Source organism: Chiloscyllium punctatum, chromosome 29 (genome assembly GCF_047496795.1).
Source record: "Chiloscyllium punctatum isolate Juve2018m chromosome 29, sChiPun1.3, whole genome shotgun sequence".
Lineage (NCBI taxonomy): Eukaryota > Metazoa > Chordata > Chondrichthyes > Orectolobiformes > Hemiscylliidae > Chiloscyllium > Chiloscyllium punctatum.
In genome coordinates this window covers 60955059-61027147 of record NC_092767.1, presented here as the reverse complement: position 1 = coordinate 61027147, position 72089 = coordinate 60955059, and the positions used below count along the sequence as shown (strand labels likewise).

Here is a 72089-nt window from a genome sequence, read left to right as displayed (position 1 = left end):
CTGCAGTATTAATTTACACCATTCACCCCTCTGCAGTATTTATTTACTCCATTGACCCCTCTGCAGTATTGATTTACTCCATTCGCCCCGCCTCAGTATTAATTTACTCAATTCACCCCTCCGCAGTATTAATCAACTCCATTTGCCCCTCAACAGTATTAATTTACTCCATTCACCCCTCCTCAGTATTAATTTACTCCATTCACCTCTCCACAGTATTAATTTACTCCATTCACCCCTCTGCAGTATTAATTGACTCCATTCACCACTCCACAGTATTAATTTACTCCATTCACCCCTCCACACTATCAAATTACTTCATTCGCCCCTCGGCAGTATTAATTTACTCCATTCACCCCTCTGCAGTATTTATTTACTCCATTCATCCCTCCGCAGTATTAATTTACTCCATTCGCCCCTCTGCAGTATTAAATTACGCCACTCGCCCCTCTGCAGTATTAATTTACTCCACTCACCCCCGACAGTATTAATTCACTCCATTCACCCCTCCACAGTATTAATTGACTCCATTCCCCCCTCTGCAGTATTAATTTACTCCATTCAGCCCTCCACAGTATTAAATTATTCCATTCGCCCCTCTGCAGTATTAATTTACACCATTCACCCCTCTGCAGTATTAATTAACCCCATTCATCCCTCCGCAGTATTGATTTACGCCATTTGCCCCTCTGCAATATTATTTTATTCCATTAACCCCTCTGTAGTATTAAATTACTCCATTCACCCCCCTGCAGTATTAATTTACTCCATTAACCCCTCTGCAGTATTAAATTACTCCATTCACCCCTCTGCAGTATTAAATTACTCCATTCACCCCTCTGCAGTATTAATTTACTCCATTCACCCCTCCGCAGTATTAATTTACTCCATTAACCCCTCTGCAGTATTAAATTACTCCATTAACCCCTCCGCAGTATTAAATTACTTTATTCACTCCTCTACGGTATTAATTTACTCCATTCACCCCTCCGCAGTATTAAATTACTCCATTCACCGCTCTGCAGTATTAAATTACTCCAATCACCCCTCCACAGTATTAAATTACTCCATTCACCCCTCCACAGTATTAATTTACTCCATTCACCCCTCCGCAGTATTAAATTACTCTATTCACCCCGCTACAGTATTAATTTACTCCATTCACCCCTCCGCAGTATTAAATTACTCCATTCACCCCTCCGCAGTATTACTTTACTCCATTCACCCCTCTGCAGTATTAAATTACTCCATTCACCCCCCTGCAGTATTAATTTACTCCATTAACCCCTCTGCAGTATTAATTTACTCCATTCACCCCTCTGCAGTATTAAATTACTCCATTCACCCCTCCGCAGTATTAATTTACTCCATTCACCCCTCCACAGTATTAAATTACTCCATTCACCCCTCCGCAGTATTAATTTACTCCATTCACCCCTCTGCAGTATTAAATTACTCCATTCACCCCCCTGCAGTATTAATTTACTCCATTAACCCCTCTGCAGTATTAATTTACTCCATTCACCCCTCTGCAGTATTAGATTACTCCATTCACCCCTCCACAGTATTAATTTACTCCATTCACTCCTCCACAGTATTAATTTACTCCATTCACCCCTCCGCAGTATTAATTTACTCAATTCACCCCTCCGCAGTATTCATTTACTCAATTCACCCCTCTGCAGTATTAAATTACTCCATTCACCCCCCTGCAGTATTAATTTACTCCATTAACCCCTCTGCAGTATTAATTTACTCCATTCACCCCTCTGTAGTATTAAATTACTCCATTCACCCCTCCGCAGTATTAATTTACTCCATTCACCCCTCCGCAATATTAATTTACTCCATTCACCCCTCCGCAGTATTAAAATACTCCATTCGCTCCTCCGCAGTATTAATTTAGTCCATTCATCCCTCTGCAGTATTAATTTACTCCATTCATCTCTCGGCAGCATTAATTTACTCCATTCCCCCCTCCGCAGTATTGATTTACTCCATTGATCCCTCTGCAGTATTAATTGACTCCATTCACCCCTCTGCAGTATTAAATTTCTCCATTCACCCTCCTGCAGTATTAATTTACTCCATTAACCCCTCTGCAGTATTAAATTACTCCATTCACCCCTCCACAGTATTAAATTACTCCATTCACCCCTCTGCATTATTAATTTACTCCATTTGTCTCTCGGCAGTATTAATTTACTCCATTCCGCCCTCCGCAGTATTGATTTACTCCATTCATCCCTCTGCAGTATTAATTTACTCCTTTCCCCCCTCCGCAGTATTAATTTACTCAATTCATCCCTCTGCAGAATTAATTTACTCCATTCATCCCTCTGCAGTATTAAATTACTCCATTCACCCCCTGCAGTATTAATTTACTCCATTAACCCCTCTGCAGTATTAAATTACTCCATTCACCCCTCCGCAGTATTAATTTACTCCATTCACCCCTCTGCAGTATTAAATTACTCCATTCACCCCTCCGCAGTATTAAATTACTCCATTCACCCCTCTGCATTATTAATTTACTCCATTTATCTCTCGGCAGTATTAATTTACTCCATTCCGCCCTCCGCAGTATTGATTTACTCCATTCATCCCTCTACAGCATTAATTTACTCCTTTCCCCCCTCCGCAGTATTAATTTACTCCATTCACCCCTCTGCAGTATTAAATTACTCCATTTACCCCCCTGCAGTATTAATTTACTCCATTAACCCCTCCGCAGTATTAATTTACTCCATTCACCCCTCTGTAGTATTAAATTACTCCATTCACCCCTCCGCAGTATTAATTTACTCCATTCACCCCTCCGCAGTATTAAATTACTCCATTCGCCCCTCCGCAGTATTAATTTAGTCCATTCATCCATCTGCAGTATTAATTTACTCCATTCATCTCTCGGCAGCATTAATTTACTCCATTCCGCCCTCCGCAGTATTGATTTACTCCATTGATCCCTCTGCAGTATTAATTGACTCCATTCACCCCTCTGCAGTATTAAATTTCTCCATTCACCCCCCTGCAGTATTAATTTACTCCATTGATCCCTCTGCAGAATTAATTTACTCCATTCATCCCTCTGCAGTATTAAATTACTCCATTCACCCCCTGCAGTATTAATTTACTCCATTAACCCCTCTGCAGTATTAAATTACTCCATTCACCCCTCCGCAGTATTAATTTACTCCATTCACCCCTCTGCAGTATTAAATTACTCCATTCACCCCTCCGCAGTATTAAATTACTCCATTCACCCCTCCGCAGTATTAACTTACTCCATTTATCTCTCGGCAGTATTAATTTACTCCATTCCGCCCTCTGCAGTATTGATTTACTCCATTCATCCCTCTACAGTATTAATTTACTCCTATCCCCCCTCCGCAGTATTAATTTACTCAATTCATCCCTCTGCAGAATTAATTTACTCCATTCACCCCTCTGCAGTATTAAATTACTCCATTCACCCCCTGCAGTATTAATTTACTTCATTCACCCCTCCGCAGTATTTAATTACTCCATTCGCCCCTCCGCAGTATTAATTTAGTCCATTCACCCCTCCGCAGTATTAAATTACTCCATTCCGCCCTCCGCAGTATTGATTTACTCCATTCATCCCTCTGCAGTATTAATTTACTCCTTTCCCCCCTCCGCAGTATTAATTTACTCAATTCATCCCTCTGCAGTATTAATTTACTCCATACGCCCCTCTGCAGTATTAATTTACTCCATTCATCTCTCCGCAGTATTAATTTACTCCATTCCGCGCTGTGCAGTATTAATTTACTCAATTCATCCCTCTGCAGAATTAATTTACTCCATTCACCCCTCTGCAGTATTAAATTACTCCATTCACCCCCTGCAGTATTAATTTACTTCATTCACCGCTCCGCAGTATTTAATTACTCCATTCGCCCCTCCGCAGTATTAATTTAGTCCATTCACCCCTCTGCAGTATTAATTTACTCCATTCCGCCCTCCGCAGTATTGATTTACTCCATTCATCCCTCTGCAGTATTAATTTACTCCTTTCCCCCCTCCGCAGTATTAATTTACTCAATTCATCCCTCTGCAGTATTAATTTACTCCATACGCCCCTCTGCAGTATTAATTTACTCCATTCATCTCTCCGCAGTATTAATTTACTCCATTCCGTGCTGCGCAGTATTGATTTACTCCATTCATCCCTCTGCAGTATTAATTTATTCCTTCCCCCCTCCACAGTATTAATTTACTCTATTCACCTCTCTGCAGTATTAATTTACTGAACAGCATAGCCCCAAGCAATTGGCCTGCAATGTACCCGTTCAGCCGAAGAGTGTTCCCTCAAGGCATCATTGAGACATTTCGCTTACACTGGGTCAGACAGTCTTAGAATTAGACTAAGATTTTATTGTCACATGTACTCAAGTACAGGAGTACATGAGTGCGGTGAAAACTGTACAACATCGCCATTCTCGGTGCAATCTTCAGTACAAAGAAACCTTGATGCAAAATCTTAGGTACCACGTAGAAAAATAAAGAGATAAAGTTAAAAGTTCAATATTAAAGTCCTTCTCAGTATAAAGTAGAAAAATGAAGAACTCACGAATACTGCATTCAGTTCTGCTCTCCTTTCTGTTGGAAAGATGTTGTGAAACTTGAAAGAGTTCAGAAAAGGATGTTGCCATGGTTGGAGGGTTTGAGATAGCAAAAGAGGCTGCTTTCTCTGGAGCGTTGGAGGATGAGGGGTAACCTTATACAGGTTTGTAAATCATGAGGGGCATGGAGAGGGTAAAGAGGCAAGGTCTTTTTCCCTGGGGTGGGAGAGTCCAGAACTATTCTGGGCTCATTCTCTCACTCTCCCCTGCACTGGCTTGACCTCCCCACGGAAGGTAAGTAGATGAAAGGAAGGGAGGAAAAGGCTCTGAAGAAAGGAAAGAAGAAAGAACAAGCAGACAGAACTGATGGGAGTCCACCCAATGTGCTGCCAATCCGCTGCCATCTTGGAAATCTAAACTGAATGTCTGCTCTGGGGCTAGACACAAGCTGTGGATGGTCCGAGAGATCCATTGCGTACTGAAGATCAGGTGACCTTGACCTATACAGGAAATCCAGCTATGACCTCCGTAAGGCCATTCGAGACACCAAGAGACACTAAGCTGGAGACCCAAACTAACCACACATGCATATGTGGCAAGGCCTCTATGATGTAATGGGCTACAAAGCAAAGCAGAACAGAATAGCAGACAAAAATACATCCCACCCTGACGTGCTCAATGCATTTTACACTCGTTTCGATCAGTGAGCCAATGTCTCCTGCCCCGACAGCCTTGGATACACTTGCTCCCTCAGTCACTGTGGTAGGTGCCAGTTTGACCTTTTTGCTCTGTTCTGTTACCCCAATGTACTCTGTACGGTATGATCTGCCTGTACTGCACGCAAAACAGAACCTTTCACAGTATAGGTGACAATAATAGTTCAAATCAAATCAAGTAAGTTGCAGGGTCTTCAAGGATCTCAAGTCAAAGTTGATAAAATGCAGGGAGAAGCCAGGAGTACATTGTAACAGTTGAGGGTGGGCGTAATGAAGTGCTTCAGCAGTCGATGAGCTGAAAAGGGGGCAAGTGGAGCGATGTTAATGAGATGAACACATGTGGTCTTTCAACAGGGCAGGAATGTGAGGTTGTAAACTCGTCTCAGGATTGAGTGCAACACTAAGGCTGTGAACAGACTGGCTTGACCTTAGTGATGTCTGGGAGAGGGTCAGAGGACTTTAGGGGAACAGAGTTTGGAGCAAGGAGTGAAAATCCAGACTTCAGTCTTCCCAATATGAAGAACCAGCTGTGTTTGTAGCCAAGCTGTTCCAGTGCAGCTACAACACTGGCGTTTACCCAACAATGCGGAGAAGACCTGCTTTGTTCAATGCAAAACAGGGCAAAACAGTTACAATCCTGTCAGTCTACTCTCAGTCACCAGCAAAGTCATGGAAGGGGTCATTGACAGTGCTATCATGAAGCACTTCCTTAGCAATAACCTGCTCACTGACTTCATTACAGCCTTGGTCCAAATATGGATGAGGAGGCCATAAAAAGCTCAACTTCTGGTCTTCTTTAAGTTCTGATCTATTCACATCTTCCAAGTGATAAGTGACTTCCTTATTCTTCCTTCCTCACCCTGACCTGTGTTAAAAACAAAGAGAATTAGTAGGTTGGACTCATGCCTAGCACAGAGAACAATATGATCAGGTAATAACCATCGCCATGACATTTGCCTTGATTGCCACTGTTGGCATCTCTTGGTAACTTCCACCTGTGCCAGTCTGTGGGACAGGGTAGGGGTTATTTTGAGGTAGTTCACTGTTACCAATGCTCCTTTGTTTATACTATGCTTGGGCTTGTCTAATAATCAGTGATATAGACCACTAGTGAACACAAACAAAAGAGGCAAGTTGTTTTTAGTTAATAAGCGAGTTTATTGTATGATGGCAATAAGTAAAACTTACATTACTGGTCAGGTACAATCACTTAGGACTCTCAGGAGCTGTATATAATAAGTCTGCTCCTCATATAGGCTGACATAAAAAATCCAACAATTGGGGTGGCATGGTGGCTCAGTAGTTAGCACTGCTGCCTCACAGCATCAGGGACCCAGGTTCATTGTTGGGAAAACCCATCTGGTTCACCAATGTCCTTCAGGGAAGGAAACTGCTGGTCTGGCCTATATGTGACTCCAGGCCCACAGCAATGTGGTTGACTCTTAACTGCCCTCTGGGCAATAAATTCTGACCTACCCAGCAATGTCCTCATCCCATGAATAAATAAAAAAAGACGTTTAGACAGGTAGATGAGTAGGAAAGCTTTAGATTGATATCGGCCAATCGCAGGCAAATGGGATGGGTTTAGTTTGGGAAACATAGATGAGATGGACCGAAGGGTCTGTTTCCATGCTGTATGACTCTATGACCTGTTGTTCTCTGAGAGGTTACCAATCTCCTCCAAAATTTATGATTTATTTAGATTAGATTCCCTACAGTGTGGAAACAGACCATTCGGCCCAACAAGTCCACACTGACCCTCCAAAGAGTAACCCATCCAGACCCATTTCCCTCTAACTAATGCACCTAACACTGTGGGCAAATTAGCATGGCCAATTCACCTGACCTGCACCTCCTTGGACTGTGGGAGGAAACCAGTTGAGACGTGTATGCAGCCTCAACAATTATTTGTTTGTGGTCAATGTACATCGATTTTAATTCTCTTGAGTGTGTTGTAGTGTATATGCTATAGCATAACCTGTAGCAATCCTGTGCTGTTGTCTATTATTCCACTAGCACCATGCCATTCCCTCCCTACAGGCAGTTACTTGCATTTCTTCAACCATGGTAACTGGTCTGATAAGACAGTAACACTTGCTCATGTATAAAGCTTAAAACATATAGGATGTTGACATGTTCTGTGTCTTCTGGTTACACTGGATCAGCAGGTTAGCCTGGGAATGCCTGGGGTACTTTTTCCACTGGAGATAGTGTTATGGACCAGGCCAGATCCCCTCAAAACATTTCAAGAAAGTAGCCCAGACCCTAACTTTGTTAGTTGCTTTAAGCAGGTGTAAAGTGGATATTCCAGGAGGGATGCAGCTGACCCAACCACTTAGTTTTAAACAAAACAGAATTTATTTACAAGGTTACCAAACAAAAGAGAACATAATATAGAATAACAACGTATCCGAAAACCCAACAGATTAGCCCAACTTAATGATGCTGTTCCATACACTTGGCATAAACACCCATAAACACCCCTTGGCACAAAAGGAAAAATCAAACATGGGGTCTTACAGGAGAGAGAGAGAGATGGCAGAGAGATTCAGCATGGAACACCTTCTTCCATGAAGCTGTTTCTTGAACTAGCAGCCTCAAAATGCCAGACTGCTTTCAGTGAAGACCCAGACTGCTAAATATGAAACCAAACTAAACCAAAGGAAAGCTGAGCTGGGAGAACTGGCCACGCCCCTTTCATTGTACAAGTTTCCTTTAACACCTCAAAAGCCTTTTGCCTGAGACAGTACATGTTGGCTACATCAAATTGGCCCTAAAACCCTTCAAACTTGGGCTTTTCAGAATCTCTGCTTTTATGGCCTCTGGAAAAAAATCCACTGACAGTATAACCTTGGTAAAGGTGTAACGTTACTACAACAGTTTGTCTAATGGTGGTGAATTATTTGCGAGTGAGAGCACCAAGCTTTCTCAAACTATGTCTTCTGAACATCTTCCAGAAGTGACCTCCTGCTTTGCAGATCTTGCATCTTTTTATCATAGCTGAGCACTGTCAATGCTTGTGAGGCCTTATTTAGCCCACATCCATAACACTGGTGTTCAGCATCTGATGTTTGGCTGATTTTTTGTGTTAGCTCGTCACATACTTCTTTAAAGTGCCAATATTTTATAAAGTTGATCTTTTAAGGTAGGGTTGGCTATGTCTTGGTATCTATGAGTCTTTGGACTGTCAGAAATCAGAGAAAGTTTAATCAGAAATTCCAATAACGATTCTATCTCTTGTGAATTTTGATTTCAAACCTCTAATTGAATTTTCTTTTAGCTGTAGAGTGATTAATGAAATTAACTACAGATTCTTCTATTAAATTTTGCTTGCTCAAGATTTTCTTGAATGATTTGTTCTTAATTTGAAGTACAGAGGAACCTCGATTATCCGAACATCAATTATCCAAACTTTGGATTTATCTAAAGGAGGTCTCAAGGTCCCAATAGAATTGTTACTCAAAGAACTGTTTCAACCCTGATCGCATGTTTTGTTTACAGGTACAATGACTAAAACCGAACTCAGCTCACTGAAACGCTGCCGAGAACAGTCCTGGACAGACCAGCCACCGTCACCAAATGACTGACCTCCCGCCTTCTCTCTCTCCCCCCCCCCCCCCCCCCCCACACATTCCCTGGAGTTCTACAGAGGGATGAACCCTAAATCCTCCTTCCCCAAATAATCTCTGCAACATTATCCTGTACAGGACAGAGTTGGAACCTGTCAAAAAGTTGTGAGTGCACTTACCCCACAAAAGCTGCAGCAGTCTTACTGTTGAGGTACAATCTGGCTGCCCCGTGGCGGGGGGGGGAGGGGTGGTGGTGGGGGAGAAAATGGTCAGCCGGGGGTGGGTGCGGGATTTTGCACGCAGTGTGCTTTTGCCTAGTCTCCTGAATGGGGAGCAGATGTCACAGAAAACTCCAAGCCCCAGAGAAAATCAATGAACCGAATAAAATAGTGCCCGCCCCTCTCATTCGGATAATCAAGGTTCCTCTGTAATTGTTAATCACTTTTTGGACATCTTCAGAAGCATTTAAACTCTCTTTAATATCCTGCTGATTAATCGCATCATCCACAAGTGGACGCATGTATTACAATAGTTATTGATATTGACATTTATGGGACTTTGCCATGTACAATTTTACATTAGAGTCCCTACAGTCTGGAAACAGGCCCATCAGCCCAAACGTCCACACCAATCCTCCGAAGAGGAACTACCCCAGACCCATTTCCCTCTGACTAGTGCACCTAACACTACGGACAATTTAGTGTGTCTAATTCACCTGACCAGCACATCTTTGGACTGTGGGAGGAAACCAGAGCACCCAGAGAAAACCCACGCAGCACAGGGAGGATGTGCAACCTCCACACAGATAGTCACCCGAGGCTGGAATCAAACCTGGGACCCTGGTGCTGTGAGGCAGCAGTGCTAACCACTGAGCCACTGTGCCACCCTTGTATTTTAATTTGTTCTGCTTAAGCAATTCTGTATTGTGAGAACAGTCTCTTCCAATAAGCCCAATGCTTGGCTCTGGATTTTCTGCCTTTGAATCTTTGAGGAAGCATTTTGTCTCCCTCCATTTTTTTTTCAATGAGTTTATTAATTCTTATTACTGTGAAGCTATTTTAAATCTATATCATTTCAGTACAGTTGATAATCTGCTGTTATTCAATGCTGTTTTAAATCTCATTACCGTAAAGCTTGCTAGACACTATACAGTCTTTTCTTGCATTTACTTCTGTTTGCCAGTCCTTTTAAAACTCTGTATTGTTGTAGTATTGTATTAAATTCTTCAATAAAGCTCTAATTTACATTTCTGGGTGTCCTGCAGTGGCTTATTGCTTTCAAAATTATGTTTCTTTGCAATGCTATATCTCTGTTACTCTCTGGGTTTACCAGCCATTTTTCTGATTTTCCAACTTTTTTCAGGGTTTTCCAACCTGCTGGAGCCTACATGGTGTATTTCCATTTCTTCCCAGGCGCAAATGGACAAATTGTCCCCTTGCACTGTCTGAAGAAAGAAAAACACTTTTAATACTAAATGAAGTTCTATGGTTGCAGCCTTTACAAATATCCCGACTTAAATCAGTGTTTAATTGCTGAGTCTGGATCCTCTGGCTGTTCTTCTTCAGGTACATTGTTCCTCTGGATTTATTTAAAATTGTTCTTTTTCAGCTGAAATAAATTGGGGCCTTTCTGATTCTGCAGTCCTTGTCTAAGTTTATCTTCTGGCTGTCCCCAATCCCCCTTTGTCCAGAAAGTGTCTCGGGCCTGTCTATTGGTCAGTGGTAAAGAATAGATCACTGGTGAGTCTAAACGGAAAAGGCACTTGTCTCAATGAACACGGTGGTATATTGTATGATATCATTAAGTACAACTTATATTACTAGTCAGGTGTGATTACAGGGGATTCTTGGGAGATTTACAGAAAACAGTTACCAACGCAACAGCCCCCACAACAAAGGTTAGTGCAGAACGCTTTAAATCCACCCAAAGACTGAGTGATATCTTTGTTGGTATTAACTCTTTCAGAACCATTGCATCGTAACACACTCACCAACAGGAGAGAATCTAACTATCTCCTTTCGATATTCAGTAGCGTTACCATACCTGAATCTTCCACTATCAACATCCTGAAGGTTACCCTTGACCAGGACCTGAACTAGACCTAGCCATATAAATAGCAGGACTACAAAAACAGATCAGATTCCGGGATTTCTGCAGTGACTAAACTCACCTGCTGACTCCCCAAAGCCTGTCCACATTCTACAAGGCAGGAGTTTGAAAGAATATTCTCCCCTTGCCTGGATAGTGGTTGTTTGGCATTACCTTCAACATTCACTCACTCCACAGTGGCAGCAGCGGAGACTATCCACAAGATGCACCGCAGTGATTCATGAAGGTTCCTCTGACAGCACCTTTCAAGCCCACGTCTACCACTCAGATGGGTTGGGGAAGGCACATGGGAACACCACCACCTTCACATTCCCCTCTTAAATTTCACACCAACCTGACTTGCAGATGTATTGCCCTTCCTTCATAATTACTGGGTTAAAATCTCGGAACTCCCTTACTAACAGCATTGTACCTACACCAGGTGGACTGTAGTGGTTCAAGAATGGAGGTCACCATTCCCCTTCCTCGGGCAATAAATGCTGAATCACCAATGATGTCCAACTCCCAAGATCATTCTAATCCATATAAATTAACTTTGTGAGGACTTAACGAGTTTTGAGAAGATTTGTAAAGACTGCAAAGTTATGCCAGATTCTACGCTTGTGAAATAATTCAGGATGCCTTCTGATGTTGAGGCATGATGTAAATGGTCTTACAGATTATCCCAAACTTGGAGTCTGAAAAACTGAAGATGTTGTGTAAGGAATTCCTTAAACTCATAGATGTGGGACAGACGATGGTGTAGTGGCGTGTGACTGGACTGCTAATTCCTGAGTTTCAAAATGATCTAAGGACAGATATTCAAATCCTACTATCCCCAAGAGGGAAAAGCCAGCTATTTCTGGCTCAAGATGATAGCAGATCTCAGGAAAAGGAATACATGGAATTTCTACGAGGTTTTTATTTGGAGCAGCTTGTGGTAGAACCCACTAGGGAACAGGCAATTCTGGATTTAGTGATGAGTAATGAAGCAGACTAGAGTGTTTATGGTCAAGGAACCCCTCGGGGGCAGTGACCATAATGTGATAGAGTTCACAATGCAATTTAAGAAGGAGAAGCAGGAATTGTATTACAATTGAGTAAAGTTAACGACAAAGGCAAGAGGGAGGAGCTGGCCAGAGGTGGTCGCAAGAGGAACTGAGCAGGGAAGATGGTGGAGCAGCAATGGCGGGAATTTCTGGGGTTAATTTGGGAAGCATTCCAAGGAAGAAGAAACATACTAAGGGGAAGACAAAGAAACCATGGCTGATAACGCTTAAAGGCAAAAGAAAAAGCATACAACACGGCGAAGATTTTTGGAAAGCCAGAGGTTTGGGAAGCTTTTAAAGCCAGCAATGAATAAATATAAAAGCAACAAGAGAGGAGAAGATGAAATATGAGGGGAAGCGAGCGAATAATATAGGAGAAGGTTGCAAGAGTTATTTTAAATGTATAAAATGTAAGAGAGAGGCAAGATTGGCCATTGGACTGCTGGAAAATGAGGCTTGAGGAGTAGTAATGGGGAACAAAGAAATGGCAAAGGAACTGACTGGTACTTTGCATTGGTTTTGATGGTGGAAGATACCAGTTGCGTGCCAGAACTTCAAGAGAGCCAGGGGGCAGAGGTGGGTATAGTGACCACCGCTGGAGCTGAAAGATCTGAAGGTAGATATCTCACTATATGGACTGCACCCCAGAGCACTGAAGGAGACAGCTTTGAGGAGATTCTAGAGGCTTTGATGGTGATCTAACAGGAATCAGTGAGGGTCCCAGAGGACTGAAAAGTAGCTAACGTAACATCCAGTTTAAGGAACGTGAGAGGCAGAACACAGGAAGCTATGGGCCAGTCATTGGTAACATTCAAGGAGCAGGAGAATCGACGTTTCGGGCATGAGCCCTTCTTCAGGCTCATGCCCGAAACGTCGATTCTCCTGTTCCTTGGATGCTGCCTGACCTGCTGCGCTTTTCCAGCAACACATTTTCAGCTCTGATCTCCAGCATCTGCAGTTCTCACTTTCTCCTCTTTGGTAACATTCTAAGAGTTCAGTATTCAGGATGAGATTACAGAATACCACAGAAGTGGGTGGTAAAATACGACAGAGTCAGCACAGCTTCATCGACGGGGAGGGTGGGGGGGTCATGCCTGACAGTCTGTTAGAATTGTTTGAGTAGGTCATGAGCAAGTTAGACAAAGGAGAGCCAATGGACATAATCTATTTAGATTTCCAGAAGGCCCTTGACAAGGTGTAGCACAGGAGGCTGTTTAACAAGATAAGAGCCCATGGTGTTAGGGGCAAGGTACTGGCAGGGATAGAGGATTGGTTGACTGGCAGAAGGCAGAGAGAAGGGATAAAGGGGTCTTTTCCACAATGGCAACTGGTGACTAGTGGAGTTCCATAGGGGTCAGTGTTGGGACCACAACTATTCACATTATACATTAATGATCTGGTTGAAGCAACTGAGGGCATTGTTGCTAAGTTTGCAGATGACACAAAGATAAGGTTGTGTTGAAGAAATGGGAAGGCTGCTGAAGGACTTGAAAAGGCTGGGAGAGTGTGCAAAGACATGGCAAGTGAAATACAAGGTGGGAGAGTGTGAGGCTATACACTTGTCAAGAGGGGTAGAGGAATAGAGTATTTTCTAAATGATGAAGGGCTTTGGAAATCTGACGCACAAAGGTTTTGGGACAGAACAGTGTGTCTTTTTCACAGAATGCATCACTCTTTCCTTCTAGGAAGCCATCTGGTGAAATTTAAATTCAATGAATTAATACATTAGTCTCAGTGTTGATGACCACACAACTAGAATGAATTATTTAATTATTTAATTTAATTTTATTCCTGATGAAGGGCTTTTTCCCGAAACATCGATTTCGAAGCTACTTGGATGCTGCCTGAACTGCTGTGCTCTTCCAGCACCACTAATCCAGAATCTGGTTTCCAGCATCTGCAGTCATTGTTTTTACCTCGCTGAATTATTGTGAGAACCTATCTGGTTCGCTAATGTCCTTTACGGGGTGAAATCCGCCCTCCTGACCTGGTTTGGGCCTACAGGTCCTCTGAAATAACTGGCCTGACCAGCCACTCATTTGGATAAAACGACTTGCATTTTTAACAGCACTGCCCGTATACCTATGTCGCACGGTCTGTCATGGTTCAAGGAAGGCTTCAGAGAGGACCAATGATTGCCAGCCTGGCCATCGATGCCCAATCTCACGATGGAATAAAAATTGGAGATGGGCAGCATCTGAGATGAGTGCTGAAGGGTGAGACAGGAGCTGGGTACACATGAGGTCAGAGGTCGGGAGGTCCATTTGCACAGTTGGTTGGACAGCTGGTTTGCGACGCACGGATTCAATGTCTACACCAGCTGAGATTTCCATGAAGGACTCTCCTTCTAAACCTCTCCCCTTAGCTGGGGAATGGGGACCCTCAAATTAAATGCTACCAGTCACCTCTCTCTATTGAGGGACGACCCAATGGTCTGGTGAGGCTATGGCAACTTTGACTTCACACATCGGGTGGGGTGTATTCAGAGTTTTCAGGGAATTAGAGGGGAATGGTCAGAGCAATTGTTGATTGACCAGAAAGATAATTAACACATAATATGGCAGTGAGATCAGAAAGGATTGGATATTCAAAGAACATTGTACCATGTCAGGGAGTGAGAGAGAGTTGACTGTCAAATCGGTCTATAATACAATCCCAATAAGGTGATCATCCCTTTCTTATTTCTCAGTTCCATCCAAATAACTTCCCTGGATGTATTTCTGGGAATATCCTCCCTCAGTACAGCTGTAATGCTATCCCTTATCAAAAATACCACTCCCCCTCCTCTCTTGCCTCCCTTTCTATCCTTCCTGTAGCATTTGTATCCTGGAACATTAAGCTGCCAGTCCTGCTCATCCCTGAGCCATGTTTCTGTAATTGCTATGATATCTCAGTCCCATGTTCCTAACCATGCCTTGAGTTCATCTGTCTTCCCTGTTAGGCCCCTTGCATTGAAATAAATGCAGTTTAATTTATTAACCCTACCTTGTCCCTGCCTGCCCTGACTGTTTGACTCACTTTTGTTCTCAGCTGTACCCGTCTCAGATCGATCTCTTTCCTCACTATCTCCCTGGGTCCCACCACCCCGCCACCCCCCCCCACCACCACCACCACCTTACTAGTTTAAATCCTCCCAAGCAGTTCTAGCAAATTGCCCTGCCAGTATATTAGTCTCCTTCCAATTTAGGTGCAATCCGTCCTTCTTGTACAGGTAACTTTTACCCCAAAAGAGATTCCAATGATCCAAAAAAGTGAACCCTTCTCCATACACCAGCTCCTCAGCCATACATTCATCTGCTCTATCCTCCTATTCCTGTCCTCACTAGCTTGTAGCACTGGGAGTAATCCAGATATTACTACCCTTGAGGACCTCCTTTTTAAATTATAATCTCCCTTCAGCGTCTCAACCTTTTCCCTTCCTATATCATTGGTTCCAATGTGGACAATGACCTCCTGCTGGCCCCTGTCTCCCTGAGAACATTCTGCACCCTGTCTGAGACATCATTGATCCTGGCACCAGGGAAACAACACACCATTCTGCTTTTTCTCTGCTGGCCACAGAAATGTCTGTCTGTACCTCTGACTCGAGAATCTTCTAACACAATTGATCTCTTGGAAGCCAACGTACCCATCGTTGTATTAGAGCCAATCTCAATACCAGAAACTTGGCTGTTAATGCTACGTTCCCCTGAGAATCCATCACCCCCACATTTTCCAAAACAGCATACCTGTTTGAAATGGGTATATCCACATAAGACTCCTGCCCTAGGTGCCAACCTCTCTCGCCCTTCCTGGAGTTAACCCATCTGTGTGACTGTATCTGAGACATCCCCCCCCTTCCTATAACTGTCATCCATCACATACTGTTGCTGTTGCAAATTCCTCATCGCTTCTATCTGTCTCTCCAACTGATCCAACAGCATTTATGGCAGATATAATCCGCAGTAACCCTTAAACTCTCTTTAAACTCCCACATCTGACAAGAAGTACATCTCACTGCAAAGGCCATTTTTGCTCCTTCACAAACCACAGACCCAGAAAATAACACTGTCTTATTCCTCTACAAACACTGCTCCAGGTTAAATTAATAGCTATGGCTTATATTTTAAGTTTAATCAAGAGACTTATCTCCAAAAACATATAATCAAGAAAGAATCCACTATACTCACTACTGCAGCCTTTCTCTTGGACAGACTTAAAACAACAATTAACTTATCTGATTCTGTGCCGTGAACTTCACCCAACAGTTCCTCCAAGATTAGTTGTGAAATTCACTGTTTGTTAATTGTCCCAGATGCACAAATTCAAACAGCAAAGGCAGTAACTGTGCAGGTTTTCTCTCTCTCCCGCACTGTCCTCACCATGTGCTTCCTTTGTCTGCTCTTCTCCATTTTAAAACTGCTGCTGTTTTGACTTTTTTTCCCCAAAGTTCCAAAATAATGCAACAGCAGATAAAACCGTAATTGCTGTTCCTGGAATTTGAGGAAATCACCTCCAACACCTCAAACACCTCAAAAAAAGGAGCAGCTCTCACAGCCAGAAATTTTTCCCGACCTCCATCCTGGATTACCCAGAAACCAACTTGTAAAGAGATCTCAACTATCCGTAAGAATAATAGGGTAGTTATGGTAGGGGATTTTAACTTTCCAAACATCGACTGGGACTGCCATAGTGTTAAAGGTTTAGATGGAGCGGAATTTCTTAAGTGTGTACTAGACAATTTTCTGATTCAGTATGAGGATGTACCTACTAGAGAAGGTGAAAACTTGACCTACACTTGGTAAATAAGGCATGGCAGGTGACTGAGGGGTCAGTGGGGGGCACTTTGGGGCCAGCGACCATAATTATATTCGTTTTAAAATAGTGATGGACCAGATTTAAAAGTTTTAGTGACCAGATCTAAAAGTTGAAGTTCTAAATTGGAGAAAGGCCAATTTTGACGGTATTAGGCAAGAACTTTCGAAAGCTGATTGGAGGCAGATGTTCGCATGTAAAGGGACGGCTGGAAAATGGGTAGCCTTCAGAAATGAGATAACAAGAATCCAGAGAAAGTATATTCCTGTCAGGGTGAAAGGGAAGGCTGGTAGGTATAGGGAATGCTGGATGACTAAAGAAATTGAAGGTTTGCTTAAGAAAAAGAAGGAAGCATATGTCAGGTATAGACAGGATAGATCGAGTAAATAGAATTAAGGAGAATCCAAAGGGGTTTTACAAACATATTAAGGACAAAAGGGTAACTAGGGAGAGAATAGGGCCCCTCAAAGATCAGTAAGGTGACCTTTGTGTGGAGCCACAGAAAATGGGGGAGATACTAAATGAATATTTTGCATCAGTATTTACTGTAGAAAAGGATATGGAAGGTATAGACTGTAGGGAAACAGATGGTGACATCTTGCAAAATGTCCAGATTACAGAGGAGGAAGTGCTGGATGTCCTGAAATGGTTAAAAGTGGATAAATCCCCAGGACCTGATCAGGTGTACCCGAGAACTCTGTGGGAAGCTAGAGAAGTGATTGCTGGGCCTCTTGCTGAGATATTTGTATCATCGATAGTCACAGCTGAGGTGCCGGAAGACTGGAGGTTGGCAAACGTGGTGCCACTGTTTAAGAAGGGTGGTAAGGACAAGCCAGGGAACTATAGACCGGTGAGCCTGACCTCGGTGGTGGGCAAGTTGTTGGAGGGAATCCTGAGGGACAGGATGTACATGTATTTGGAAAGACCAGGACTGATTAGGGGTAGTCAGCGTTGCTTTGTGTGTAGGAAATCATGCCTTACAAACTTGATTGAGTTTTTTGAAGAAGTAACAAAGAAGATTGATGAGGGCAGAGCAGTAGATGTGATCTATATGGACTTCAGTAAGGCATTCGACAAGGTTCCCCATGGGAGACTGATTAGCAAGGTTAGATCTCATGGAAAACAGGGAGAACTAGCCATTTGGATACAGAACTGGCTCAAAGACAGAGGGTTGTGGAGGAGGGTTGTTTTTCAGACTAGAGGCCTGTGACCAGTGGAGTGCCACAAGGATCGGTGCTGGGCCCTCTACTTTTTGTGATTGGTGAGAGTATTGAGTACAGGAATTGGGACGTCATGTTGTGGCTGTGCAGGACATTGGTTAGGCCACTGTTGGAATATTGTGTGCAATTCTGGTCTCCTTCTTATCAGAAAGATGTTGTGAAACTTGAAAGGGTTCAGAAAAGATTTACAAGGATGTTGCCAGGGTTGGAGGATTTGAGCATAGGGAGAGGCTGAACGGGCTGGGGCTGTTTTCCCTGGAGCGTCGGAGGCTGAGGGGTGACGTTATAGAGATTTACAAAATTATGAGGGGCATGGATAAGATAAACAGACACAGTCTTTTCCCTGGGGTGGGGGAGTCCAGAACTAGAGGGCATAGGTTTAGGGTGAGAGGGGAAAGATATAAAAGAGACCTAAGGGGCAACATTTTCACGCGGAGGGTAGTACATGTATGCAATGAGCTGCCAGAGGATGTGGTGGAGGCTGGTACAATTGAAACATTTAAGAGGCATTTGGATGGGTATATGAATAGGAAGGGTTTGGAGGGATATGGGCCGGGTGCTGGCAGGTGCGACTAGATTGGGTTGGGATATCTGGTCGGCATGGATGGGTTGGACTGAAGGGTCTGTTTCCATGCTGTACATCTCTATGACTCTGTGACTCTATGACTCTAGATGGATGAGAACAGTTTCAAAGTGAAGGCAAGCAAAGTTAAGTTTAATGTCAGCAAGTTTCTGTGCCTGATCCTGAATTCTATCTGAAAGATAGAATAGATCTGGGCATGGAACACAATGCCTGCAGCAGTAGTAGACTCGCCAACTTTAAGGGCATTTAAATGGCCATTGGATGAAAAAGAATAGTGTAGAATAGATGGACTTCAGATTGGTTCCACGGGTTGGCACAACATTGAGGGCATTACTGCGCTGTAATGTTCTACGTTCTTAAAAAAAGGCAAGTACGAGATGCTAATTTTTCTCTGCTGACCATCAAAATTTGGAATGAATTGAGAGAGAGAGAAAATAGTTATAGAAATGTTTGTGCTTGTGGGGTCATTCTAATGGTCAAGCTCTTCTGTCATTTCCTTGGGAAATTGAGGAAAATGCGGTCAATATCTTTTACAATTTCTTGACAGGAGAAAGTGTCTTCTTTTAGGAATTACGATATCTGAGCTTATTAAGATGAAGAAAAACCCTCGTTTATCACAATTCGCCCAATTCCTGTGTTTACTGCAGCTCATGTGACCTTTGTCCTTTGTGGTGCAATCGCATTACCCAATCGCATTACCCAATTCGAGAGCAGGCAAAGGAATTTTAAAATGTTGGCTTCTCGTGCCCTCCCACGTTCTGGTTGGCTCCACTCCCTTTCACATTTAATTCTCTGACGCTTTTTCGCCTGCTTCCCCTTCCCCCCTCCATCCCCCCCCCCAACTTTGTATACGCAATTGTCAAATAATTTGCGTTTATGTAAGGTGAATGTGTTTGGAATTTCCCTGCAGCCCATTCCAAACAGGAAGCAAAATTCCAGCTGAACTGTATGCAATAGCATCCTCTGCTGTCCATGATCATGAAAGTGGCTTACCCAGGACAAGTCTGAGTTGAGGACCTTCATCATCACCATCAGAAGATCTGGAGATCATAAGATATAGGGACAGGATTAAGCCACTTGGTCCATTGGGTCTGCTGTACTTTTTTTTAGATTACTTACAGTGTGGAAACAGGCCCTTCGGCCCAACAAGTCCACACCGCCCCGCTGAAGCGCAACCCACCCATACCCCTATATCTACCCCTTACCTAACATACAGGCAATTTAGCATAGCCAATTCACCTGACCTGCACATCTTTGGACTGTGGAAACCGGAGCACCCGGAGGAAACCCACGCAGACACGGGGAGAACGTGCAAACTCCACACAGTCAGTCGCCTGAGGCAGGAATTGAACCCGGGTCTCTGGGGTTGTGAGGCAGCAGTGCTAACCACTGTGCCACCGTGCCGCCCACTATTCGATCATGGCTGATGGTGCTCCTCATCCCCATTTTCCTGCCTTCTCCCCATGACCCTTCAACCCCATACCAATTAAAAACCTGTCTCATTCCTCCTCGAATGTACTCATTGTCCCAGCATCCACCACACTTTGATATCAAAGTGAGGTATTCAAGATGATCAAAGGTGTGGCACGGTGGCACAGTGGTTAGCACTGCTGCCTCGCAGCGCCAGAGACCCCAGGGTCGATTCCCGCCTCAGTTTGCACCTTCTCCCCGTGTCTGCGTGGGTTTGCTCCGGTTTCCTCCCACAGTCCAAAAATGCGCAGATCAGTTGAATTGGCCATGCTAAATTGCCCACAGTGTTAGGTGTAAGGGAATGGGTCTGGGTGGGTTGCTCTTTGGAGGGTTGTTGGGCCGAAGGGCCTGTTTCCACGCTGTAAGTAATCTAATAAAATATATATGGCGCGGATGCTTCCTCTCTTGGGGCATTCCAGGATGAGAGGAATTGTTTAGGCCACTTTTGGAATATTGCGTGCAATTCTGGTCTCCTTCCTATCGGAAGGATGTTATGAAATTTGAAAGGGGTGCAGAAAAGATTTACAAGGATGTTGCCAGGGTTGGAGGATTTGAGCTACAGGGAGAGGCTGAACAGGCTGGGGCTGTTTTCTCTGGAGCGTCGGAGGCTGAGGGGTGACCTTATAGAGATTTACAAAATTATGAGGGGCATGGATAGGACAAATAGACAAAGTCTTTTCTCTGGGGTGGGGGTGCCTGGAACTAGAGGGCGTAAGTTTAGGATGAGAGGGAAAAGATTTAAAAGGAACCTAAGGGGCAACTTTTTCACACAGAGGGTGGTGCATATATGGAATGAGTTGCCAGAGGATGTGGCAGAGGCTGGTACAATTACAGCATTGAAAAGGGATCTAGATGGGTATATGAATAGGAAGGGTTTAGAGAGATATGGACCAAGTGCTGGCAAATGGGACTAGATTGGGTTGGGATAGCTGGTCAGCATGGACGAGTTGAATTGAAGGGTCTGTTTCCATGCTGCATATGAGTCATGAGGAGGTGATGGCCTATGGGTACAATCACTGGGCTGTTACTACAGAGACCCCGGCAATGATCTGGGGACACAGGTTCAATCCCTGCTATGGTAGAAGTTGAGCACAATTTTTAGGGTAGCATGGCGGCTCAGTGGCTAGCATTGCTGCCTCACAGCACCAGGGTCCCAGGGTCGATTCCAACCTTGGGCGACTGTCTGTGTGGAGTTTGCAAGTTCTCCCCAGGTGAATTGGCCATGCTAACTTGCCCATAGTGTGAGGTGCATTAGTCAGAGGCAAATGAGCCTGGGTGGGTAACTCTTCAGAGGGTCAGTGTGGACCAGTTGGGCCGAAGGGCCTGTTTCCACACTGTAGGGAATCTAATCTCTCTGACTTCTCAGCATCTACCCCAATAGCCTCCATGTTTTTCCGCCATTTCCAGCTGCCACCAGGACACATCTTCCACTGCCCTCCCCCAGCAGTGTTTCAAAGAGGTGTTGCCCCCAACAATGGCCTGCTCCTCAATCGCCCCCAAAATTCCTGTTAATGTTTAAAATGGGCGGCTCAGTGGTTAGCACTGCTGCCTCGCAGCGCCAGAGACCCAGGTTCAATTCCAGCCTTGGGCGACTGTCTGTGTGGAGTTTGCACATTCTCCCCGTGTCTGCGTGGGTTTCCTCCGGGTGCTCCGGTTTCCTCCCACAGTCCAAAGATGTGCAGGTTAGGTGAATTGGCCATGCTAGATTGCCTGTAGTGTTAGGTGAAGGGGTAAATGTAAGGGAACAGGTCTGGGTGGGTTGCGCTTCGGCGGGTCAGTGTGGACTTGTTGGGCCGAAGGGCCTGTTTCCACACTTGTTAGTAATCTAATCTAATAATCATTCCCTGCCAACGTCCTGTTCTTAGGGCACCTCACTGTGCAAACCATACAGGAGATTCAGGACCTGCCCTTCAATGACCTGCATCTTGGTGCGCAGGAACTCAGACCCACAGTTTGCAATGTCACCAAAACCTAGGAGCGTTTCAAACTACCAGGAGGATAGTGCAGGACTCCAAAAGGACATTGTCAAATTGGTGGAGTGATAGATAGGTGGCAGATGGGGCTCAGTGCAGAGGAGACTGAGGTGATACATTTTGGTTGGAAGGATATTGAAAGACAATAGGTACAAAGAGTATAGTTCTAAGTGGGAGGGAATGCAGGAGCAGAGAGACTGATGAGTGTATGTGCATTAAAAGTAGCAGGACAGTTGGAGAGCGCAGTAAAGCAGACAGTGTCCTGGCTTTATTGATAAGGAGGAAGAGAGTACAAAAGCAAGGAGGTGATGTTGAACTTGTATAAGACCGTTGTTAGACCTCAGATGTGTTTGGTTGTAGGTGCTGCATTCGAGGAAGGATGTGAATGTGAGTGCTGAGCGGTTTACAAGAATGGTTCCAGGAATGAAGAACTCCAGTTCTGAGGATAAATTGCAGAAGATGGGGATGTTCTCCTTGGGAGGAGCTCTAATAGGGGTTTTCAGAATCATACACAGACTGGATAGATAGGGATAAAACCTGTAAAAGGTACAAGAACGAGAGGGCATAGATTTAAATTGATTCACAAAGGCAAACATTTTCACTCAGCAGGCAAAGAACAAAGAAACAAAGAAGATTGACAGCCCAGGAACAGGCCCTTCGGCCCTCCAAGCCTGAGCCAATCCAAATGTGCTGTCTAAACCTGTTGCCCAACTCCTAAGGATCTGTATCCCTCTGCTCCCCATCTACTCATGCATCTGTCCAGACGCATCTTAAATGAGGTAAAAACAATGCCTGCAGATGTTGGAAACCAGATTCTGGATTAGTGGTGCTGGAAGAGCACAGCAGTTCAGGCAGCATCCAAGTAGCTTCGAAATCGACGTTTCGGGCAAAAGCCCTTCATCAGGAACTTTTGCCCGAAACGTCGATTTCGAAGCTACTTGGATGCTGCCTGAACTGCTGTGCTCTTCCAGCACCACTAATCCAGCATCTTAAATGAATCTACCATGCCTGCCTCTCCTACCTCTGCTGGCAATGTGTTCCAGGTACCTACCACCCTCTGTGTAAAGTCCTTGCCGCATATATCCCCCTTAAACTTTTCACCTCTCACCTTGAAAGCGTGACCTCTCGTTATTGAATCCTTCACCCTGGGAAAAAGCTTATCTCTATCCTTCCTTCATGATTTTGTAAACCTCAATCAGGTCTCCCCTCAATCTCCTTTTTTCTAATGAAAACAACCCTAACCTATTCAACCTCTCTTCATAGCTAGCACCTTCCACACCAAGCAGCATCCTCGTAAACCTTCCACCCTCTCCAAAGTGTCCACATCGTTTTGGTAATGTGGTGACCAGAACTGCACACAGTATTCTAAATGCAGCCGAACCAATGTCTTGTACAATGTTAACATGACTTGCCAGCTCTTATACTCAATACCCTGTCCGATGAAGGCATGCTATATGCCTTCTTGACCACTCTATCCACCTATGCAGCAACCTTCAGGGTACAATGGACCTGAACTCCCAGATCTCTCTGCTCATCAACTTTTCCCAAGACTCTTCTGTTTACTGTATAATTTGTTCTAGAATTAGATACCCCAAAATGCATCACCTCACATTTGCCTGGATTAAACTCCATCTGCCACTTCTCCACCCAACTCTCCAGTCTATCTATATTCTCCTGTATTCTTTGACGGTCCTTTATGCTTTCTGCTACTCCACCAATCTTCATGTCATCTGCAAACTTGCTGATCGTACCAACAGTGCCCTCTTCCAGATCATTTATGTATATCACAAACAACAGTGGCCCCAGCACTGATCCCCGTGAAACACCACTGGTCACCTTTCTCTATTTCAAGAAACTCCCTTCAACTACTACTCTACCTCCTGTTGGTCAACTAGTTCTTTGTCCACCTAGCTAGAACACCTTGCACACCATGTGACTTCACTTTCTCCATTAGTTTATCACGGGGAACCTTATCAAATGCCTTACTAAAGTCCATGTATATGACATCTACAGCCCTTCCTTCATCTATCAACTTGGTCACTTCCTCAAAGAACTCTATTAAGTTGGTAAGGCACGATCTCCCCCTCACAAAACCATGTTGCCTGTCACTGATAAGCCCATTCTTTTCCAAATATAAATAGAGTTTATCTCTCAGTGCCTTCACCAGCAACTTTCCCACCACTGACGGTCTGTAGTTACATGGAATATCCCTACTACCCTTCTTGTACAGGGGGACAACATGAGCAACCCTCTATTCTTCCAGCACCTCACCTGTGTTTAAGGATGCTACAAAGATAACGGTCAGGGCCCCAGCTATTTCATCTCCCACCTTCCTCAGCAGATCCCATCCGGTCCTGGGGATTTGTCCACCTTAATAACCTCTAGCCTACCCAACACATCTTCCCTACTTATGTCAACGTGATCCAGAGTAATCAAACATCTATCTCTAATCTCAACATTCATCATATCCCTCTCCTCAGTGAACACTGAAGAAGGGCTTATGCCCGAAACGTTGATTCTCTTGTTCCTGTGATGGTGCCTGACCTGCTGCACTTTTCCAGCAACACATTTTTAAGCTCTGATCTCCAGCATCTGCAGTCCTCACTTTCTCCTCAGTGAACACTGATGCAAAGTGTTCATTTAGAATCTCCTGGGCAGTTAGGTACAGAATACACTGCCTGAGAAAATGGTGGAGACAGGTTCAATTGAGGCATTGGATGGTCATTTGGATAGAAACAATCTGTTAGATTAGATTAGATTCCCTCCAGTGTGGAAACAGGCCATTCGGCCCAACATGTCCACACCGACCCTCTGAAGAGTAACCCACTAAAGCACCTAACACTATGGACAATTTAGCATGGCCAACCCACCTGACCTGCACATCTTTGGACTGTGGGAGGAAACTGGAGCACCCAGAGGAAACCCACGCAGACACGGGGAGAATATGCAAACTCCACATCGGCAGTTGCCCGAGGCTGGAATCGAACCTGGTGCTGTGAGGCAGCAGTGCTAACCACTGAGCCACCGTGCCGCCTAAACCTAAGGTTTAGGGAAAAGGGAGTCAGAATGCTGACTGGAGCGCTAGTGTAGGCATGATTGGCCGAATGGCCTCCTTCTGCACAGTATCAGTTCTGTGACTCTTGGCTTCTCACTGTCAAAGGGCCCTGATCTACCTCCCAACAGAAACAGCAATTCTCCTCCATTTCTCCCAGTTTAGCATTCTGTTCTGGTGATTATGATGTCTCCTCTGCATTGGAGAGACACAAATGTAGGCTGGGTCCGAGTCTTGGAGAGCTCCTCTGCTCAACCTGCAGTCACAACTGAGTTCAACAATTTTAAATCATACTAGGCAGAAGTGGGTACTGCAGATGCTGGAGATTAGAGTCGAGGTTAGAGTGGTGCTGGAAAAGCACAGCAGGTCAGACAGCATCCAAGGAGCAGGAAAACCAACATTTTGGGCAAAAGCCCTTCATCAGGAATCCTGATGAAGGGATTTTGATCAAAACATCGATTTTCTTGCTATGTGCTAGCATGGGAGGAGGTCGGAGCTGGTGGATGTAAAAGATTCCTTGGCACTAACTTGAAGAGCTTCTCCCTGGAGTCCTGGCATTACCCTAGGTACTGGAGATGATACTGACAATGTCTTACCAGGCCATTTGAGAGGGCAGTAAAAAAAATCAAGCACATTGTTTTGCGTCTGGACTCACATGGAGACCAGAGCAGATGAGAATGACAATGGTTTCTTCCCTAAAGACCAGTCGTGAGCCAGATGGAGTTTTACAATAACTGACATGGTCATAAACTTTTAATTCCACTTTTTAAAAAAACTTCAGATTCCACCATTTGCTGTATTGGCCTTTAAAGCACAGTAGGAGAAAGTGAGGACTGCAGATGCTGGAGATCAGAGCTGAAAAATGTGTTGCTGGAAAAGCGCAGCAGGTCAGGCAGCATCAAAGGAGCAGGAGAATCGACATTTCGGGCATAAGCCCTTATGCCCGAAAAGTCGATTCTCCTGCTTCTTTACTGCTGCCTGACCTGCTGCGCTTTTCCAGCAACACATTTTTCAGCTTTAAAGCCCAGTGCCCAGAATGTTACCGCAGTCACTGGATCAGTAATCCAGTGAAAATACCACCACGCCATTAACCCCCACCATAGTGAGGGAGGGATGGCAACATTCGTAAGACTGTGGAGACTGACTCTTATCTGACGGCCTTTGACCATGCCCAGTGCATTCTCCCAGTGGGAAGATGAATGTGAGTAGGAAGGTGGTTTGCGAGTTTGTGGGTGGCTGCTTAATAATACTGAGTGACATTAACAGTGTTGGTTCAATTCCTGTACTAACTGAGGTCAACATGAAAGCCCAACCTATTATCCTTGCCCCATGCTTGAATCACAGTGACCCTCAGGGTAAACTCTCCACCAGTCGTCTCTCTCTCTCTCTCTCTCTCTCTCTAATGACAGAGCAAACCATAGCCCTCTGGCACTATGGCAATTACCACTTTATTTGTTTGGATTTGGAATGGGAAAGGAGACGAATGGGCCCAATGTCCTGTGGGCTGGAGACCAATGTGGGTGGGCCTGAGGGGTATTAGAACATAGAACAGTACAATACAGGCCCTTCAGCCCTCCACATCTGTGTTGACCATGATGCCATTCTAAACTGATCCTATCTGCCTTTACGTGGTCTGTATCGTCTATTCCTGATGAAGGGCTTTTGCCCAAAACATCGATTTTCTTGCTCCTCAGATGCTGCCTGACCTGCTGTGCTTTTCCAGCCCCACTCTAATCTAGACTCTGGTTTCCAGCATCTGCAGTCCTTGTTTTTACCATGGTCTGTATCCCCCTATTCCCTGCCTGTTCATGTGTATGTCTAACATAGTTATTGTCTATGCTTCTAACACCTCCCCTGGTAGCACAATACCCCCTGTCTATAAAGAAAGACTGTCCTTGCACACCTCCTTTAAACTTTCACCCTTTCATCCCAATGGCCTTTAGTATTTGACATTTCCACCCTGGGAAAACACATTCCAAGTATTCTATGCAATCCAGGCCTCTCAATCTTATATACGTCTGCCACGTTGCCCCCTCAGCCTCCAAGAAAACAATCCAAGTTTGTCCAAGCCCTCTTTACACAACCCAATCCAGAAACATCCTGGTAAACCTTCTTTGCACACTCCACATCCTTCTTATAGTGTGGCAACCAGAACTTCACACAATGCAATCAGTTCTGTTATAATGTGCGTGTCTTCAACACGAATTGGCTACAACGCGATTGAAGAATTTAGACCATTATTTGTGGAACGTGAACTTCCCTTCCCTGTATTGGCTACAACGTGACTCCAGTCCCATTGGTTTTAATGGTGCTGCTCTGACACGATTTTCTTAAATACTGGATTAGTGGTGCTGGAAGAGCACAAGGGCTTTTGCCCGAAACGTCGATTTCGCTGCTCCTTGGATGCTGCCTGAACTGCTGTGCTCTTCCAGCACCACTAATCCAGTATTTGGTTTTCAGCATCTGCAGTCATTGTTTTTACCCCACGATTTTCTTAAAGCGCGGGATCGCATAGGATCTGAACTATCGCGTTGTGTCAGAACCGACTGTACTCCAAATGTGGTCCAACTAACATTTCATACAGCTGCAACGTGACTGACCAACGCTTGTACGTCGTACCCAGACCCCACATTGTTGCGTTGGGACACTCAGTCTGGCTCTATGGGGAGCTGAGCGAGTGTGTAGATTGTGAAGTGTCATGTAAGGAGCTAGAACTGAGCACATGACACGCTCATGACATGGCAAATGTGATCATGTGATGTCACATGATCCTCTCTCTTGGGGCACAATGAAGCCACAGTGGGATGTTTCTGAATGAAAATTCACGTTTCTGTCAGCTCAGAGCTTCACAATATTCTTTAGCAGCTCAATGGGACCATGAATATTCAAGGGAGCAATGTGAATTGTGTCAACAGGACAACAGAAGCAAACTGTCAGTGAAGTGGTTTATCTTTATTTCATTTTTTTTCTAAAAGTCTTGCCAGACCAGCCCCTTGCCCTTGTACCATTCCCTTGGGGTTGACCATTGTGGTCTTGGCTGAAGATGATGTTACTTGTCTGACCTTCCTACCTTAGCCTTGGATATGGTGATTGGACACATCAGAGAGCTGCTCATACCCAGGAATTCAATTTCCCCAAGATCCTCCTGCAAAGACGAGGAGGCAATGAACAGCTGATCTTAGTGAGGCTTAAGATAATTAAAGGATTTGATTCAATGGGAGAGAAAAGTGTTATTTCCGCTCAGAGGGAGCATAACGCTTAATTGTTCTCTGTTTAACAATTCTTTTGATCCAGCTCCCTCAGAGCCAGCTCTCAGAGTGAGCAGAATCTCTGACACTCATGTTTTTTTAAAATATCTTTTTCCCCATGTCGTGTGTGTGTGTAGGTGTAAGACACAGTGAAAAACAACAAGTGTGTAAATCTTTATTCATATCCCATCACCAGGAAGAGAGGGAAACTGAGTGGCCAGTGCCCTTCTCATCAATGGGCAATGCTGAGTGATCAAAAAGTGAAGGGGAGGGCAGGGATTAAATCAAAATACAGTCAGAAGAGGAAATAAAACACTCCCCATGGTGCCCACTTCTCCCTGAAAACTTTGAGGGTGTTGGTAGACACCGCATGCTCCTTCTCCAAGGACACCCAGGGTTCTATGTTTGATTGGATGAGTCTGTTTATTGCTGATGCTTGATTGATTAAGCCTGGATGTGGATTCAGGAAATTAAATAATGCTGCAGCATGGGAGCATGTGGGAGAGTAGACGCTTTTAATAACAAAATTATTGTGAAGATCATTCCTACGCACCCAGGAGTTGGTATCTTATTTCTGATATTTAAAATACACAGTGAGGAGAGTTCAAAAGGAGGCATATAGCATAAATACAAGAATCCCATTTTCACGCAAAGGGGTGTGGAAATCCAGAATCATCTCTCAAATAAAAGTTACTGAAATTGAGAACTTATGAAATGGAGAGATTTTTGGGGTAGAGGGCTTAGGGGATAAGGTACCAAAGTGGCTTGGTGGAGTTGTGGTACTGAATGGCTATGGTTTAGCTAAATGTCCCTCCTCCTGCCCTTTTAAGAAACTATGGCATGGTAAAAGAACCAAATCTGTCTTGGAATTGTGAGAGTTTCCCATTGGGATTTATCAACAACCAGAGTCCGGCAACAGAAGGCAGTTCAGCTTCTCAGACTCGGAGTTATCAGCTGTTTAGGGACACGTGCCAGTAACAATAATGGACAGGAATATCCCCTTCTCTCTCAATAACCAGTCATAGATTAAGGGCGGCACGGTGGCACAGTGGCTAGCACTGCTGCCTCACAGCGCCAGAGACCTGGGTTCAATTCCGGTCTCAGGCAACTGACTATGTGGAGTTTGCACATTCTCCCCGTGTCTGCGTGGGTTTCCTCCGGGTGCTCTGGTTTCCTCCCACAGTCCAAAGATGTGCAGGTTAGGTGAATTGGCCATGCTAAATTGCCCGTAGTGTTGGGGTATGGGTAGGTTGTGCTTCAGCGGGTCGGAGTGGACTTGTTGGGCCGGAGGGCCTGTTTCCACACTGTAAGTGATCTAATCTCCCAACAACACAGAAAGGAAGAGAAAAGGAATTATTTTGCAATAATGTTACACCTTACAAATATCCTCGAGGGCTTTTGAGTCAATCAGTTAGTAGCTGCAATTCTGACTAGGCAGATCAGAAATCAGACTGCCCCATGATCAACTCCCTGGGGGTGAGCCACAGTCCAGGCTTTGAACAGGACTAGCCGTTATAAATACAGAGGCCACAAGGGGGTGGTGGTTAGCAATGCTGGATGACTGAAGATGAAATAATTGATATAAATCAGTCGATGTGGATTTCCAACATGTATCTGATAATGTGCCACACAGCATGTTAATACACAAGAGTTGAAGGACTCCTCATCACAGTGGCTCAGTGGTTAGCACTGCTGCCTCACAGCGGCAGGGACCCAGGTTCAATTCCAGCCTCGGGTGACTGTCTTGTGGGGAGTTTGCACATTCTCCCCGTGCCTGTGTGGGTTTCCTCCGGGTACTCTGGTTTCCTCACAGTCCAAAGATGTGCAGGTTAGGGTGGATTGGCCATGTTAAATTGCCCACAGTGTCCAGGGATATGTAGGTTACTGGGATGAATCACAAAATCCCAACAGTGTGGAAACAGGCCCTTCGGCCCAACAAGTCCACACCACTCCTCTGCAGAGTATCCCACCCAGACCCATTCCCCTGCCCTATTACTCTACATTTCCCCCTGACTAATGCACCTAACCTACACATCCCTGAGCACTTTGGGCAATTTAGCTTGGCCAATTCACCGAACCTACACAACTTTGACTTGTGGGAGGAAGCCCACACAGACTTGTGGAGGACATGCAAGCTCCATGCAGACCGAAGGCTGGAATCAAACCCAGGTCCCTAGTGTTGTAAGGTAGCAGTGCTAACCACTGAGCCACAGAGCAGAGGGTAGGCCTGGGGGAGATGTTCTTCGGAGGTTGGTGTCAACTCGATGAGCTGAATAGCCTGTTTCCACACTGGAGGGATTCTATGATTCAAAAGCAACTCAGAGCTGGGATTTCGGCAGCAAGTGTTTCCAGACTCGCTGAAGCCTGTCCACCATCTACAAGGCACTGGTCAGGAGGGTGATGGAATACTATTCACTCACTTGGATGAGTGCAGCTCCAACAACACTCAAGAAGTTCAATGTCATCGAGGGTAAAGCAGCTACTTGATTGACAGGACATTCTTCAACTTTAACCCCCATCACTGATTCTCAGGAGTAGGAGTGTGTACCATCTACAAGATGTACTGCTGCAATTCACCAAGGCATCTTCCAATAGACAAAGTCTCTTCCCGGGGGGTGGGGAGAGTCCACAACTAGAGGTCATTGGTTTAGGGTGAGAGGGGAAACATATAAAAGAGACCTAAGGGGCACGTTTTTCACGCAGAGGGTGGTACATGTATAGAATGAGCTGCCAGAGGAAGTGTTGGAGGCTGGTATAAATGCAACATTTAAAAGGCATTTGGACTGATATATGAATAGGAAGGGGTTAGAGGGGTATGGGCCGAGTGCTGGCAAGTGGGACTAGATTGGGTTGGGATATCTGGACGGCATGGACGAGCTGAACCGAAGGGTCTCTACGTGAAAAAGTTGCCCCTTAGGTCCCTTTTATATCTTTCACCTCTCACCCTAAACCTATGTCCTCTAGTTCTGGACTCCCCCACCCCAGGGAAAAGACCTTGTCTATTTATCCTATCCATGCCTCTCATGATTTTATAAACCTTTACAAGGTCACCCCTCAGCCTCTGACGCTCCAGGGAGAACAGCCCTAGCCTGTTCAGCCTCTCCCTATAGCTCAAATCCTCCGACCCTGGCAACATCCTTGTAAATCTTTTCTGAACCCTTTCAAATTTCACAGCATTCTCCCGATAGGAAGGAGACCAGAATTGCACGCAATATTCCAAAAGTGGCCTAACCAATGTCCTGTACAGCCACAAATGACCTCCCAACTCCTGTACTCAATACTCTGACCAATAAAGGAAAGCATACCAAACACCTTCTTCACTATCCTATCTACCTGCGACTCCACCTTCGAGGAGCTATGAACCTGCACTCCAAGGTCTCTTTGTTTAGCAACACTCCCGAGGACCTTACCATTAAGTGTATAAGTCCTGCTCTGATTTGCTTTTCCAAAACACAGCACCTCACATTTATCTGAATTAAACTCCATCTGCCACTCCTCAGCCCATTGGCCCATCTGATCAAGATCCCATTGTAATCTGAGGTAACCTTCTTCCCTGTCCACTATACCTCCAATTTTGGTGTCATCAGCAAACTGCAGACTGTGGAGAAAGACATGTAAGATATAGAATATCTGGAATAGTTTGTGTCATCTTGAAAAATGTCCAAATTACAGAGGAGGTGGTGCTGGATGTCTTAAAATGCATACAAGTTATATAATTATATCAGGTTCTCTGAGATGTTCCCCCCCCCCCCCCCCCCCAATTATTCTAAATTCCAGTGAGTACAAGGTCAGTAGATCCAGGCTTTCCTCATATGTCAGTCCTGTCATCCTGGAATCACTCTGGTGAACCTGTGCTGGACTCTTCAATAGCAAGAATGTCCTACCTCAGACTAGGAGACCAAAACTGCACACAGTGCTCAAGGTGTGGCCTCACCAAGGCCCTGTACAACTCCAGCACATCTTTACTCCGATACTCAAATCCTCTCACTATGAAGGAGAGCTTGCCGTTAGCTTTCCTCACTGCACCCTGCACCTACATGCCAACCTTCAGAGACTGTTCCATCATGACACCCAGGTCTCACCATTTCCTAAACTGCCACCATTCAGATAATAAGCTGCCTTCCTGATTTTGTGACCAAAGTGACCTCACATTTATCCACATTATATTGAATTTGCCAAGTATTTGCCCACTCAGCCAGTCTGTCCGAGTCACCCTGAAGCCTCTTAGCATCCTCCTCACAGCACACACTGCCACCCAGCTTTGTGTCATCTGCAGATTTGGAGATTGAGCATTCAATTCCTTTATCCAAATCATGAATGTATATTGTAAACAGCTGGGGTTCCTGTACTCGGTATCCCTCCAAGTGAAGGAATCTGAACATTATACACTTTGCTTTCTTTGTGTATCATTGACGTTTATTTAGGACAGTTTTGGATGTATCAGGTTGTATTTGGGACCATGGTTTGGCTTTACCTGATATTGTAGGTTGACATGAACCTGTTGTTGTAGATGAAGGCATCATGACAAAGGTGGAATATCGCAGTATCATGAATAGCCAGCAGATGGAAGCAAAGGCCCAGTTTGTGGCGATTCAAGCACTAACCTCAGTCACTGATGGTTGAATTCTTCAGGGGTCTGAGTAATGTGGGCTATGGTGATACTTGCGGCAGAATCAAACAAGAAATCCAGGGAGGTCTATCTCAATACAGGGAGCATCTTACTGTTTTTATGCATTTCGAAGGCAGAGTGCTGAAATTTCCCACTGGGCATTTGGCGAGTTGCCAGTTGACCGCGATTATTATTTGTTAAATGCCTCGATGGCAGCTCAGGAGAAAGTGAGGATTGCAGGTGCTAGAGATCAGAGTCAAAACGTATGGCGCTGGAAAAGCACAGCAGGTCAGGCCGCGACTGAGGAGCAGGGGAGTCGATGTTTCGGGCATAAGGACAGTCTATGCAGTGACGGGCATCTCGTTCACTAATGGAGCCAGGCTGCGTTTCAGGGCTGCTCACTTGCTCTCCGATCTCTCACTCATTTTGTGCCTACTTTGGGGGCTTAGGCCATCTATAACCATGTCCTGCCTTTTCGTGCCAATTCACACAGTCACAGAACTAGTCAGCTTGCATTGCAAGGGGTTGGCTCTATGGCAGGAGATTAGATTACTTACAGTGTGGAAACAGGCCCTTTGGCCCAACCAGTCCACACTGACCCTCCGAAGCACAACCCACCCAGACTCATTCCCCTACATTTACCCCTGCACCTAACACTACCGGGATTTTGGCATGGCCAATTCTCCTGACCTGCACATCTTTGGACTGTGGGAGGAAACCGGAGCACCCGGAGGAAACCCACGCAGACACGGGGAGAATGTGCAAACTCCACACAGTCAGTCGCCTGAGGCGGGAATTGAACCCGGGTCTCTGGCGCTGTGAGGCAGCAGTGCTAACCACTGTGCCACCGTGCCGCCCTAGGCTATGTCAATCTCACATCTGCACCACGTGCCAGCAGTTTGTACGGCAAACACATGGCATGTTTAGCAAGCCTTACCTGAGAATGGATATTCTGGCTAAGGAGGGAGTACAACAAAGGTTTATCAGACTGAGGAAGGGAGCACCTGGAGGTTGTACCTAGGAAAGTCCTCAAATTACCTTCTCGTAATTGGGTCTGAGGCTCCCCGTTCTCTTTCTGACTGTGAACCCAATCTCTAATTCCTCTTTGCATTAATGGGGGAGTTTATCTGCTACTGCATTGAGTTTCAGGAGGGTTGCAGCACAGAGAGAGGCCATTCGGCCCGCTGTGTGGAATGCATTCGCCCATTGTCAATCTCGGGCCTTCTCCACGTAGCTCCGCACGTCCTCTTGTGCCAAAGGGGCTCATCTCCCACCTCGTCAGACCGAAGGGTTTGAAAGACACAGTGTTTTTGTCCCAGTGGGAAAGCTCTCCTGATCCAACACGCCAGGCAGACCGTGAGAGAGTTCCCTTACAAAGGACAAGCCTGTGTCAAACCCAATGGTAGAGACCTGGGAGTGTTAAAAGGAGAGTTTTTGGATTTCCTTAGCATCTTTGAGAAGTGTGCCTGGGCACAAAGCGAGCAGTAGAGCACCCTCGTAAACACAGCATCTGGTTCATGCACAGCAAGATCCCACAGCCCCCAAAATAACAGCAATCAACAATTCTGTTTCTCCCTGGCTGAGAGATAAATAGTTATGATTTAATGTATAAATGTTATCTCCAGGAAGCCAAGGAAAAGATCCTTTCTCCTCCCGAAAGGGTAATAAGATCCTTTACATTTACCTGAGGCCCCACCCAAAAGGCAGCATTGGCTGGGCACTACGGAGGAGTAATACTGGGCTTGGACCACTCAATACAAGGTTCAAGTGGGATTTGAACTAATAACCTTCTTGCTTACAGGAAACACCACTTCCCATTGATCCAAGGAGACTATTGGTTCTTTTGTGGGTTGACGTGTTGCTGATTGGCCAGCATTTATTGCCCGTCCCTAGCTACCCCTTGAGAAGGTTGGGGGTGAGCTGCCATCTTGAACTGCTGCAGTCCACCTGCTGTGGGTAGACCCACAATGCCCTGAGGGAGAGAATTCCGGGACTTGAATTGAATTGAATTAATCGTCACATGCACCGAGGCACAGTGAAAAGCTTTGTCTTGCATATCACGGAGTTGAGTAGCATAGATAAGTCAACAATAGATAAACAGCAGCAAAACCAAAAACACGGGTACAGGTGAATGTTAAGAGTTTGTGAGTCCATTCGGTATTCTAACAACAGTTGGGTAGAAACTGTTTTGAAACCAGCAGGTGCGTGTGTACCTTCTCCTCGATGGTAGAGGTTGTAGAAAAGCATTGCCAGGGTGGGATGGATCTTTGAGAATGCTGGTGACCTTTCCTTGACAGCGGGCCTGGTAGATGGATTCTATAGATGGAAGGTTGGCCTTTATGATTGTCCAGGCCGAGTTCACCACTCACTGTAACCGTCTCCGATCTTGAATGGTACAGCTGCCACACCAGGTAGTGATACATCCAGACAGAATGCTCTCGATGGCGCACCTGTAAAAGTTGGCAAGGGTATTCGCCGTCATGCTAAATTCCCTCAGTTGCCTGAGGAAGAAGAGATGTTGTATCACAGGTAGAGGTAGAATCCAAGGAAAGCGATGGGACCAGACGGAGTACCAGGCCGTGCACTCAGAGCATGCACAGATCAACTGGCAGAGGTCTTCTCGGACATCTCCAACCTCTCCCTGCAGGTACCTTGGACGTCCTCAACCTTTGCTTGTGGCAATATGGGCACAGCAGTTACTAGAGCACAGTTTGACCCAGGAACACCGAAGGAACAGCGATATATTTCCAAGTCAGGACGGTGAGTGGCTGATAGGGAACTTGCAGGGGGTGGTGTTCCCATGTATCTGCTGCCCTTGTTTTTCAAAATGGGAGGTTTATGTGTTTGCAATGTGCTGTTGATGGAGGCCTGGTAATTTAATGCAGTCATACGCGCTGCTGTTACTGTGTTTCGGTCATGGAGCGAATTTTGGGCGTGATGGATGTGTTTCAAAGAGTGTGGTGCTGGAAAAACACAGCAGGTCAGGCAGTATCCGAGGAGCAGGAGAGTCGACGTTTCGGGCATATGCCCTTCACCAGGAATGATGCTCGAAACGCCAACACTCCTGCTCCTGGGATACTGCTTGACCGGCTGTGCTTTTCCAGCACCACACTGTTCAACCTTGATCTCCAGCATCTGCAGTCCTCACTTTCTCCTGGGTGATAGATATGATGCCAGTGGGACGGGCTGCTTTGTCCTGGATGGTGTCAAGCTTCTTGAGTGGTGTTGGAGCTGCCCCCATCCAGGCAAGTGGGGAGTATTCCATCACACTCCTGACTTGTGCCATGTCAATGGTGGACAGGCTTTGGGGAGTCAGGAGGTGGGTTACTCGCTGCAACATTCCCACTCTCTGACCTGTTCTTGTAGCCACTGTATTTGTACGGGTGGTTCAATTCAGATTTGGTCATTGGTAATCCCCAGGATGTTGACAGAGTCAGCCGTTGAATGCCATACAATAGGCTGCTACAAGAGTGATGCACAGGGTGTATTGCACTGACAGAGGAGCTGCTCCCTTGGTCGGTATTAAATGTTCTCAAGGAAGAGACGGCCCAGCAGGAGGCCATTGTACACATTGGAACCAACGACATAGGAAGGGAAAAGGTTGAGATTCTGAAGGGAGATTACAGAGAGTTAGACAGGAATTTAAAAAGGAGGTCCTTGGAGTTGTAATATCTGGATTAGTCACCGTGCTAAGAGCTAGTGAGGGTAGAAATATGAGGATAGAGCAGATGAATGCACGGCTGAGGAGCTGGTGTATGGGAGGAGGATTCACATTTTTGGATCATTGGAATCGCTTCTGGGGTAGAAGTGACCTGTACAAGAAGGACAGATTGCGCCTGAATTGGAAGGGGTCTAACATACTGGCAGGGAGATTTGCTAGATCTGCTCGGGAGGATTTAACCTAGTAAGGTGTTGGGGGGGGTGGGACACAGGGAGATAGTGAGGAAAGAGATCAGTATCAGACTGGTACAGCTGGGAAAAGGTGTGAGTCAAACAGTCAGGACAGGCAGGAACAAAGCAGAGAACAAGGTAGGACTGATAAATTAAACTGCATTTATTTCAAGGCAAGAGGCAGATGAACTCAGGGCGTTGTTAGGAACATGGGACTGGGATATCATAGCAATTACGGAAACATGGCTCAGGGATGGACAGGACTGGCAGCTCAATGTTCCAGGACACAAATGCTACAGGAAGGATAGAAAGGGAGGCAAGAGAGGAGGGGGAGTGCCATTTTTGATAAGGGATAGCATTACAGCTGTGCTGAAGGAGGATATTCCTGGAAATACATCCAGGGAAGTTATTTGGGTGGAACTGAGAAATAAGAAAGGGATGATCACCTTATTGGGATTGTATTATAGACCTTAAAAATGTGTTGCTGGAAAAGCGCAGCAGGTCAGGCAGCATCAAAGGAACAGGGGAAACGACGTTTCGGGCATAAGCCCTTCTTCAGGAATGAGGAAAGTGTGTCCAGCAGGCTAAGATAAAAGGTAGGGAGAAGGGACTTGGGGGAGGGGCGTTGGGAATACGATAGGTGGAAGGAGGTTAAGGTGAGGGTGATAGGCCAGAGAGGGGGTGGGGGCGGAGAGGTCGGGAAGAAGATTGCAGGTTAGGAAGGCAGTACTGAGTTTGAGGGTTGGGACTGAGAAAAGGTAGGGGGAGGGGAAATGAGAAAGCTGGAGAAATCTGAGTTCATCCCTTGTGGTTGGAGGGTTCCTGGGCAGAAGATGAGGCGCTCTTCCTCCAGGTGTCGTGTTGCTATGGTCTGGCGATGGAGGAGTCCAAGGACCTGCATGTCCTTGGTGGAGTGGGAGGGGGAGTTGAAGTGTTGAGCCACGGGGTGGTTGGGTTGGTTGGTCCGGGTGTCCCAGAGGTGTTCTCTGAAACGTTCCGCAAGTAGGCGGCCTGTCTCCCCAATATAGAGGAGGCCACATCGGGTGCAGCGGATGCAATAGATGATGTGTGTGGAGGTGCAGGTGAATTTGTGGCAGATATAGAAGGATCCCTTGGGGCCTTGGATAGAAGTGTGGGGGGAGGTGTGGGTGCATGTTTTGCATTTCTTGCGGTTGCAGGGGAAGGTGCCGGGAGTGGAGGTCGGGTTGGTGGGGGTGTGGATCACGGAGGGGGTGGTCTTTCCGGAACGCTGATAGGGGTGGGGAGGGAAATATATCCTTGGTGGTGGAGTCTATTTGGAGGTGGCGGAAATGACGAAGGATGATCTGATGTATCTGGAGGTTGGTGGGGTGGTAGGTCAGGACCAGTGGGCATCTGTCCTGGTGGCGATTGGAGGGGCGGGGCTCAAGGGCGGAGGAGCGGGAAGTGGAGGAGATGCGGTGGAGAGCATCATCAACCACGTCTGAGAGGAAATTGCAGTCTTTGAAGGAGGAGGCCATCTGGGTTGTTCGGTATTGGAATTGGTCCTCCTGGGAGCAGATGCGGTGAAGGCGAAGGAATTGGGAATGTGGGATGGCGTTTTTACAGGGGGCAGGGTGGGAGGAGGTGTAATCTAGGTACCTGTGGGAGTCAGTCGGTTTATAGTAAACGTCCATGTTGAGTCGGTTGTTCCAAGATAGAAATGGAGAGGTCTAGGAAGGGGAGGGAGGAGTCTGAGACGGTCCAGGTAAATTTGAGGTCTGGGTGGAAGGTGTTAGTAAAATGGATGAACTGTTCAACCTCCTCATGGGAGCACAAGGTAGCGCCGATACAGTCATCAATGTAGCGGAGGAAAAGGTGGGGGGTGGTGCCAATGTAGCTGTGGAAGATGGACTGTTCCACATATCCTATGAAGAGGCAGGCATAGCTGGGGCCTATGAGGGTGCCCATGGCTACTCCTTTGGTTTGGAGGAAGTGGGAGGATTGGAAAGAGAAGTTGTTCAGAACCCCACTGGTCCTCACCTACCACCCCACCAACCTCCAGATACATCGTATCATCCTTCATCATTTCCGCCACCTCCAAACAGACCCCACCACCAAGGATATATTTCCCTCCCCACCCCTATCAGCATTCCAGAAAGACCACTCCCTCCTGACTCCCTCATCAGATTCACACCCCCACCAACCCAACCTCCATTCCCGGCACCTTCCCCTGCAACCGCAGGAAATGCAAAACTTGTGCTCATACCTCCCCCCTCACTTCCCTCCAAGGTCCCAAGAGATCCTTTCATATCCGCCACAAATTCACCTGCACCTCCACACACATCATTTACTGCATCCGCTGCACCCGCTGTGGCCTCCTCTATATTGGGGAGACAGGCCGCCTACTTGCGGAACATTTCAGAGAACACCTCTGGAACACCCGGACCAACCAACCCAACCGCCCCGTGGCTGAACACTTCAACTCCCCCTCCCATTCCACCAAGGACATGCAGGTCCTTGGCCTCCTCCATCGCCAGACCATGGCAACACGACGCCTGGAGGAAGAGCGCCTCATCTTCCGCCTAGGAACCTTCCAACCACCAGGGATGAATGCAGATTTCTCCAGCTTTCTCATTTCCCCTCCCCCCACCTTTTCTCAGTCCCAACCCTCAGACCCAGCACCGCCTTCTTGACCTGCAATCTTCTTTCTGACCTCTCCTCCCCCAACCCCACTCCGGCCTATCACCCTCACCTTAACCTCCTTCCACCTATTGTATTCCCAACGCCCCTCCCCCAAGTCCCTCCTCCCTACCTTTTATCTTAGCCTGCTTGGCACACCCTCCTCATTCCTGAAGAAGGGCTCATGCCCGAAACGTCGATTCCCCTGTTCCTTTGATGCTGCCTGACCTGCTGCGCTTTTCCAGCAACACATTTTTAAGCTCTGATCTCCAGCATCTGCAGTCCTCACTTTCTCCTTGTATTATAGATCCCCTAATAGTCAGAGGGAAATTGAGAAACAAATTTGTAAGGAGGTCTCAGCTATCTGTAAGAATAATAGGGTGGTTATGGTGGGGATTTTAACTTTCCAAACATAGACTGGGACTGCCATAGTGTTAAGGGTTTAGATGGAGAGAAATTTGTTAAATGTGTCAAGTTTCTGATTCAGTATGTGGAAGTACCTACTAGAGAAGGTGCAAAACTTGACCTACTCTTCGGGAATAAGGCAGGGCAGGTGACTGAGGTGTCAGTGGGGGAGCACTTTAGGGCCAGCGACCATAATTTTATAAATTTTAAAATAGTGATGGAAAAGGAAAGACCAAATCTAAAAGTTGAAGTTCTAAATTGGAGAAGTCTAATTTTGACGGTATTAAACAAGAACTTTCAAAAGCTGATAGGGGGCAGATGTTCGCAGGTAAAGGGACGGCTGGAAAATGGGAAGCCTTCAGAAATGAGATAACGAGAATCCAGAGAAAGTATATTCCTGTCAGGGTGAAAGGGAAGGCTGGTAGGTATAGGGAATGCTGGATGACTAAAGAAATTGAGGGTTTGGATAAGAAAAAGAAGGAAGCATATGTCAGGTACAGACGGGATAGATCGAGTGAATCCTTAGAAGAGTATAAAGGAAGTAAGAGAATACTTAGGAGGGAAATCAGGAGGGCAAAAAGGGGACATGAGATAGCTTCGGCAAAGGAGAGTCCAAAGGGGTTTTACAAATATATTAAGGACAAAAGAGCAACTAGGGAGAGAATAGAGCCCCTCAAAGATCAGCAAGGCGGCCTTTGTGTGGAGCCGCAGGAGATGGGGGAGATACTAAACGAGTATTTTGCACCAGTGGTTACTATGGAAAAGGATATGGAAGATATAGGATGTGGGTAAATAGATAGTGACATCTTGGAAAATGTCCATATTACAGAGGAGGAAGTGCTGGATGTCTTGAAACGCATAAAAGTGGATAAATCCCCAGGACCTGATCAGTTGTACCCTTAAACTCTATGGGAAGCTAGGGAAGTGATTGCTGGGCCTCTTGCTGAGATATTTGTATCATCGATAGTCACAGGTGAGGTGCTGGAAGACTAGAGGTTGGCAAACGTGGTGCCACTGTTTAAGAAGGGCGGTAAAGACAAGCCAGGGAACTATAGACCTGTGAGCCTGACCTCAGTGGTGGGCAAGTTGTTGGAGGGAATCCTGAGGGACAGGATATACATGTGTTTGGAAAGGCAAGGACTGATTATCAATAGTGAACATGGCTTTGTGTGTGGGAAATCATGTCTCACCAACTTGATTGAGTTTTTTGAAGAAGTAACAAAGAGGATTGATGAGGACAGAGCGGTAGACATGATCTATATGGACTTCAGTAAAGTGTTCGAAAAGGTTCCCCATGGGAGACTGATTAGGTTAGATCTCATGGAATAAAGGGAGAACTAGCCATTTGGAAACAGAACTGGCTCAAAGGTAGAAGACAGAGAGTGGTGGTGGAGGGTTGTTTTTCAGACTGGAGGCCTGTGACCAGTGGAGGGCCACAAAGATCGGTGCTGGGTCCTCTACTTTTTGTCACTTATATAAATGATTTGGATGCGAGCATAAGAGGTAGAAATTTGCAGATGATACCAAATTTGGAGGTGTAGTGGACAGCGAAGAGGGTTACTTCAGATTACAACAGGATCTTGACCAGATGGGCAAATGGGCTGAGAAGTGGGAGATTGAGTTTAATTTAGATAAATGTGAGGTACTGCATTTTGGGAAAGCAAATCTTAGCAGGACTTATACACTTAATGGTAAGTTCCTAAGGAGTGTTGCTGAACAAAGAGACCTTGGAGTGAAGTTTCATTGCTCCTTGAAAGTGGAGTCGCATGTAGATAGGATAGTGAAGAAGGCGTTTGGTATGCTTTCCTTTATTGGTCAGAGTATTGAGTACAGGAGTTGGGAGGTCATGTTGCAGCTGTACAGGACATTGGTTCGGCCACTTTTGGAATATTGCACGCAATTCTGGTCTCCTTCCTATTGGAAGGATATTGTGAAACTTGAAAGGGTTCAGAAAAGATTTACAAGGATGTTACCAGGGTTAGAGGGTTTGAGCTATGGGGAGAAGCTGAACAGGTTGGACTGTTTTCCCTGGAGCGTCGGAGGCTGAGGGGTGACTTTATAGAGGTTTATAAAATCATGAGGGGCATGGATAGGATAAATAGACAAGGTCTTTTCCCTGGGGTGGGGGAGTCCAGAACTCGAGTGCATAGGTTTAGGGTGAGAGGGGAAAGATATAAAAGAGACCTAAGGGGCAACGTTTTCATGCAGAGGGTGGTATGTGTATGGAATGAGCTGCCAGGGGAAGTGGTGGAGGCTGGTATGATTGCAAAATTTAAGAGGCATTTGGATGGGTATATGAATAGGAAGGGTTTGGAGGGATATGGGCCGGGTTGCTGGCAGGTGGGAGTGGATTGGTTTGGAATATCTGGTTGGCATGGACTGGTTAGACCGAAGGGTCTGTTTCCGTGCTGTACATCTCTATGACTCTAATTTAACATTCCAAAAACACTGCGGGATGAAGAGCAGGGGAGATGTTGGTGAATTGATAATAACCAGAGGTTCAGCTTAATATTTTGGGGATGTTCATTCAAATTCCAGCCTGGCAGTGAGCAGTTTAAAGTCCAATTGAAAAGCTAGCCTTCAGTAACAGATATTCCTGATGAAGGGCTTTTGCCCGAAATGTCGATTTTCCTGCTCCTCGGATGCTGCCTGAACTGCTGTGCTTTTCCAGCACCACTCTAATCTAGAATTCAGTAACTGTGACCAGGCTTGTAATGCTGGATCACTGACACCTCTTAGGGAAGGAAACTTGCTGTTTTTATCTGGTGTGGCCTACCTGTGACCCACAGAAAATACGTTTGACTCTTAACTGCCCTCTGAACAATTAGGAATGACCATGATGCCCATGTCCCTTGGGGCCAAGTTAAAAATCACACAACACCAGGTTATAGTCCTGAAAGAACAGCGCTCCAAAAGCTAGTGCTTCCAAATAAACCTGTTGGACAACAATCTGGTGCTGTGTGATTTTTAACTTTGCCCACCCCAGTCCAACACTGGCACCTCCACATCACATCCTGGGAAAGGAACAGGAGCCAAGAGTTTTCCTGATGTTACGTTCAACATTATTGCCCCCAAACTGGGAATGTGGGGGGTTTGGGAGGGGTGGAGAAAAACCATCAAGTTCTCATTTGCGGTTGTGATAATTTTGGGGATCCTGCTGGGTGTGCTTGCTGTCCTGTGAATTCTGGGATCTTAAGACCATAAGACCATAAGACATAGGAGTGGAAGTAAGGCCATTCGGCCCATCGAGTCCACTCCGCCATTCAATCATGGCTGATGCGCATTTCAGCTCCACTTACCAGCGTTCTCCCCGTAGCCCTTAATTCCTCTAGACAACAAGAATCTATCAATGTCGGCCTTGAAGACATTTAGCGTCCCGGCTTCCACTGCACTCCGTGGCAATGAATTCCACAGGCCCACCACTCTCTGGCTGAAGAAATGTCTCCGCATTTCTGTTCTGAAATGACCCCCTCTAATTTTAAGGCTGTGTCCACGGGTCCTAGTCTCCTCGTCTAACGGAAACAATTTCCTAGCATCCACCTTTTCCAAGCCATGTATTATTTTGTACGTCTCTATTAAGTCTCCCCTTAATCTTCTAAACTCCAACGAATACAATCCCAGTATCCTCAGCCGTTCCTCATATGCTAGACCTGTCATTCCAGGGATCATCCGTGTGAATCTCCACTGGACACGTTCCAGTGCTTGCTTGCTGTCCTGTGGATTCTGGGATCTTGCTGTGCGTGCTTGCTGTCCTGTGAATTCTGGGATCTTGCTGTGCTTGCTTGCTGTCCTGTGGATTCTGGGATCTTGCTGTGCGTGCTTGCTGTCCTGTGAATTCTGGTGGTGAACTGGGTGAATTCTCCTGCTGCCTGACCTGCTGTGCTTTTCCAGCACCACACTCTGGACTCTGAGCTCCAGTATCTGCAGTCCTCCCTTTCTCCTGGGAGGGGCTTGCTTGTTTATTACTCCTAGTCTCTCAGGCAGCTCCGTCCCTTATTGATAACCCTGGCGTCCAGGGTGTGGTAACTGAGGGGGCCAGGAGATAGCAGGGATTGGCCCTGACCCGGAGTTCACCCTCTCTCAGCTCCTCCTTCCCCTCGTTCTATTCTCGACTCAGCTGAGAATGTGATCTTCTGCATTGCAGGCGCTCTGCAAATGCAGGCTGTTGTTGCATCCTGTGAAACATTGTAACCTTCGGTGATGGCACGGGTTACAAATTTGCAGTTTGTGGCTATTTCCTTCCCCTGTATCCCTCTCAGGGCTTGGGAGGGGTGGGGGGAGGGGAGAGGATTAACACCTTAAAGGTACCAGGGACGCCTCACCCGCCCCATCTCAACCCCACAGACTGAGGGCAGGGACCGTGGGATCTTGCTGTGCGCCGCATGTCCGACTGTGAGACCCTTGAAAAGGAGGGGAAGTTTCTGGGAAGCGGTCCTGGGTGTCGGCGACGTGCCCACGGTGAAAGATAAATCAAAATGTTCCCCCTCCCTTCCCCTGGATGTACTGATCGACACCATCCAGGCAAGAGTCTGTCCGGAAACACTGCTAACGAAATGCAGCGCAGCTCTTCGGCTACAGGAGGAATCACAGCATTGAACAACCCCTCCATTGGTACCTAGGACAGGGGCTGTCCCAGAGTCCCCGGGGGGAGGACACCGTGGTCGGGTCAGAGCTGGCGATTTTCCTGGACTCCCTCCCTCCCAGAGGTGATCCCGAGTGAAAGGATAGGATTGCATTCCCTTGGCGCCGCCCGACACTGAAAGCGCCCCCCCCCCCCCCCCCAGGGATAGCGGAAACCCCGTCTAATCAGAAAACAAATTCTGGAACTCAAACAAAACAGAAACTCAGCAGGTCTGCCAGAGACTGTCCAAATGTGGAGTCCAGTCACGCTCGGACGTTTCTTCAACAATTAAGAGTTTTTGTTCCTGCTCTGTTTGCTTTCTCCTCACGTCTTGTGAAAAGAGTGTTCACTTTGGCCAGTATTGAGAGAGAGAGAGAGAGTCAGAGAGTCGGGAGAAAGCACATTGCCAATGAAGCAGAGAGCTCTGTAAGCAAGCCAACATCTCCTGTGTCTTTGGGGTGGTGGGGGAAGTGTGTTGACATTTCTGTGGGTGGCTGAGCGATTAAGGGCAGGGACAGTCTCTCTCTGTCACCTCCAAACCTGTCTCTCCCCAGCCCACACCCCCTCCATGGCCAGCAAACAGCTTCTGTAAGCAGCCGTGGGACGCCTATCATTGGGTCGCTGTCATGTCAATCTCCTTGGAAGGAGGCGAGGTCATGAGGTTCCAGAGTTTCTTGTCCAAGCTGCAGCTTGGGGAACAGGAGGCGTGCAAAAATGGGCTCATATTCTTCACATCTGTCCAAGATCGAGGATTTGCAAGGAATTATCCAGGAGACAGGCTGTGAGTGCCCGGGTAGTGGGTAATGGGGACAGACTGAGATTTCACTGAATTTTCCTGCTGGCTCTCGCCTCCCGGTGAAATCAGAACTTGGTTAAAGCTGAACACACTCCGGCCCCAGCGCCTGCAGGAGACACTTAAACTTGCTCCAACCTGACTGCTGGGAGCATTGAAACCTGCTCTCGTTTTTAAACACGGTGGCTCAATGGGTTAGCACGGCTGCCCCACGGGACCCGGGTTCGATTCCAGCCTCGGGCAACTGCCTGTCTGCAGTTTGCACATTCTCCCCGTACCTGCGTGGGTTTCCTCCCACAGTCCAAAGATGTGCAGGTTAGGATGGATTGGTCGTACTAAATTGCCCACGGATGTGAAGGTTGGGTACATTAGTCAAGCTCGAGAGTGCGGTGCTGGAAAAGCACAGCCGAGAAGCAGGAGAATTGACGTTTCAAGCATATGTTCTTCATCTCCTGCTCCTGGGATGCTGCCTGACCTGCTGTGCTTTTCCAGCACCTCACTCTGGACTCTGATCTGCAGAACTCACTTTCTCTTGCATTAGTCAAAGGCATGGGTCCGAGTGAGTTACTCTTGGGAGGGTTGGTGTGGACTTTTTGGGCCGAAGGGCCTGTTCCCACATTGCAGGGATTCTGTGGTGTTTTTAATTTTGTTATATGATCAAATGTTGACAGATACTTGGCATGGTTTGGGAGGAAGGGGTTTTTTAAAGTGGAGATGCGCACGAGGATTCAGGCTGGCAGTATAAAGGAATACTTGCATTTAGGTAGCGCCCTTTTATTCAGGTTGTCTCAAAGCGCTAGATGGCCAGTGAAATGCATGTCTGGAGTGCAGTCATGGGTTGTCATGTTGGCAAACAGGACATCCACTCACATAGAGCGAGATCCCACATGCAGCCAGGCAAATCACCATTTTTTGTTTGGATGTTGATCAAGGGGTATATGTTGGCCAGGACACCGGCAGTAGGGCTCAAGCCAGCTCTCCTCTGGCCCAGATAGTAGCGGTATCCTTCCTAGCCACCGCCCCCCACCCACCTCCCCAGCTGCCCCAAAAGAGGAAGGCAAGCTATTAGTTGAAGGTTCAGTGCCCCTTGCCATGGGCTTGATGGTGGCCATGTTGCTGGAGTGGAACTCAATGGTTGCTGGCTCTGACACAATGCTCGCATTACAGAGTCAAGTATAAGAATGGGAATGGGAGGATATCCTGTCATTTGGGATCGGAAGAGAAATGAGTGGGAACAAGCAAATATTGGTGACTGTTTTGTGTGCGCTTTGGCGACTGCATTGTGTAGGGAAGACAAGATCTTGCCCCACAGTAATTGAGCGGAGGCTGAGGTGGGGGTTGATTGTCGTAAACTGTATTCTCTCATGCTAATCCCTTAAGTGCTGGTTTATGTTCTTTGCAATGCTGTTGAATGAAGCTTTTTTTAAAATGTCACTGCAGGAAGCTCAAAGTTCCAGAAACAATATTGGGGCAATCGTGCACGTTGTATAATGTTTACTCACTGGCCATAAAGGCGGATCAAACATTCCCAGAAGCCAGCCAGCTTGTCCCCGACTCTGCAATTCTGAGTGTGCAGGCTGCAGAATGTCACTGGTTCACCCTCGAGACGGAGCTGACTCGATTTGCAATGCCGGAGGTTCTGCAAAGCGCTCCATTTGGTGGTCTAGCTTCTGGGTCAGAAAGACGTGGAATTCAAGTCCCACCCCAGAGACTTGACATACAATCCAAGCGGACATGTTGGTACAGCTCTGAGAGAAGACAACACTGTAAAAGGGCGGCACGGTGGGCTCAGTGGTTAGCACTGCTGCCTCACAGCACCAGGGACCCAGGTTCAATTCCACCCTCGGGTGACTGTCTGTGTGAAGTTTGCACATTCTCCCCGTGTCTGCGTGGGTTTCCTCTGGGTGCTCTGGTTTCCTCCCACAGTCCAAAGATGTGCAGGTTAGGGTGGATTGGGCCATGCTTATATTGCCCCTAATGTGCAGGTTAGGTGGGTTAGCCATGGGAAATGCAGGCATATGGGGGTGGGTCTGGGTGGGCTGTTCTGTGGAGGGACTCAATGGGCTGAATGACCTGCTTCCAGACTGTAGGGACTCTGTGGTTCTCTGGGAGATATTAAACTGAAGCTCAGGTGCTTAAGTCGGGTCCACTGGCCACTACTTCAGGAATCCTGATGAAGGGCTTTGGCCCGAAACGTCGATTTTCCTGCTCCACGGATACTGCCTGACCTGCTGTGCTTTTCCAGTACCACTCTAATCTAGACTTGGGGTTTCCAGCATCTACAGTCCTCACTTTTGCCTTTCTGACTACTTCAACGGGGGCTATCCTTAATGTAGCCAACATCGGGTGGCCTGTTGTGGCCGCATTGCCATCTGTAAGAGCTTGCTGTGCCCAGAGTAATTGTGACATTTCCTACATTAGTGCAATGGCTACAGTTCAAAATGTACTTCAAGTGGCTTTTGCCGTTGTGAGGTGGCAAAAGGTTCTGTATCAATTAAACCCCTTCCTTGTATTCGAGGTAAAAGGGGGAGAGTTGGAGGTATCAGGGTGGAAGCCAGTGTTGCCCACTGGACATCGCTGACTGGGAGCCAGTGGGAGGAGGGCAGGTATGTTGGCATCCTCAAATTGAGAAAAGTTTAAAATGATTCTCATTCTAAAAAATGGGAAGACAGCCAATCCAATGGTGGCACGGTGGTTAGTACTGCTGCCTCACAGTGCCAGGGACCCAGTTCGATTCCCGCCTCAGGCAATTTTATGTGTGGAGTTTGCATGTTCTCCCCGTGTCTGCGTGGGTTTCCTCCGACAATCCAAAGATGTGCAGGTCATGTGAATTGGCCATGGGAAATTGCCAAGTCAGGGGTAAATATAGGGTCAGGGAAAGGGTTACCCTTTGGAGGGTTGGGATGGATTTATTGAGCCGATGGGTCAGTTTCCACACTGCAGGAAATCCACTCTAACCAAAATCTGAACAAAAATGGTGTTCCTGGAATGAAAGAGCCTGAATAAAAGGGGGGCAGCACAATGGGACTGCTGCCTCACACCGCCAGGGACCTGGGTTCGATTCCAGCCTTGGGTGACTGTGTCCCCCGTGTGCTCTGATTTCCTCCCACAGGGCAAAGATGTGCAGGTTAGGGTGGATTGGCCGTGCTAAATTGAGAGTGTGTATTCCTTTCTGGCATAGCCCAGAACTGGGAGCAAGTTTCAAAATAAGATGTAGCCTCTGTAAGGCAGAGCTGAGCACGAATGTCTTCTCAGAGAAATGTTCATATCTAGAGTTCTGGCTCACTGACTTACATTCAGGGCTGATTTCGACAGGTTTTTAATATCTAACGGTGTTGAAGACCATCAGAGGTTTGCGAGATGGTGGAGTTGAATCCGCAGTCAGATCAGCCATGGTGTTATTAAAGCAAGCTCACTGGGTAGAATAGCTGACATCTTCTAATCCATAGGCTGTGGGGCGTGGGATGAGATGTGATTCAGTAGAATTCTGTACAAAGTACAGTAATGTTTTTATACATTGGAATATAATTTTGCACATGGGAATCAGTCGAATTTGAACACAGCAGCACAATTGCGTACTGTCCTAGGATGGCAAGCTGCACTTCCTTCAGGAAAAAACCTAGGTTTTTAATCATTGACAAGGATCCGAGGACTCTGGAACTATTTACTGATGATAAATCATTCTTTCAGTCACTAAGGCTCACATTTGTCGTCTCTACGATCGATTTGAAGAGTTGGACAAAAATAACAAGGGAACGTTGAGGTGAGTATAAAAAAAATTAACCATGGAAACACAGTGGCCCCTCCTGCACACGAACATGAAGGGTTAATGGTGTGGGTGAAGCTTTAGTGGGCTCACCAAGGTGGACATTAGGGGAGAGAAGCTGAAGAATGGGCATCAAATCAGGCTGGTGTCCATCTCAAATCAAGAACCTTCTATTCCCCCAAATAGAGACAACAGAGGTTTATAGCAGGGAAAGATAAGGTAAGGGAACCGTGGTTTACTAAAAAAAAATGCATCTCTTGTTAAGAAAAGGATGCTTATGTGTTAATGAGGCAAGATGGTTCCGATGTGGCGATGGAGAGTTACAGATCAGCTAGGAAGGAGTTAAAGAGAGAGTTAAGAAGAGCAAAGAGAGGACGCGAGCAGTCTTTTGCAAATACAATAAAGGAGAACCCTAGAGCTTTCTATAGGTATGTGAGGAATAAAAGGATGATTAGAGTAGGAATAGGGCCAGTCAAAGACAGAAGTGGGAAGTTGAGTGTGGACCCTGTGGAGGTTGGAGAGGTGCTAAACGAATATTTCTCAACGGTTTTCACTCAGGAAAAGGAGAATATTGTAGAGGAGAAGAATGAGGTACGAGATATTGGACTAGAAAGGATTGAGGTTAGTTACGAACAGGTATTATCAATTCTAGAAGGAGTGAAAGTAGACAAGTCTCCTGGGTCGGATGGGATTTATCCAAGGATTCTCTGGGAAGCTAGGGAGGAGATAGCAGAGCCTTTGGCTTTGATATTTGAGTCGTCATTGTCTACAGGTTTAGTACCAGAGGTCTGGAGGATTGCAAATGTTGTGCCCTTGTTCAAGAAGAGCAGCAGAGATGAACCAGATAATTATAGACCAGTGAGCCTTACTTCTGGTGTAGGAAAGGTTTTGGAAAGGATTATAAGAGATAAGATTTATAATCATCTAGCAAGCAACAATTTGATTTCAGATAGTCAATATGGTTCGTCAAGGGCTGGTCGTGTCTCACAAGCCTCATTGAGTTTTTTTGAGAAGGTGACCAAACATGTAGATGAGGGTAGGGCAGTTGACGTGGTATACTTGGACTTCAGTAAAGCCTTTGATAAGGTTCCACATGGTAGGCTGATGGAGAAAATGCAGAGGCATGGGATTGAGGGTGATTTAACAGTTTGGATTAGAAACTGGCTTTCTGGAAGAAGGCAGCGAGTGGTAGTTGATGGAAAATATTCAGCCTGGAGTCCAGTTACTAGTGGTGTTCCACAAGGATCTGTTTTGGGACCACTGCTGTTTGTCATTTTTATAAATGACTTAGACGCAGGCATAAGTGGATGGATTAGTAAATTTTCAGATGACACTAAAGTCGGTGGAGTAGTGGACAGTGTGGAAGAATGTTACAGGTTGCAGGGAGATGTGGATATACTGCAGAATTGGGCTGAGAGGTGGCAAATGGAGTTCAATGCAGCTAAATGTGAGGTGATGCACTTTGGGAAGAATAACAGTATGACAGAGTACTTGGTCAATGGAAAGATTCTTGGTAGTGTGGATGTGCGGAGGGATCTTGGAGTCCATGGGCATAGATCCCTGAAAGTTGCCACCCAGGTGGACAGTGCTGTTAAGAGGGCATACGGTGTGTTAGGTTTCATTGGTAGAGGGATTGAGTTCCAGAACCGTAATATCATGCTGCAACTATACAAACACTGGTGCGGCCACACTCGGAATATTGTGTACAGTGCTGGTCGGCCCATTACAGAAAGGATGTGGAAGCATTGGAAAAGGTGCAGAGGAGATTTACCAGGATGTTGCCTGGTCTGAAGAGAAGGCCTTATGAGGGAAGGCTGAGGGACTTGGGTCTTTTCTCATTGGAAAGAAGAAGGTTAAGGGGGGATTTGATAGAGACATACAAGATGATCAGAAGATTAGATAGGGTAGACAGAGAAAGACTTTTTCCTAGGATGATGACATCAGCTTGTACGAGAGGGCATCTCTACAAATTATGGGGTGATAGATTTAAGACAGATGTCAGAGGCAGGTTCTTTACACAGAGAGTGGTAAGGGCGTGGAATGCCCTACCTGCTAATGTAGTCAACTCAACCACATTAGGGAGATTTAAACAATCCTTAGATAAGCACATGGATGATTTTGGGCTAGTGTAGGGGGACGAACTGAGAATAGTTCACAGGTCAGCGCAACATCGAGGGCCAAAGGGCCTGATCTGCGTTGTATTGTTCTATGTTCTATGAAACAGGCCATTTGGTCCACACCTGTCCATAGCTATCCCACCCACATACCTGTCCATATGTTTCTCAAAATTGTACTCTCTTCCACCACTACCTCTGGCAGACACTTACCACCCTCTGTGTGAAAAGGTTGTCCCTGCGGACCCTTTTATATCTGTGCCCTCTCGCCTTAAACCTATGCCTTCTAGTTTTAGACTTGCCTATCCTGGGGAAAAACTGTTGACTTTCTATGGTCTGTCATGATTTTACAGACCTCGATAACGTCACCCTTCTGTCTCCTACACTCCAAGGAACAAAGTCCCAGCCTATCCTTATAACTCAGAAGCAGCACGGTGGGTCTATGGTTAGCACTGCTGCCTCACAGCGCCAGGGACCCAGGTTCGATTCCAGCCTCGTGTGACTGTCTGTGTGGAGTTTGTACATTCTCCCCGTGTCTGCATGGGTTTCCTCTGGGTGCTCTGGTTTCCTCCCACAGTCCAAAGATGTGCAGGTTAGGTGAATTGACCATGCTAAATTGCCCATAGTGTTAGGTGGATTAGTCAGGGGGTAAATATAGGGTTAGGGGAGGTCCTTAATGAATACTTTGCCTCAGTATTCACTACTGAGGGGGACCTTGACATTTATGAGGACAGTGTGAAACAGGCTGATATGTTCAAACAGGTTGATGTTAAGAAGGAGGATGTGCTAAAAATTTTGAAAATCATTAAAAATGGATAAGTCCCCCGGGCCAGATGGGATATACCCAAGGTTACTATGGGAAGCTGGGGAAGAGATTGCTATGCCTTTGGCGATGATCTTTGCATCCACACTGTCCACTGGAATAGTACCAAATGACTGGAGGGTTGCAAATGTTATTCCCTTTTTCAAGAAAGGGAATAGGGATAATCCTGGGAATTACAGACCAGTCAGTCTGACATTGGTGGTGGGCATATTAATGGAGAAGATTCTGAGAGACGGGAATTATTATTATTTGGAAAAGCATAGTTTGATAGTCAACATGGCTTTGAGAGGGGCAGGTCATACCTCACCAGCCTTATTGAATTATTTGATGTGACAAAACGCATTGATGAAGGTAGAGCAGTGGATGTGGTGTACATGGATTTTAGCAAGGTGTTTGATAAGGTTCCCCAAGGTATGCTTATTCAGAAAGTAAGAGGGCATGGGATACAGGGAAATTTGGTTCTCTGGATACAGAATTGGCTGGCCCATAGAAGACATAGTAGTAGATAGAAAGTATTCAGCCTGGAGCTTGGTGACCAGTGATATTCCACAGGGATCTGTTCTGGGACCTTTGCTCTTTGTGATTTTTATAAATGACTTGGATGAGGAAGTGGAAGGGTGGGTTAGTAAGTTTGCTGATCACATGAAGTTTGGTGGAGTTCTGGACAGTGTGAAGGGCTGTTGTAGATTACAAAAAGACATTGACAGGATGCAGAACTGGGCTGATAAGTACAAATGGAATTCAACCGAAAAGTGTGAAATGATTCATTTTAGAAGGTGGAATTTGAATGCAGATTACAGGGTTAAAGGCAGGATTCTTGGCAATGTGAGGAACAGAGGGATCTTGGGGTCCATGTCCATAGATCCCTCAAAGTTGCCACCCAGGTTGATAGGGTTATTGAGAAGGTGTATGGTGTGTTGACTTTCATTAGCAGGGGGATTGAGTTTAAGAGCCAAGAGGATATGCTGCAGCTTTATAAAGCTCTTGTTAGACCACACTTGGAATATTGTGTTCAGTTCTGGTCACCTCATTCAGGATGTGGAAGCTTTAGAGAGGGTGCAGAGGAGATTTACCAAGATGCTGCCTGGACTGGCGGGCATATCAGATGAAGAAAGGTTGAGGGAACTAGGGCTTTTCTCATTGGAGTGAAGAAGGATGAGAGGTGATTTGACAGAGTTGTACAAGAGGTATAGATAGAGGGGACAGCCAGAGACTTTTTCCCAGAGCGGAAATGACTATTGTGAGAGGGTATAATTTTAAGGTGATTGGAGGAAGGTTTAGGGGAGATGTCAGAGGAAGGTTCTTCACACAGAGAGTGGTGGTGTGTGGAATGCACTGTCAGTGGTGGTAGTAGAGTCAGATACATTATGGGCACTTAAACGGTTCTTGGGTAGGCACATTCCTGATGAAGGGCCTTTGCCCGAAACGTCGACTGTCATGCTTCTCAGATGCTGTCTGACGTGCTGTGCTTTTCCAGCACCACACTCTCAACATAAATGATCTGAGAGTAGGATAAAAGGTCGGCACAACATCAAGGGCCGAAGAGCCTGTACTGTGCTGTTATGTTCTATGCTAACACTACCATTTGTTAAATATGAGATTTGGACTCTGTGATGCAGTAAAAAAGGTAATTACTGCCTTGTTAAAATGTTCCAGCTTTGTGCATATGTGATGGAAATGGTTGAGGTCTCATCTCTCCAGTTTGGGAAAGGTCTACTTAGATTGATGGCTATTGTGTGTAGAAACGTCTGTCAATTTTTTTTTAAAATTTGTTGCTAACTAATGCTTGTCTTATGCCAATTGTTACAACACTATGGCTTTAAGAGGTGTGATTTCTCCTGATTTTTGTCGAAGTGGATTTGAGCCATCCAAGTTAATAAACAGCTTGTGAGTTCTTGGAGTTTTAAAGTTAGAACAACAGAAGCAACGCGAATGGTTGCAGTCAGGCTCCCATAGAACCAGGGGTTTTGGTTTAACTTCCAGCTGTTGCTGGGTGTTGAAGCTGGGTGTGGAAGCTGTTATTCCCCTCTGTCTGTTAAAGCTAAAAGCTGGGGTTCTCTCTGTCAGAGTTGCATGTGAGACAATCAATGTTACTGAATTTGACTTTGCTAAAGGTGTGTTTATAGGATGTTACTAGATTGGAACTGCTTACTGGTTAAATAATTTGTTATTCTGTGAAGTTTGCTTTTCTTCATTCATTCACGGGATGAGGGTGTCACTGGCTGGCCCAGCATTTATTGCACATCCCTAATTTCCCGGAGGGCAGTTGAGAGTCAGTCACATTGCTATGGGTCTGGAGTCACGTGTAGGCCAGACCAGGTAAGGATGACAGTTTCCTTCCCTAAAGGACATTAGTGAACCAGACGGATTTTTCCTGACAATGATTCATAGTCATCATCAGACTTGTAATTCCTGATTTTTAAACTGAGTTCAGATTCTACCATCTACCATGGCAGGATTTGTAACTGGATCCCCGGAACATCAGCTGAGCTCCTGGAATAATAGCCTAGTGATAATGTCACTAGGCCATTGCCTCCCTTATTATTCTAATTATTCAAATGTTATTCCAATTCTTCTTTCTTTTGTTTGTATTTTAATTATAGGGTAAGAATAAAGTATGTTTTGGTTAAAACTAAAGAGTATAACCGTTCAAATTACATCTGTAACCCACCACCTTATACTTGCCTTTACATAAGATAGAAGTGAAGGTCTGTGCTAACTCTTGATACATATGAGGGGGCATGATCTGGTCCATAACACATATACTGTAGTGTCTAAGAATTTTTAAAAATTAATTCATAGGACGTGTGCGTTTGTTGTCCATAAAATGAATGCTCTCTTGTGAGTTTAGCTTTATGTTTATTGATGTGTTGATAATTATTGTTTTTGATTAATTCATCTAATTCTGCATCTATGAGAGTCTAAATACTTCATTTGTTAACACAAATACAGAAGGTATCATCAGTTAACGACTATATCACCAAAATAAAATAAAAAGGAGTACCTGAAAACCAAAATGTAGCATCCAAAAATAATCAAAAAGTGTTCCTCAAGAAGATTTCAAGAGCACTGGGGAGAAAACTCACTTTGTGTACTGTCTTATCACCATCCATCTTCACTGACCCTGTCCACCTTCGTTCACCTTGTGTCACAGCAAGTAATTAGGAAGGTGAACTGAACAATAGCCTTCATTACAAACAGGATGGAATATGAATTAGGGAAGCCCAATATTAATGACTTGGATGAAAGGACTGAATGTTTGGTTGCCAAATTTCCTGAGATGACAGAGATTGGGAGAAAAATGGGTTGTAAAGAGAAAATGAGTCTGCAAAGGAGGTTAAGTCAACGAGCAAAATGTTGACAGATTGTTCATAATGCAGGAAGTCATGAGCCTTTCCACTTGGTAGGAAGAATGGAATCGCAGAATATTATTTACATGGAAAAGGTTTGCAGAATTCGGTACAGCGGGATCCGGGAATCCTGGTGCATGAATCACTTAAACTAGGCTCCAGTTTCCATCCCCCTATGGTAGGCAGGGAGTTGGGAGAATTCCTGACTCTGAAGTCCTGACCTTTAAAAATGGCTGTCCTAACTTTCCATTTTAGTGTAGTGTGTGTAGATCAGAGTTTGGGGTAGGCAGCTTGCGAAGACCTGAATAGAGGATGGCCAGTTTAAAGGAAGCAGACCGAGCAATAATCTGCAATGAACAGTGTTCAAAGATTAAAAAGAAAGATCGAAATATAAAATATCATCCCTGCCCTAGCACTGCCTCAATCCCCATGCAACAGGATACAACAGGATTTAGTCATTTGGAAAGTTGGGCAGAGAAATGCCAGATGAAAGTTAATCTGGACAGGTGTGAGTGATGCACTCTGGGAGGTCAAATGCAAGAGGAAAGTTTACAGTAAATGGCAGGATCCTTAGGAGCATTGACATACAGAGGGATCTTGGGTAAAAGTCCATGGCTCCCTGAAAATTGCAACACATTTGGATAAAGTGATAAAGAGGGCGTACGGCATGCTGGGGCATTGAGTGTAAAAGTTGGCAATTCATCTTGCAGCTGTATAAGAGTTCATTTAGGCCATGTTTACATTATTGTATGCAGTTCTGGTTGCCACAGTATAGAAAGGATGTGGAGGCTTTGGAGAGGGTGCCAAAGAGGATATTGGAGTATATTAGCTATAAGGAGAGGGTGGACAAACTTGAATTGTTCTTGCTAGAACATCAGAGGCTGAGAGGTGAACTAAACGAACTATATAAAACTATGAGGGGCGTGGATAGGGTGGATAGCTGGAGTCGTTTTCCCAGGGTGGAAACGTTAAATACTAGGAGCCACAGTTTTAGGGTGGACGGGGGTAAGTTTAAAGGAGATGTACGAGGCAAGTTTTCTTTTATCCTGAGGATGGTGGATGCCTGGAACACAGTACCAGGGAGATGGTCAAAGCAGATATGCTTAAGAGGCATTTGGGCAGACACGTGAACAGGCAGGGAATAGAGAGGTACGAATCATGTGCAGGCAAATGGGATTAGTTCAGAATGGCATCATGGTCGGCGCAGATATGGTGGGCCAAAGGGCCTGTTTCGGTGTTGTACTGTTCCAAGTTCTTACTTAAGGAACTCATACTTGCATTGGAAGCAGTTTGGAGAGAGTTCATGAGGTTGAATCCTGGATTGAGGGGATTGTCTGATTTGGGAAGGTTGAGCGGATTGGGCCTGTACTCATTGTGTGTAGAAGATTGAGCAGTGATCTTAATGATATATAAAAGTTTCTGGGGTTGGGAAGCTTCGCAGGGTGAATGCTGAGAAGATGGTTCCCTTGTAAGGATATCAAGAAAGGGGGGCCCAGTTTAAGTAAAGGGGTCTCCCATTTAAGATGACGGAGGAATTTCTTCTCAAAGAGACTATTTGACTTTGGAATTCTCTTTCCCAGAGAGCACTAGAGGTTGCATCATCATGTAATACTCAAAGCTGAGTTAGATTGATTCTTGATTCAGAGCCAAGGGTTACGGGAGATAGGTGAATATTTGAAGGGGCAGGGAGCAAAGTGGACCTGAAGCCATGATGTCCTTGAAAGGTGAGGAAGACTCAAAGGGCTGAATGGCCTACTCCTGTTCCTAATCCAAACGCGCTTTGCTCCACATTATCGTCACCCTGCATGCCACAGCCCAATTCCAAACTTCTGGTGACCTTTTCTGGTCTGAGTTTATGTTTCTCCCACTTGGTACAACATGTAGTGCAAACACAGTTCTGGAATTTTCTTTCCAGCCGGGAAGATTTCCAACGGATTGGAGAGCTTGCTGTGAACCCTCTTGGAGATCGGATAATCAATGCTTTCTTCCCAAACGAGTAAGTGATTTAGGGTGAGATTGTTGTACAGGAAGAAGGAAAGAGTTTGCGTAAATCTCTCGTGGGAGGGGTAGATGGACATAACTGACCTCCCTTCTGAGGGGTGCGGACATGTGTATGTGTCTCTGTGTCTTTGTGTGTGTATGTGTGTTGCCTATATGAACAATGAATGTCTACAAGGAAATTATCCTCAAATGTTATAAATTACTGGCAAGGACTCTGCTATTTATTATTCATTAATGGGATGTAGGAGAGCTGTTGTGGGTGTGCATTGCAAACACAGTGGGGCTGACTCGGTGCTGTAAGTACTTTGCCATAACTGAACAGATCTTTGAAAGAGCCAGCAGGGTGCTGACGGGCTGAGTGGTCTCCTTCTGTGCTATAATCTCACTACGAACCCTGGCTCAGCTCACCTTTGGCCTTTATCCCATCTGGAATTGTTTACAGGAAGCAGACTCTGGATTTCCGCTCATTCATCCGGATCCTGGCGTGCTTCCGACCCACAGCGAAAGACAAGACCGCCGATCCCAATGCACCAGAGCCGATTAACAGTCGTACCAACAAGTTGCGGTGTGAGTGTGCATTTACCCAGAGTTCCTTACCCGTCTTCAGCCTGATCCTCCGGCCTGCTTATAGACACCCCTGAGCCCTGACCTTGGCATTTTGCTTTTATATTGATCCCAGATAAAACCATCCCTGATCACTTGTGTGGATCACATTCCAATCCACATCACCTTCCCAACTTCCTTCGGTCCAGCCAAGGGAAAGTTTTCTGCCAGTAACCACAGTGCTTTTAGACTGCTGCCTAGCTAACCTCTGGCTCCCTCTTTTCACACTCTGCTGTAGATGCTGATTTGTTTAATCACAGGCTCCCCCTCCACCTTTTAATAACCTCATCCCCATTGAGCCATTCCTGTCCCACCCCCATCCCAGTCCCTTCCCTATAGTATTACCTTTATCAACCACTTACACAGGCTATAGTCTTGCATAGGGGTAACAAAAAGCATGTTTAATCATTCACCTGGCTGATCCACTGTTGAGTTCTGCTGCTGTATGCTTAAATTGCTCACTGCTCCACAGTCATCCTGCAATGGTAGCACTGTGGCTCAGTGGTTAGCACTGCTGCCTCACAGTGCCAGGGACCCTGGGTTTGATTCCAGCCTCAGGTGACTATGGGAGTTTCTTCTCACAGTCCAACGAAGTGCAGATTAGGTAGATTGGCCAGACGAGATGCAGGATTACTGGGATACGTTAGGGGAGTGGGTCTGGGTGGGATGCTCCCTGAAGGGCTAGTGGGGGCTGGATGGCTTGTTTTCACAATATAGGGATTCCATGAAAGCAATGCTAACCCTGTAGCAAAAATGATCTTCTGAAACTTCTCTTTTAAAAAATTCATTCATGGGATATGGGTGTCATTGGTGAGATCAGTGTTTATTGTCCATCCTTAATTACCCTTGAGAAGGTGTCGGTGAGCTATCTTCTGGAACTGCTGCAGACCATTAGGTAGACCCACAATGCCCTTGGGGAGGGAGTGCCATGATTTTGACCCAGCAACACTGAAGGAATGGTGATATATTTCCAAGTCAGGATGGTGAATGGCTTGGAGAAGAACTTGCATGGGATGGTGTTCCTTTGTATACGCTACCCTTGTCCTTCTAGATGGTAGAGGTCGTAGATTTGGAAAATACTGTCTAAGGAGCCTTAGTATACACTGCAGTGCACCTTGTGGACGGTGCACACTGCAGCTACTGTATTTCGATGGTGGAGGAAGTGAACTTTGAAAATAGTGTATGGGGTGCCAATCAAGTGGGCTGCTTTGAACTGGATAACATTGAGCGTTTGAATGTTGTTGGACTGCACTCATCCCAATACGTGCCTTCTAGATAGTGGACAAGCTTTAGGGAGTCAGGAGGTAAGATACTTGCTACAGATTGACCAGTTTCTGGCCTGCTCTGGGCCTTTATCTTTCTGCTGTTATCCTGAGGAACAATTGATATTTTTATCAGGCGTTGAGACTTGAAAATGCAACTTCTGAATTTCAAATTAAATATTAAGGGATAATTACTACATTTTTATTTCAAGTTTTTATGTTTATTCCAAGGGAAGGGTCAGATGTTACAGAATTGATGCCACTCAGATCACAATTGGTGCCCTGGGATTATTTTCCATTTTAGCTATGCACTCTAGTGAATAAAGTTAAAAATCACACAACACCAGGTTATTGTCCAACAGGTTTATTTGGAAGCACTAGCTTTCGGAGCACTACTCCTTCATCAGGTGGTTGAAGCAGTGCTCCGAAAGCTAGTGCTTCCAAGTAAACCTATCGGACTATAACCTGGTGTTGTGTGATTTTTAACTTTGTCCACCTCAGTCCAAAACTGGCTCCTCCACATCATGACTCTAGTGAATGACATGATGGTTGCCCATGAGCTGTCAATCATTTGTATCAATCCCAGTTTGGGGCCACTGCATTTCACAGAACTGTGCTAGAGCTGAGTACCTTGCGTTATGTAAGAGGATCTAATGATGTTTTGCATTGAGCTGGGTCGGGGTTACAGGACTGTGACAGAGGGCCATGGATCACAGGATCCTGGCTCAATGGATGTGGATCTTGTCATGTTCAGTTGCACAGTGTTTGATTGTGTGAGCCTGCTTACTGATCCATGCTCACGGTGTTTGATTAATTAGACCTGGTTGTTGACTTCGAGCAAAGTAAGTAAATACCATAGACATACTAAAAAGTTTAGCTGGAAGAATGAGTGTAGATATTTTGTCATTGCACAGATATTTTCAAAACTTCAGCTCACAGAAATTCGTGTCTGAGCGAATGAATCGAAAACAGATTTGCACCTTCATGATTTCCCAGCTAAATTACTTTCACTTGCCTGATGTGGGGAAGGGGGAACACCTGGAGAAGAGTGAAGAGGGCATTCCTCATGATATCCACTGGAAAAGAAACTTGCGAGAACTCTGTCTTCAGGGAAGTGTGCCCTGGGATTGTCATCACTCTCCTAGTCCCCCAGGTTGTGTGAACTCTCTGAATGTTGAGCAGAGTTAGTGTTGATGACTATTGTGGATGCCAATGATCTTTGATTGGATACACCTTCTTTAACGAGCTTTAGCTAATTTTAACTCGCTTTAACCAGCTTCCTCCTCCTTATTTCAGTTGCTTTCCAACTGTACGACCTGGACGGAGATGGGAAAATCTCCAGGGAGGAACTTATTCAGGTAAAGGCTGCAATGACATTTGCGAATCAGAAAAGTGCCTTTTCCCAGTGAGCTATCAAAGCAGTAGTTTTCTTTACCATCTCTCTCAGTGGGGATTGCAACGTTTGCTGCAAGTTGTACCACTGGTCACCAAGGCCGTTAAAAAAGAAGCGAATCAGCCAATGGGTTTTACTTTCAAAGGGATGGGATTGATAAAACTAGGAAGTCGTACTAAAACCACACCTGGAGTGCTCTGAGCAGTTCTGGTTGCCATTATATAAAAAAAGATATAATCACTGGGGAGGATGCAGAGAGGATTTACAACAATGGTACCAGAAATATGTAAGGAGGCATATTAGCAAAGATTGGTCAGACTGGCTTTCTCTTATCTTGAGAAAAGCAGGCTCATTAAATGGAGGTTGTTTGAAAATCTGCAACATTTTGATTGAGTGGATATTTCCTCAGAAGGCGAAGAATGGAACTAGAGGCTGTCAATATCAGAAAGTCCCCAAGAAACCCAACCGGGAATTCGGGAGACATCCAGAGAGTGGCGAGCAGACAGAGCTTGAGGTCATAGTGAATCGTATTTAAAGGGGAAACTAAACCTGGGAATAGAGAATTACAGTGGAAGATTTCGATGGGAAACGATGGAAGGAGGCTCAAGAGAAGCATAAATACTAGCATGAACTGTCTGTGCCAAATGGCCTGTGTCTGCACTGTGTATCCTGTGTGCACATTTAATGCAGGGTTTGTGGAGATGTATTGATTGAGTTCAAGCTCTGTGTGCGTGGTTCAGTCTCTAGTCAGAGGGTTCTAGCAGTGCCAAAGGAGTCAGTCAGAAATGCTATTTGTCAGCTGGTCAGGATTTTAATCCAAATCCCTTTCAAGAGATCCCATGATCTGCATGCACCACCCTTTCACATAATGCACACCAAATTGTAACAATGTCCACCTTTGAAGAAAAATCAGCTCCCCTCCACTGTGGGCTTACTTGCTGCCTATTTACTGTGTCAAAGCTCCTCATCATTTTGAACAGCTCTATTAACCCTGCTGTATAGTTATATTCTTTGAGCTTTAAGCCAGGGTTTGGGAGGCGAGGTTAACAAGATGTTGGCCCTGGTGAGTATTAATATTAACTCAAATTCTTGGCAGCTAATCAATGCAGTAGTTTGAGTTGCTGTAAGTTTGATACCAATTTGTCAATAAACATGTGACATACTAAACCATTAGTATGGTCTTTGGGTAAGGAAGGATTAGGGTTTTACATTGTTTCCAATCATGGAATAAGGTGTAATTTCAATGGCTTCGAGAAGTAATTGACCCAAAGAGCGAGAGACAGCCCATAAGTAACATCAAAGAGAATCCAATGTAACTTTGGGCCTGTTTTCTGCTGTACACCACATCCCACACATGCCAGAGGCCCTGTGAGATTAATCTCTTGGAATACTGCGTTCTGCAGACACTTGAACTACAAGGAGTCAAATTGTTTGTTCTGTTTTCCTGTTGTCAAACAATGTTTTTATTGTGTCAGATCCAGCACTGAGTAAGTTTCTTTTTGTTTGTCTGAATATAAACTTGTTTCAGTGCTGTTTCAAAATATCTGTTTTAGCCGAGATGTTTGCCTGTCATTAGTGTCTTCACCACCTCTAAATGAATGGAAGGATCCCGTGTATTTTCTGACACATTAGTACAGGATTGTGGTATCATTGTAATCCCTGGCACACTACTCCCATAGTGATGTCTTTAAAGCTGCAAACTCAAATTCCAAGGAGACTCCAATTGGGAACGGAGAACTCCAACTTGGAACCAATTCCATTCCTCCACCATAACCTGGCTGGACGTGAATGGCAAACCAAGGGTATACATTTGGGTGGCACGGTGGTACAGTGGTTAGCACTGCTGCCTCACAGCGCCAGAGACCCGGGTTCATTTCCCACCTCAGGCGACTGACTGTGTGGAGTTTGCACATTCTCCCTGTATCTGCGTGGGTTTCCTCTGGGTGCTCCGGTTTCCTCCCACAATCCAAAAATGTGCAGGTCAGGTGAATTGGTCATGCTAAATTGCCCGTAGTGTTAGGTGAAGGGGTAAATGTAGGGGAATGGGTCTGGGTGGGTTGCGCTTCGGCGGCTCGGTGTGCACTTTTTAGGCCGAAGGGCCTGTTTCCACACTGTTAGTAATCTAATGTGTCAGCAAAATGTCTGCTACACAGTTTCAGCATTGGAACCAGAGAGACAGTTGACAGACCCAGCCATAAGGAGACGTGAATGAATCATCGTGCCTTTCTGAGAAAAGTGGAACAGAGATTTGGAAAGGTGGTGGATGAACAAAAATCTAACCTGTTTCCATAACATTCCTCAGGTATATTAGCAGTAACCATCCCATTCCACAAAAACCTATAAAATTTGATGTTTAAAAAAATATTTGTTTGTTGGGCTGCTTCAGAGGTTTACAGTTAGGACTCAGTGTTTGTGAGTTGTCATATGGATCCTGAACAGTGTGTGAATGGGTGACCTTTTTGCGGGTTGCTGATCCAGGCATGTAGCCAACCAGCCAATGGTACGTATCTCCTTTAATCCAGTGCCAGATTCTCAATGAATATCAAATGCAAGTCTCTCTCTCTCTCTCTCTCTCTCTCTCTCTCTCTCTCTCTCTCTCTCACACACACACACTCTGTCTCTCATACTCTCTGACAGGTGCTTCGTATGATGTTGGAGGCACAAGTTACGGATGACCAACTGGAGAGCATCACTGATCGAACAATCCAGGAGGCTGACCTGGATGGAGATGGCGCCATCTCATTTGAAGAGTTCCGAAAGGTATTGCTCTTTCACCAGTCAAGGAGCTGAGTCCGGTCGAGTGGTTGGGAAAATCCTACTGTTTAGACAGTTAACCATCAGTTCATCAACTCGCTATAGTGTGTGAAAGCACATGGATCATGGAGGGAACTGAGTCAACGTGTGAACTTGATGCACCTCTTTGAAAATTCCATCGTGGGATAGGGGTATTGACAATCAAGTGACTATTTATCATGCACCCCTAATTACCATTGAGAACGAGGCGGTGAGATGCCTTGGGGGAATTGGAGGGTTTCAGGGAGAGTGGGTATTTCAGGGAGGCGGAGGGGGATATTAACTGAAGTTGCACTCCTGATCAATCTCTATTGATTCCTGCTTTTGGAGGTCTGGGCTATCCCTGCCCCTGAGCTAGAACCTCTGAGATCAAGGCTCACTCAAGGACTTGATGACTAACAAAGGTGCATTCATTCCAGCCACACAGGTCAGGTGTAAACTTGTAAATTCTTCCAACGCAAGCCACTGGCAGGTGGGAAGAGTGGGAGAAATTCCTGGTCCACCTTGGGATGGAGAGGACATTTGAGCCTATCCCATCGTTATCCATAGCTACAACATGCATGGAAACGGGAAGGGTGCTATAGCAACTTGGACCCCTTGTGGAGGCTGGTTGCCTGGTAGCCAGATTGATGCCAACAGCATAGGGTTCAGTGTCCATATCTCCTCAGTCTGAGTCAGGTGCTGTCTTGTTGCCCTACACATGCTGGAAATTGTGATGCTGTGGGTCAATCGTTGGCTCTCTGATCTTCGGGCACGTGGGGCAGGATGTTCCATCAGGCAGTGGGATCCAAGGTACAAGACTTGCTTCCCTTTGTTCCCTTCTTTGCTGTTTGCCTTAATGATGACAGGGAACTGAAGATAATGGCTCTCTGTGTGGATCCTAATTGAAGGCTGGGTTCGAACCATCTGATAATGCTGTTTGACGAGGCTCAGGGAAGGAAAGTAACTGCCTGAGAGTTTATAGGACAGTGTCGTTAATTCTCAATATGTTTTGTCATACACTGTACATCTTTTATTTTGATCACACATTTGAGGTCTAGGGAACACTGTAAGGTCTGGCTAATATGCTTTTTATGAAGTCATTTCAATAAAACACAGCCCCTCAATTAAATTCCAATTATGACTTCCCACTTTCACCTCCAGAGTCTACCAGTGTGTCCTCTCCATTGCTCAGGATCTTTATCTTGTTGCCTCTTAAGTTTCATTGTGTGGGCTAAACATGCATTCCATTTATCTCCACATTCCGTGGTTACTGCTGCTAAAGCTCAGACAGTGAAGAGCTCAGTGACCATCATTGGCCCGTTAAAGGGGTGAGGTGTTTATTGCCCTCCAGATATTCTGCGTGAGGCCTCATTGCTCTCTGCAACAATGTCCAACACTGCCCAGGCAACAGGCCTATTCATAGCATCACTTTCCCGGAAACTCCTCCCTATCTGAACTAAATTACGTATCTTGTAGACAGTTAAGGAGTTAATGGTTCCTGTTGTCCATTGCCATTGAAGAATGAATAAAGCTGATTATGGCTGTTTCGCCGTCAATTGTCTCCCGAGTTTGAGGATGATTCAGGGTTGGGAGTTTCTGCCATGATGGTCATCTTGTGACTGAATAGGCCAATCGTTGGCTCTCTGATCTTCGGGCACGTGGGGCAGGATGTTCCATCAGGCAGTGGGATCCAAGGTGCAAGACTTGCTTCCCTTTGTTTCCTTCTTTGCTGTTCGCCTTAATGATGAGGCAGAGTGGCGGTAGAGGAGGTAGGGCTGTTCACTTGTTACTGATATAAAACCATGCTGTTCTCGTGGAACTGAAGTCAAGAAGCACTGCACAGACTCTTCCATATCAAGTATCTCTCTCTCTGTTGTGTTAGCTGGGCTCAGTGGTAAACTGCGAGCCCCTAGGTCACAAGGCCCTGGGTTCGAGTTCCACGTCAGCAACCCAAACACGCAAATCTCAAATGACGTTCCAGCGCTGCACTGAGAGAATGCTACATTCAGGGAGGTATAGTTTTCTTACGTAAGGTGTTAATGAGATCCCCTTTGCCTGTTTGAGTGGGTGTTTAAGATCCCAGGACACTATTTTGAAGGAGAGTAGGAGAATTAACCCTAGTGTCCTGGCTAATAAACATGTAAGTTAGCTGCAGGAGTAGGCTACTGAGCTTGCACTGCTATTAACATCACTGTAATAAAATACCAGGGTTAACACTCACACTGCCCTGCGATCTTAAACATTCACCCAAGCAGGCAGAAGGGAGCTCATTAATATCGTACCTAAGAAAACTGTACCCCATCAGGGTAGCACTCCCTCGGTGCTGCACTGGAACGTCTCTCATGATCTGTATTAGGGTTGCTGAAGTGGGATTTTAGCTCAGGGCCCTTGTGACCTCGGGGCTGGTAGTTTACCACTGAGCCCCAGCTAACAGCAGAGAGGTGTTTGACATGAAAGAGTCCATGCAGTGCTTCCTCTCATAGCCCTCCCTGATTACTCCACACTCTTGCCTGATCTCTTCCCTCCTCGCTTAACAAGAATCCATCCACCTCAACATCACTGCCCCCACCTCGCTTAACAAGAATCCATCCACCTCAACATCACTGTCCCCACCACCTTTTCAGGACAAAAGTTCCGAAGGCTCCCGACCCGCTATGAGAGCAAACACAAAAATCTCCATTTCTATCTGAAATGGGCAATCGTTACTTTTAAAGAATGATCCCTAGTTTTGGGCTCTCCTACAAAGACTTAGGATTGTTTTCACCAGAAAGACTGCAGCTGAGAGGAGACCTTGTAAAGGTCTACAAAATGATGAGAGGCACAGATCGGGTGGATAGTCAGAGGCTTTTTCCCAGAGTTGAAGTTTCAATTACAAGGTGGTACAGGTTCAAGGTGAGAGGGGGCAAGTTTAAGAGAGATGTGCAACAGGGATCTTCCATGCAGAGAATGGTAGGAGTCTGGAACACACTGCCAGAAGAACTGGTGGAAACAGGTACATTGACGACATTTAAGAGGCATCCAGATGATTACATAAATAGGGAGGGAATAGAGGGATAGTGAGGGCATGGTGATTTATACAGGCTTGGAGGAGCAAAGAGCCTGTTCCTGTGCTGTACTTTTCTTTGGTGTTCGTTCCTAAGAGGAAACATCCTCTCCACACCCACCCTGTCAAGACCCCTTCAGGATTTTACATCTTTCGATTGAGTCAACTCTTACACTTCTAAACACTGGCAGATACAAGCCCAGCTTGTCCAAGCTTTCCACATCAGCCACCTCCCCCATTCCAGATATTATTTTCAACCAATATCACAAGAAAAGGATCATCATTGCATTGCTGTTTTTGGGATCTTGCTGTGTTTTTCCTACTTTAGAACAGTGATTTCATTGGCTGAACAGCACTTTGAGATCTGGCCATCATGAAAATTTCTATGTAAATGCAAACCTTTCCTTTTGTTTGTTTGTTTTCCACTTTGCAGTCACTCGAGAATATTAATTTGGAGCACAAGATGAGCATTCGATTTCTCCAGTAATGTGTGGACTGCTGCCCAGCGGAAGATTTGCCCATGATCTGTGTTCCTGAGGAGAGTAAATGGACTGAGATAGAAACTGCCGTGTTTTTGTTTCTGCTTTGAGATTTCAATGGTTTTCTTGAATCCCTCTCACATTTCGTTGAGTTTCTGCGGAGAGTTCGGGGTCTCTGCAGGGAGTGGGAGATTTTGGCATCATTCCCAACCAGTCTATCTGTTCTCTGGCAAAATGGGGATTGCAAATCCATTTGGTGTTCTGGAATCAAACAGCAGAAAAGTCAGCCAGGGTTTCCACTCTGGGCAGAATTTAATCCATGCAATGGGGACGCTCTGCATTGGCTGGAGAGCTGGTAAGAGTCCCACATCTCTTCTATTGGGGACAACACATTGAATTAACTTGCACGATCATAAGTGAACCTAGCCAGGGATCCAGGATCCTGGAAAGTAGAAATCCTGCATTTTCCCCCCTGCCCGAGCAGTGGTGAGCAATTGTCTATTGCAGGCAGTGCCACTGGGAGAGCAGTGGCTGGTACTAGGAGTACAGTCACCTGAGGTTGCAGCTCACCAAAGGGATCAAGCCACTGTTGAGTGTGGGTCAGAAGGTGGAATGTGGAGGTGCTGTCAATGTGTCCCACCTCTCCAATGTCGGCTCCCTCAATCAGGCACTAAGAGCCAATGAGGTGGCTAGCTCGAGTCTAGAAAACCCATCTCAGTCGAAAGTGCTTTGTCACAGTCAGTGTTCACAACAGGCAGTCTGATGTGGGATGATGTCAGTCTATTGTCCTTGGAAGCAAATTGGGGGAGTCATGGGGGCAACCAAGTGCCAAGGTGGGCTGTTTAAATAGCCTGTCTCAGTTCAATAGGACTTCTTCCCTCTTGGTTGCTTACATTTAAGCCCCCCAGCCATCACATCTCACACTCCATCACACTCCCACCTGCCCCACATGTTACCTCCATGTCAACTTGTGCCCAACATACCCCAATGGCCCCTCCCACCATCCTTGACAACTCTAACCGCTTCCATTCTCATTTATCCAGTACAGGATCAACAGATCTTAGAATACCAATGGCACATGAGGCTCTGCTTTTCGTATTCATAATTCTAACCTTTTTAAAAGAAAACTCGCCACAAACCAATAAAAATGTTAATCAACCAGACCTTTAAAGTATCAATAACAAATTATAAGTGTTTATTTTGAGGAAGTAAACACTGTGCCATTGATAAAAGTGATTGCACAAAGCAGCTGATGATACTGTCAAAATCCTGTAAATCTAATTTATACATGTTACGCGACCCTGAGCATAAATACAGGGTAGGGGAATGGGTCTGGGTGGATTACTCTTCAGAGGGTTGGTGTGGACTTGTTGGGTCAAAGGGCCTGTTTCCATACTGCAGGGAATCTAATCTAATCTAATCATCTCAGACCTCATGCTTTGCTGAAGCCTTGACTCCCATAAAAGGATTGTGGGTAAGCTTGTTGACCAAGGTACAGAACAGATTGACCACAGAAGTGCTCCTAAACAAAATGATCCCGATGATGGAAAACTGACTGTGATTTTGGTTTTCTTATTCCTTCATGGGATATGAGCTCTTGTTGCCAATCGTTAATTGTCATTTGGAGTCAACAGTGAACCGCCGTCACAAACCGCCACAGTCCATGTGGTGTGGGGGCACTCTGTTGTTAGGGTGGGGGGATGTCTGGCTAACCCCAGTGACAATTAAGGAACAGCAACTATAGTTTGTTATAAAAACAGATCAGTACCCCAAATTACTTACAGATAAATTGAATCTTTAAGTACAACATGTGTTTTTAAAAGAAAGACATAAAAGTCAAAGAATAGCTGAGGATGTAAATTCAGCAGCTGTCTACAATCCGTGTGTGGATTGCAAGGAATCCAAGAGGAATCATGAAATGTGATGCCCTGAAGAGTGTCATGGGAACTTCAAACAGAAACACCTCAAAGGGAGAGATGCCATTCAGAAAACTGAGCTGTGTTCTCCCATGGCTTATGTCATAGACTGATTAATTGAAAAAAAAAGGCAGTTCTGGGCAAAACACATTTTTTTAAACCATTCCAGAAGTATAAAAGTAAGGTAAGAGTTACAAACCAGCCATAATCCTGGTCACTGTGCGTTAGTGTGCAAGTTTGTGGTTCAAGTTCAACTTGTGCTATGAAGAGGCACAGATGAAATTTCCTCTAGATGCTACAGGTAAACGACATAACCTCTCTCTCGACTGAAACCAAGCCAAGTCCATTGTTGAAAGAAAGTGGACAAAACCTTTCAGTTAACTGCAGAACAAAGGATCTCCAAACTGCCAAAACCACTGCTGCCAGAATCACCACCTTAACATTTCACAATTGATTATTCATGGGCAAGTTGAAGATCAGTTTTGCTTTTTGGTTTCACTTGACGCTTCTAATCTGTGTGTATGTTTGACACATTTTAATGATTTTTTTGTGTGTTTTTAGTTGCTAATAAACTCACTCTCCCTTTAACTTAAGAAATCCTGGTTAAATTGGACCGGTCCTGGACCTTTTGGACCAGGAAAAGGTCATGTTGGAAGGGATCCTTTTTTAAATGAATCCTGTGTGTCTAATGAAAACAAGGGCTGAACTAAGAAGAGGAGCCAGTTCCTGCCTCCTCACCTGGGGGCATAACCATTTGGGGATGTTCCCATCCAGAAGGATAATGGGTCAGGGAACCTTTCCTGGGGGCTAGTCGCAAACTGTTCCAAGTCCGAATGGTGACATGGAGAGGGACTTGCAGGTGGTGTTTCCATATATCTGCTGCTCTTGTTCTTCTAGCTGGTGCAGGCTGTGAGTTTGAATGGTGTTGTTGAAGGAGGCTTGGTAAGTTGCTGCCGTACATCTTGTAGTTGGGACGTGCTGCTATTACTGAGTGTCGGTGGTGGTGGGAGCCTAACAAGCGTGCAGTTTTATCCTGGATGGTGTTCAGCTTCTTGAGTGTGGTTGGAATTGTAGTGCTTCAGACAAGTGGACGCCTGACTCGTGTCTAGTAGATGGTGGACAGGCTGTGGAATGCCAGGAGATGAGTTACTTGCTGCAGGATTCCCAGCCTCTGACCCGTTGTTGTAGCCACCGTATTTATAAAGAACAGCACAACACAGGAACATGCCCTTTGACCCACCAAGCCATGACACCTTTCCGAATTTTGCCTCTGCGTGGTCTGTACCCCTCAATTTCCTGTTTATTCATGTATCTGGCAAGATACCTCAGTTCAAAGCTGACATCCTCCAAAGTGAGGCACCATCCTGGTAAACCTTTTCTATACCTTCTCCAAAGCCTCCACATCTTCCTGGTGGTCTGGTGACAAGGACAATATTCCAAATGTGGCCTAACTAAAGTTATATACAGCTGCAACGTGGCTGACCAATTTTCATGGAGTAAGTGGGTACCGCAGATGCTGGAGATCAGAGTCGAGAGTGTGGTGCTGGTGAAGCACAGAAGGTCAGGCAGCGTCCGAGGAGCAGGCGAGTCGACGTTTCGGGCATAAGCCCTTCATCAGGAATGACCAATTTTCATACTCTGTGCCCTAACTAATGAAGGCAAGCATGCTATATGCCTTCTTGACCACCTTATCCACTTGTCTTACCACTTCCATGGAACTGTGGACCTATACACCTAGATCCCTCTGTATGTTGATGCTTCTAAGGGTTCTACCATTTCTTGTTTGTTGCCTGCACTATACCATCTAGAAATGTATCACTTTGCATTTGTCTGGATTAAATTCCATCTGTTATTTCTCCGCCTAAACCTCCAGCTTATCTGTATCAATCCCTTTCACTATCTGCAACTTCCCCAATGTTTGTGTCATCTGCAAACTTGCTAGTCACACCATCGACATTCTCCTCCAAATCATTGATATATTATAAACAACAAGGCCCCGCCCAGCACTGATCCCTGTGGAACACCATTGGTCACAGATCTCCAGTCAGAAAAAAACCACCTTCCACCACTGCTGTCAGCCTTTTATAACTAAGCCAGTTCTGTATCCATCTTACCAACCTGCCATGGATCACATGTGACGTCACCGTTTGTATTAGCCTGCTATGTGGAACTTTGCCAAAGGCCTTGCTAAAGTCCATGGGGGTAATATTCACCTCCCTGCTCTTATCAATCGTCCTTGTCACTTCCTCAAAATCTCAATCAGATTTGTGAGACACAATCTCTCCACACAAAGCTGTGTGTCTATCACAAAGTGTGCCTATCACGAAATCTGTATTCTTCCAAATGTGAGTAAATCCTGACAATAAGAATTTTCTCTGATCATGACTGGTCCAGTTCAATGTCGAACCTGTGGTAATCTCCCGGATGTTATAGAGCAGTAGAGATGTACAGCACAGAAACATACCCTTCAGTCTAACTCGTTCATGCCAACCAGATATCCTAACCTAATTTAATCCCATTTACCCGCACTTGGCCCATATCCCTCTAAACTCCTTCCTGTTCATATACCCATCCAGATGCCTTTTAAGTGCTGTACTTGTACCATCCTCCACCACTTCCTCTGGCAGTTCATTCCATACACGCACCACCCTCTGTGTGAAAAGGTTGTCACTTAAGTCCCTTTTAAATCTTTCCCTCTCCTACCACAGGGAAAATACCTTGTCTATTTATCCTATCCATGCCTCTCATGATTTTATAAACCTCTATAAGGTCACCCCTCGGCCTCCGATGCTCCAGGGAAAACAGTCCCAGCCTGTTCAGCCTCTCCCTGTAGCTCAAATCCTCCAACCCTGGCAACATCCTTGTAAATCTTTTCTGAAACCTTTCAAGTTTCACAACATCCTTCCTATAGAAAGGAGACCAGAATTGCACACAATATTCCAAAAGTGGCCGAACCAATGTCGTGTTCAGTTCCCACATGACCTCCCAACTCCTGTACTCAATACTCTGACCAATAAAGGAAAGCATACCAAATGCCTTCTTCACTATCCTATCTACCTGTGACTCCACTTTCCAGGAACTATGAACCTGCACTCCAAGGTCTCTTTGTTCAGCAACAGTCCCAGGACCTTACCATTAAGTGTATAAGTCCTGCTAAGATTTGCTTTTCCAAAATGCAGCACCTCACATTTATCTAAATTAAATTCCATCTGCCACTTCTCAGCCCATTGGCCCATCTGGTCCAGATCCTGTTGTAA

At 45.6% G+C, this 72089-nt stretch overlaps 1 protein-coding gene across 2 annotated transcripts; it reads left to right on the top strand.

Moving 5' to 3' along the window:
• Positions 1-45120: 45120 nt before the first annotated feature.
• On the top strand, positions 45121-68079 carry chp2 (calcineurin-like EF-hand protein 2). Of its 2 annotated transcripts, XM_072549209.1 has the most exons (7): positions 45144-45295; positions 48998-49070; positions 57276-57356; positions 57804-57928; positions 60523-60584; positions 63257-63379; positions 66871-68079. In XM_072549209.1, the coding sequence occupies exons 1-7, from the start codon at positions 45229-45231 to the stop codon at positions 66922-66924; spliced, it is 585 nt and encodes a 194-aa protein (XP_072405310.1). In that variant the 5' UTR covers positions 45144-45228; the 3' UTR covers positions 66925-68079. The 2 variants fall into 2 exon arrangements, with proteins under 2 accessions (XP_072405309.1, XP_072405310.1); XM_072549208.1 differs by lacking the exon at positions 48998-49070 and having other exon boundaries at positions 45121-45295.
• Positions 68080-72089: the final 4010 nt, after the last annotated feature.

Coding starts and splice junctions, on each gene's coding strand:
- chp2 (XM_072549208.1), top strand. CDS start 45,141: ATGTCAATCTCCTTGGAAGGAGGCGAGGTCATGAGGTTCCAGAGTTTC. Junction 60,585..63,256: donor CCAGGGAGGAACTTATTCAG/GTAAAGGCTGCA, acceptor ACTCTCTGACAG/GTGCTTCGTATGATGTTGGA. Junction 63,380..66,870: donor CATTTGAAGAGTTCCGAAAG/GTATTGCTCTTT, acceptor TCCACTTTGCAG/TCACTCGAGAATATTAATTT.